Source organism: Microchirus variegatus (assembly GCF_963457635.1).
Source record: "Microchirus variegatus genome assembly, chromosome: 12".
NCBI classification, from domain to species: domain Eukaryota; kingdom Metazoa; phylum Chordata; class Actinopteri; order Pleuronectiformes; family Soleidae; genus Microchirus; species Microchirus variegatus.
In genome coordinates this window covers 9,003,172-9,075,260 of record NC_139813.1, presented here as the reverse complement: position 1 = coordinate 9,075,260, position 72,089 = coordinate 9,003,172, and the positions used below count along the sequence as shown (strand labels likewise).

General features: G+C 39.5%; 1 protein-coding gene across 4 annotated transcripts; it reads left to right on the top strand.

Annotated features, from left to right (window-relative positions):
* Positions 1 to 37,838: 37,838 nt before the first annotated feature.
* On the top strand, positions 37,839 to 70,772 carry fam49a (family with sequence similarity 49 member A). Of its 4 annotated transcripts, XM_083898361.1 has the most exons (13): positions 37,839 to 37,964; positions 53,695 to 53,750; positions 60,401 to 60,480; positions 60,789 to 60,868; positions 63,095 to 63,216; positions 63,931 to 64,036; positions 64,209 to 64,345; positions 66,119 to 66,196; positions 66,322 to 66,438; positions 66,639 to 66,718; positions 67,443 to 67,569; positions 67,657 to 67,727; positions 67,824 to 70,772. In XM_083898361.1, the coding sequence occupies exons 4-13, from the start codon at positions 60,796 to 60,798 to the stop codon at positions 67,885 to 67,887; spliced, it is 975 nt and encodes a 324-aa protein (XP_083754487.1). In that variant the 5' UTR covers positions 37,839 to 37,964; positions 53,695 to 53,750; positions 60,401 to 60,480; positions 60,789 to 60,795; the 3' UTR covers positions 67,888 to 70,772. The 4 variants fall into 4 exon arrangements, with proteins under 4 accessions (XP_083754487.1, XP_083754486.1, XP_083754488.1 ...); XM_083898360.1 differs by lacking the exon at positions 60,401 to 60,480; XM_083898359.1 differs by lacking the exons at positions 37,839 to 37,964; positions 53,695 to 53,750; positions 60,401 to 60,480 and adding an exon at positions 60,589 to 60,661.
* The last annotated feature ends 1,317 nt before the right edge of the window (positions 70,773 to 72,089 follow it).

Sequence of the window (72,089 nt, the reverse complement as noted above, 5' to 3'; positions counted from 1 at the left end):
TTTTATTGCCTTGTGTAAGCTATTAGGCCTTTTATTTATGATTCTGTACAACACTGTACACCAGGGGTGTCAGACTCATTTTCACTGAGGGCCACGTCAGCATAATGGTTACCCTCAAAGGGCCAGATGTAACTATAAGACAGAATAAATGTAACTAATTGTAATAAAGTATAATGTAAAGTAAAGGTAGCTACTCCGTATTCTTGCTAAATAACTTTCTGTATTTATTACTTATTCAATTTCACTTATGCATGATGCATATACAATGATAGACTGCGATCTAGTGGTGGTGCCCGCAGGTATCGCAATCGCCATGCATTGTGGGAAGTAGTTTATGGTCAACACACGCCTTAAAGCAGCATTTTTAAGACCAATGAATCACATAAAATGACGTGGCGGGCCACATCTGGCCCCCGGGCCTTGAGTTTGATGTGCTGTACACAGTCCACTTTGGTTGTTTTAAAGAGCTTTACAAATGAAGTTCGATTGGATGCAGCGAATGCATGTGGCGTCTGTGTACATCAGTCTCATTAATGTGCACGATACAGAGCTGCTATTATAGTGGTCAGAGTTGTAGAATTATTTGGATTCAGAATAAAACAATAATTACTTTGATTGTGTAGAAAAAAAGTACTTTGGCTGTTATACCCCAACAAAACCAAGGACACAAAACATGGGGTTTTAGTACACAGATACAAACTAGGAACATAGGGTAACACCTTCCTTTATTCGTTGTGTCCACCAGGTAAGTCCATGATGCATAGAGAAGACAAAAAAACCTAAACAAGAAGTTGAAACTCATCTACACGACTTTACTGTCAGTTAGACCAGCATGTTACAGGGTTAAATAAAACACAGGATAATTTAACAAGAATGGTTAAGAAGCAAGGTATAAATCAACCAAACAATAAATAAGTTTAAAATGAATGATGGCTTATGTAAACTATATTTTACATCATAATGCAACAGGCCGCCCACACACACACACACACACACACACACACAAACATAAACTGTACATTTAGATTTACACAGTGATTGTATTATTGCCCGGACAGCTACATCAGTAATATTTATAATACAGGAAGCCTAATGAAAGCAAAGAATTCTAATTCAATAGCCAGAGTGATAGAGCGCACATTGTGTGTATTGTGTCGCACCACTTTCTACTACAAGTTACTTACAACTTATTTGATTTACTACTAACTTTATTTCAACAGGATAGACTCACTGAGGTTACACATACGCGTAATGATAAATAAGAGAGTACAAAGGCAATATTCATAAATTATTCATAAGTAATATATATCTATAAACATATATATAATACGTATAGGTTTATTATTACCCTACAATTTTGTATTACAGGAAAAATCATTCAGAAAATAAAACTATTAAATGTATGAAGTCCTATAAATCCTATATAGATGTTATAAAACAAATAGTATCTCACAGGTGACACGTGTGCTCTGTAATGTTCTGACCAAGCACTGTGGAGAGGAGGTGTAAAAGTATGGGGACGGTGCACGAAGTGAAGAAGAAAATATGTGTAATGGGACACATTAAGCAAAACAAACAAGGGCGATGCTATTATAGAAGAAACTGAAGATACTGTGATCAGGGGGAGAGGAGGGAAAATATTGCAGGGGAAACGGGGAATAGGGGAGATGAAGGTCACTGCGAGAGCGGTGTAATGGGAGGCTGATGGAGCGAGGAAAGAAACAGGCCTGGACAGACAGAGGAAGGAGAGACCAGAGAATTGAAAGATATAAACGGGATAAATTATGAGGAAGAGAACGAAGGGACCATTCATGACGGGGGCTGGGTGGAGTGAATGACTGCGAGACTGACGGAGTGGAGGGTGTGCGTTTGTGTGTCTTGCAAAGAGAGAGATGGGTGGTGGAGGGGGGAGGGGCCTGGGGGAGCCCAGCAGATCTTGTCTGGAGGGGAAATTGCATTGCTAAAGATTTATTGCTTCAAGTGTAATTGGGTTCAACCAGCGCCGGGAGAGAAAATCCATTGAAGTCTCCTCTCTGGTGCAATGGAGAGCAGGTTGTTGATCCACTGTGACTCCCACATCCCTGCTGCTGCTGCTCATGTGAAGCAGCAGCCTCATCGTCTCCCTTGAAATTAACACATTGAAATGGCAAAATAGCCTCTAATAAAGCAGCCCTCATTATTTTATACACTACGCAATATGCTGACGCCCTGCTGCTATCTCCTCGAGTGAATTCTGATATTTCACCATTTTCTAAGTTTTCGCCGCCTAAAAATCTGACTCTGTGTCTCAGTGCAGATGACTCTGGGCTGTGGGCGGACACAGACAAGCCACTGTTACTGCAGTGGATGCTCACCTCTAAAGTATTTTACTGTTTTTCAAAAGCAATTAGTGCAGGCAATCCTGCAGATCTGCCACTGGAAGTGTGAGTCTTGCAAATACAGCATTTCTCCTCTTCATATATTATATATGTGTGAAACAAGGGACTGACAACATGTAAGAAAAAGAAAAAAAAGACCACTGTGGAGTTAAAAACCAATACAGCTCTGCCACTTTATTTAAAATGCCTATGAATGAGAAAATGAGCAATACAAATGAACAGACTCCTGCAGGTAACAGAGGTACCTGCAGTACTGGCACTAACGGACAAGGACGTTCAGCTGCTTTGGTCCCCACTAAAGCGTATGTGTACATGTGCTAGCCTAATTTCTATAAGGAACTAGTTCACATGTGTCAAACTCAAGGCCCGGGGGCCAGATGTGGCCCGTCACGTCATTTCATGTGGCCCGCGAGAGATTAATTTGTTCTTAAAAATGCTGCTTTAAGGCGTGTGTTGACCATAAACTACTTCCCACAATGCATGGCGATTGCGATACCTGCGGGCACCACCACTAGATCGCAGTCTATCATTGCATCATGCATGAGTGAAATTGAATAAGTAATAAATACAGAAAGTTATTTAGCAATATGTTACGGAGTAGTTACCTTTACTTTACTTTATTACATTTAGTTAGGCCCTTTGAGGGTAACCATTATGCTGATGTGGCCCTCAGTGAAAATGAGTTTGACACCCCTGAACTAGTTGGTGTCCTTAAAATGTAAATTTGGTGAGGTGGTTCATAACAGCTCTTCCCGTGGAGTGACAAGAAGAGAATAATGATGATAAGATTACCATTCCCTCTGATATCGCAAATCAGTATAATTAGTGACATCTAATGGTGCGACTGCAGACTGTAACAGAGCTCTTCTCCCACTCACTCCAACCCTGGAGTAAAAGCTGATTCCAAGTATCCATTCTCACCGCTGATAAAAAATAGATGTTAGAGGGTATTGGTGTGTTTTTTTCCTCCACTGGAAAATGAGTTTAATGTTAGTTTTTTCAACATCAGTGTGACAAAGTTTATACTCAAGCTCCCTTTAGCCTCAGTTTGATGACCGTTAACAATGGCAACACACAAATGAACCCATGGATCCACCTGTCGTGCAAGAAATTATATCTACGTATGCAATTCCAGCACTATAAAACACAACTCTAATAATAGTATTCTCCGCACAGTATGTCGATGAATGTACAGTAAACATGCTTTTCTCCTTGTGACATTCAATACGATTGCATTGGAAAGTACAGACCTCATGCTGTGGCAGAACATTTACCATAATGCTAGTGCAGTCGATAGGCGCGCTAAACACATGTACTGGATTTCTGCATGAGAAGAAAAGAGGAGCAGGTATTTGATTTGAATTCCATTTGCAAAAAGAAGAAGCATGACACAGTCGCTTCTAAAAGGGGTTTCCTGGTGCAGCACAGGAGGTGGCTTATGGATTTTCTCTGTGTGCGCGTGTGTGAATGTATGTGTGCACACCCACTCCACCCAGCACTGCATTGCGATTCCCCTCTGCTCCCTGACATGTAGCAGCGTTCACAAACGCACACTGCAGAACAGAGCAGGTCTGGCTCTGCATACCAATCAGAGAGAGAGGGGCAGACGGGGAGAGACAGGAGAGGAAGGTAGAGGGTGAGGAAAGAGAGAGAGAAATCCTGTAATGTGGAGACTAAGGGTGAGATGAAAAAGAAAAAACTCCTCTTCTCTCAGTCTCTCCTCATTCTCACCTCTGCAGTCTGCCTGTCATCCTGCCCAGCCGAGCAGGTTACAGCTCTGCAGGTCATACAAAAGGGATTCTCCTTCCCAGGATTCCCCTGCTGAGGGAGGGAGGGAGGGAGGGAGGGAGGGAGGTTGGATGAGTGTGGCGGGCGAAGGCAGGTGTAGCTGCAGATGCCTGGCAGCAGCAGAGGCTCCCTGCTTTGTCTCGATAACAATATCGACTGCTTCTATAAATGGATTGAATAGAAGCTCAGGTAGTGTCTGATTTTTTAAAAAGGGGCTGGGGACCAGCCGCATATGGAGATAGGAGCAGGAATAATAGCTTCTTTAATTGATTTTGTTCAGCAATGTGAGAACAATTTGGTGTATTCTTGGGTGGTATCGAGTGCTGGAGAAATGCGGGTCTGATAGGAGAGACTGCAGTGCAGCAGCAGCAGCAGGAGCGAAAATATAACTCACACCGACACCAGGTTTTACGGGCAAGAAGGAGATGGATGTGGACATTTGATAGCAAGCTGTTATTCATGCTTTGAGAGCCGGGAACAATGATCAGTCAAGGGTAAAGTGGAAGTGTGGACTGCAGCACACATTTCTTCATCTGCCTCAGTGTAAAAGTCACAAGGTGGATTCACATCCATCAACGCTCACTTCAAGGACTGTTTTGACCACTGCTGTCAAAATCTTTCACTTGACAGAATGAAGAGACATGAAAATGCCATCAATGAATATGCAACTTTGGCTTACAAGGCCAGGTTGGCCTCCATCATCTGGTTGTTGTTGCTGCGGGTCGATTGCACATAATATTGCTTAATTTTGAAGAAAAAATTTGACAATTAGGGCCGATTTTGGTATTACTCTTCACGGAAACACGAAAAAAGGTACCAAACCATTCTACTTGGTAGAAAAATGGCTTAAGAATCCCCAAAACATTGTGGTCCAAGTAATACTGGGTGATTCAAAACACCTTTGAGTGCAGGTAATTTAGTGCATTTTTTAATTGTAGCCTCTACACTGGCTGGCCAATCACAACACAGTCTGTCTTCTGTGGAGGTGTTTCACGAGCGACAGTGTCTTCTGACTCTGGGTCTGACTCCGGGTCAAAGTCATAAAAGGGACTGCGGCGGGGAGTCGTGAAGAAGCTATTTTTAAACATTGTTAAAACAATGTTTTGATAATGAGGAGCAGTGCATCCACGGTTCCACAGGGGGGAGCTGTGCTTCTGAGAGCGGGTGTGCTGATTATGTCACTTCCGGGTACTGGCCAATCACAAGGCAGTTGGGAAGCCTCTACGCTGTCTGGCCAATCACAACACAGTCTGTCTTCTGGGGGTGAGATTTATGTCTCAAATCTCGCGGCTGGGGAACAGCGTCAGAAAAGAGGATTTCTATCGGCTCGTTTACAGCAATTCGGAGGTTTTTGACCATAAAAACAAGTTAATGTATGTAAGTAGACCTCCATAACTAACATATATGTGCAACATGACCACTCTATGTGAGCTTTAATACATTTCACCTCTGTATGAGTCTCTCGTCCTCTATTGTGCCAGTCTTGGGAGAGTCAAGTGATCGTGGGTAGTGTCCATGTGTGTTTATGTTATTCACCACCGTTGTACATATTCACTGGGTAATATCTCACCTGTCAACGTATGGTACATGCAAATGCATGTATCGGATTGATATTAGGTTGAGTTCTATACACAAATAAGGCTTGAAACCAATCTGACGTTACTTGTATTCATGTGCTTTTTTTGCCTCCTCACACCTTCATGTGTCATATATGATTTTTGCCACATGGGAGGAAAAGATCAGAAATGGGTCAGTGGCACCATGAAGTGTAAATGCAGCCTTATCCACTGGTAAACAGCCTTACTCAACGAGCACAGAGGACCTCTTCTTTCAGGAGTTCTACGAAAATCGATCAGTACCACTTTTTCCCACTGTTGTCTGTCCCACAATTGTCCTGCAATCACACACACTCAACGACCAAACGGCACGTCAAAATGATACCACCGGTCACAGCGTCGCCTTTTTCAAAGGCATGTCTGGGATGCTGAGGTTTGTTAAAACACAGTGGGAAACGAGATAAAAATTGGACATCACATGGTTCTCACGGGTTCACAATTTGGTGAGATTTAGGTTTTGTGTCACTTTTGTTGGATGAGCCCGAAGATAAGAGAACGTTGTGAATGAAAACTGAACATTCTCGTGATCTTGAAACAACCCCAGACGCTGCAACATGTATTAACTTAGTTTGCTGGCCTGTGTTTGAGGAGCTGCTCTTCGTGTCATTCCATTTTCAGATACGTACAGTACTTAAAAATCATCGGGCCATTGATTATACAAATGGAAGACGTGTATTTGTGAATGCAAACCTGTGATTGTGGTTCCTATTTCATTTCTAATTGGAGTAAAAAAAATTTTTTTTTAAAAACGTGGCTTCAAAGTCATAAGAATTGTCATAAGAATTGCAATGCCCACTGAAACCAGTCTGTTAAAGTTAACCTTGAGAACAAGCACACAGACATTTTGCATGTGAAGGCATTTCCTAGTGAAAATTACAACACGTCTCTACCACTTTATCCTTCACACGAGGGGAGCAGGTGGAGATGGAGCCAATACCGGCTTACACAGGGCGAAGAGCAGAGTCAACGTACAGAGACGAACCATTCACTCTCACAGTCGCACTTAACGGTCAATTTAGAGTGTTTAATTAAGCTAACTGCATGTTTTTGGACTGCGGGAGGAAGCCAGAGTACCCGGAGAGAACACACACACACACAACTAGGGAGAACATAAACTCCACACAGAAAGGGCCTCAGTCAAACTGGGATCCGAACCAGTGACCACCTTGTTTTGCGGCAACAATTTTAACCACTGCACTACTGTGTGAAACCAGCAGATATTAAATAAGTGATTTCATTTTTTTTTTAAAAACACAAGGTCAAAATGTATGTTCAAATGTTCTGGCACATTTTTAAAAAGAGAGGATGGAGAGTGCTTCCGTTGGGCTTTGGTGTCGAGAGGCATGAGCTGAAGGTTCTCTTTAGTTTGAAGGATGTTTTGCTTCTCAAAGTAAGAAGCCTTATATCATGACTCATTTACGAGGATGTTTAAAAAATGAAGCACTGTATATTTTAGCAGTGGTGTGGCCTTCATCAGACCAAACTGTGTGGAAATTTACGATCAACAGTTCACTATTCACTCTGTCATAAAACATTTAGATATAATACACCCTCTTTACAACATCATTTCAACACCAAAGTACATCATTGGAGTTACAGTAGCCATCCGGATTTATTACTGACATTTTCCAAGCAGAATAAACAACTGTTTGCTGCCCTCAGGATATATTTTTGTCATCAAGTGAGACATAGCAACTTTGTCTGATGACAGAACTGAGCAAGCAAACCTCACTAAATCAGGAGGGGAAAGTGAAGCGTGGCCCTTCTGCAGTAGATTGACCCTTCCACGACAAACACTGATCCTCTGAGGAAATTAAAGGAAGATGACAAACGGCTCCTTTTCTGCAGAAAAATACAACTGCAAAAAGAAGTGGTAAACATTCACGTGATTGGCAAATCCATCCACCTTGGAGAAACTCCCAGCTGCACACGACTACAGTATATACACCAGCCACAACATTACTGACAAAAAACATTAAATATGGAGAACATAAGCAGATATTTAATGGTTCAGAATTAGAGTTGCAGTGTGTCGAATTTGGTGATGACTTGACCGAGAAGGATTTCTGTCTCTACAGTGTCAGTGAAAGTGCAAGGACGGGTGTGGACAAGAGAAATGAAAAAGCAAGAAGCTACTGAGGGACAGGGTTTTTTGTTTTCTTGTAGCAGGTGATGGTTGTCGATTTATTCATCTAACAACTCAAAAGTAAAACGAGAAAACTTAATTGTGATCTGACTGTATTGAGCTCGAGGTTGTTCAAATTTGGGCAAAACAGAACGACTTACACTGATGATTTACAACCATTTTGGTGAGAGTAAGGGTGAATTCCAATTCCTCGCTTAATCCTCAATCTTAACCCTCAATCTCAAAAATGTGCACTCCCTCTAGTGCAAGTGTTGTCCCGATTCTCAGAAAAATTAAGTTGAGGGTCAAGTTTAAGGGCTGTATCTCCCTCAATATTGAGATTTTCCGAGACCACCCATGGGACCATGGACTAATCAGAATGCATTGCATGTTTTGCCATAAGAAAGATGGCGTCGAAAGCAGCGAAACGAGTACGCTACAAATTAAGTCTTTTCTTTGTTAATAGAGATATAAAAATTATGAAAACCATTGTATTATCTTACTTTAGGCCCATATTATGAATTACTGACGTCATTGTTGCGTAACATTTATTTTTATTTTACGATCTTTTGTCAATAGCCGGCCGGTGCGGACAAGCGATCGCTTGTTATTGTTTACTTTTCAATAAGCCGTGGTGTGTGGTAACTGTCAGCTGAATATGTCCGTGGTTGTGGTATTTGTATCATCTTATAACTAACTGACAACCTAATAACTTGACTGACAAACGGATCGTAATAAATAATTGTGACGTAAATGTGTTCTTCTTCTTCTTTGGAGTTGACAGACTGGACGCAGCTTTCGTGTTATTCCGCCCCCTACAGTCTGAAGACGTATCTGCATTTAAGGGGTGTCCCATTGCTAAGTGACAAAATAACCCTCAACACTTGGTTTTGAGGGCAAGTTAAGATAGGAATTGGAATTGGCCCTAAGTCACTGATCAAGCAAGACATTTTTCTGTCTTGGACACTCAAGGACTCTTATGCTGTGTATGAAGCGGTTCAGTTTGGTATGGTGCATGTTTTTTTTGCATTACCATTAGGAATAGTACCAAAACAAACAGCCCCAACCGTTCCATTCTTGTAGAGCTGAAACGATTACTCGATGAATCGATTATTAATCGATTACTGAATTAATCGCCAACTATTTTGATAATCGATAATTGGTAGCTTTTTTCATGATTAAAACAAGATTTCTGATTGTTTTAGCTTCTTAAATGCGAATATTTTCATGGTTTCTTTGCTCCACATGAACACAGAAATCATGAAAACTGAATCATTTTGGTTTGTGGACAAAACAAGACATTCAAGAACATCGTAATTTCCAGCTGTGACAAACACTGATCAATGTTTTTTAACATTTTATGACATTTTATGGACCAAACGATAAATCGATTAATCGAGAAAATAATTGACAGATTAATCGATTACGAAAATAATCGTTAGTTGCAGCTCTACATTCTTGGCACCCTTCCTTTGGGGTACTAGAGTATGGTACGGTCTCGCTCCACCACGACAGTCAGCTTATTGAGCAACAGAAATATGTCACTCCCTTACATCAAGTGTTTCTTCAAACGTCCGCAGTCTATTCTCATACAAAGTCTGACGCCTTGTTGCGACAAACAGCCACAAACCAAGCAGTGAAAAAAACAAGCACGCTCCGTATGTCGCCGACACCGGCACAGTACACACAACGTCTACCAAGGAAGGTACTGTTCTTAGTCAAAACACAAGCGCCAGGCTTTGACCTGGGCTTTACTGTTCCAAACTGTATCAAACTGAACTGGACTAGGATGGACACAGCAATAGTGCAGTCTTAACATTATCTAAGGAGATGGACTTAGTGTATAAACTGTACACTATACACTATAACAGTTTATCTCACCTGTGTAAAGGCACAAACTAATACTCATCTCTCTTAGAAAAAGGTCATTGTAACTCTCCACTGCTACTATAATGCCGAGCGTTTAAACGAAAAAGAAAATACAATTTCAGTTTACATGGTCATGACTTGGTACTTGGAAGCAGCTTTTATAGCAAAACAACAAATCAGCGGGGAAGAATGCACTGATTACAAAATATCCTGCAGCTTTTGTGGAGGCAGGAATTTTCATGTTGTCAGCTGAAACAGCAGAAATGACAACTTTCATCACACTCATACCGAGACAAAAACATCTGTCACAGTATGTGAAACTCAATATTATCACAATTTAGCAAAATCCTGAAGAATCAATATTAGCGTCTGCTAATGGCATAACCAGCCACAACAGTGCAATGTCTATTGTTCTACTCGTGCAGCAAAATAAATCAAACTACTAATTCATCAGGTTGATACACATACGTTTTTGTTCTTCTGAGGCTGTGAGCTTCAGAGTATTCAGTATGAAGTGCTGAAGTCTGCTGATGAAGGCCTTCAAGCAGAGATATAAATACACAATATATGAACTTTTAATTGTACGGGTATTTGTCCATTAACTTTTAAACCCCTAAAGCTTAGATATTGTATGTTTAAAGGGCTACTGTATTCCTGCCACACATTTCATTCTACACTAATGTAAACCTACACAAATCAAAGCAGAGAATTGGCACTTTTATAGAATATCAATCATTTTATATTTCATTAGTCAACACAAAAGAAATAAAGAGGACTGAATAGGACATGAAACATTTTATATTTCCATAAAATTGTGAATATGGTACTCACAATTCACCTAAGCCATAAAATATTTCAAATTAATGTGTCACATCTGACACAATCTGTTGTGGTTTCAACTGTAATCGAAGCATTATCTCTCTTCACGCTCAGAGATGGAAACTGGGCGTGGTGCGGCAAGAACCACACACCAACCACGGTGTGGTGAATCATCCTTTGCCAATCATGCATCTGCCCTTGGAACTAGGTGATAAATCTGAGGAGGATCCTCTCTGATGGTAGATAACACTGTCACGTTAGATGGCGAGGGAGAAAATGAGGCGAGATAAAAAAAAAAAAAAGACGCCATTCCAATTCATTTACCCCGACGGCCAAAGCCGCACGCTGGATAATTTGTGGCTCAAATGGTCGGCACTTGCGTTAAACCGCCTTGGCACTGAGATCAATTTGCCATTTTACCTGGAAAAAAATGGTCATCCTCACTTAGCATCAAGGAGGGAGAAGCATTGTCACAGCAAAGACTCTGGGAAACCAGCGTCTGAGTGGATGAAATGTGTGAAACGACTACTTCTGCAGGCAATATGAGAGCATTCAAACTGCCGTGGAGTTATTCAGGAGGGAAAGGTTAATTCACCATATTGACTGACTTCACCACGAGCAACAATGCTCATCATTACTAAAAAGTGCCTGTAAAGCAAATGCAGTATTTCTCCTCTTCACACATATTAGAAAAGAGTGGAATGTGAAAAAAATTACAACTGTGGACTGAAAACAGTTTATCTCCAGTCTCAGTGTCAGCTCATGAGCCATAGTTTTTCAAATGCTGTAACCTTCAGTGCACTTTATCAGCACTATACCCATTCACTCGTAACTGCACCTGCTCTGCGGCTTTATTTAGAATACCTAAAAATGAGGTAGAGAAGAAGAACAGAGGGAAGAGCAGACTCCTGCTGTGAGGCTGCAGTACCACTGATCGACAAAGAGGGAGACAGAGAGCAGGACTGCAGCTAAACCAGCTCTGTGTTTTTGAACAGTAATGTTAAACTGAGATCAAAATGGTTTGATTTCTGGCTGTTTGCCGACTTGAGTCCACACTAAAGGCCCATTATACTCCATTTTCATCCGTTTTATATCTGTCCGTCCCTCACATTATCTCTGTCACTATCCTAAATACCTTTGTGCGTCTTTTGCGTTGGATGTTACGCAATACTTCCTCTAGAGGATAGAAATGCATACGGATTTCCTGCACCACCTGTAAGTCGTGGATGTTCTGCAACATCTCACAGAGACATTTTTAAATGCAAGTATAGACTGTTCTTTGTCATTTTCCTGACTGATTGCCCCCCCCACGATTTCCTAGTATGCATGAAAGGCTCCATCTGTCCCTTGTTTTGAGTAAAGTATGAATGGGCCTTAAAGCGAATAAACCATTATGTGAATGTGGAAGTGACAGAACTCCTCCAGCTGACATGGACTTAAATTCAAGCTTTAGTTGGGACCAAAGCAGTTGAATGTTTTCTCTGTTTAACGAACAGGAAGTTTGATACCAGAGCCAGAGTAACAGTGTTGTTTGCGCTGCTCCTCCAGTGGACACACCCCCAGCATCTCAGAGCTGAGAATGTTGCAAAATTTTGGTGCATTATGTAATAAATCTAAAGCAACTGTCGATAAAATCCTCCTAATATGTGACAGAGACTCAGGAATAATGTTCATATAACAAACTGAACTCACCAACAACAACAACAGTACAGCCAAAATATTTGCATTAAAAAAATCTTTTGCAGACTGCAAATCATGTTTATGTCTTGAAATCATGTTTTGGCATGTGGCGCCACCTACCGCCGTCTACCAATCATTGCAGTCAGTAGAGTCTCAGCTGCCGAGCAACCACGGGTTGCCAGTTACGTCAGAAAACGAAACCTAAAAGACCTCTGTATTTTGAATTTGAATGTAGTAACTGTTTTTGGCCACATTCTTACATATGGCACCTTTAACCAATTACCAACTTGCAATTAGACTTTAGCAAGGTGATTAGCAACACATTTTCCTGTGGGGTGACAATAATGTCGCAAGAGATATTTTCATTACTTTACAGGCACTATAACACTGTCTAAGCTCCAGCATCAGTTATCCTGAGTGATTCTACAACTCACTGTGTGCGGTGAATGTTCATATGTTGCTCTTTTACTTGAAATCAAGCCTCAGAAAGAAAGAAGAAAAAGCATAAGAGTCCTAAATTAACAGCCATTATGTCGCCTCTGTTTTAAAAAGATGTTAAATCACATTTACTAGAACAGAGACTAATCAAAACATGGGCTTAATTATGTATTTGTCTGGATGCAAATGTGCCAAGGAAGGCACCTCATTGTCCCAGCAGCAGCACAGGCAGCAGAAAACCACAGGGAGGCAAAAAGAAGCTTCTAACCAGCGAGTGCACGTCTGTCCTCGTCACACAGAGTGAAAGGCAATCAGCGGCGTCTGTGTCTTTTTACTCAGCAGTTTGTGTGCACGAGGGGGAGAGCAGGAAGAAAAAGAACAACAGAGAGAAAAGAGATGGAGAATTTCATTTATCTGTTTTTATATAACACAGAAACAGCTGCCACTGTTCAGAGCAGGGGAATGCTGTTTTTTTTTTTGTTAAGGAGAAATAATGATGATGCCCCACGGTGTTATCTAACTCCTATCCAAAATGTTTCATTGAGACCTTGATTATGTAATTCAAGTGCAGAAGAACAGAGACTTTGATGTATATTTCAGAGAACATCCATTATTTACCAACGGAAGCTGCCTCTTTTCTTCCTCTTATGCTGCTTCTGCTTTTTTATGAGATAATGAGAACGTCCACACTCTCTCTGTGTGCCTGTATTTGTGTACAAATATCAAAGACACTGATGAACACGCTGACAAAATGGCGAGGTCACCGCTACGTAGTAGCAACGCCTGAACACACAGGCATACAAGAGGAATGCACTTTTTTTCGACTGCTATTTTTTGCAACTTTACCGTTTGAGTTCAAACAAAAAGAGACGAGAGAGGGGCTGACGCTGCTGAATTAAAGATGAAATAATGAAGGGGACAAGACAGCAACATGCATGTAAGAAGAAGTCAGAGAGGACAGTGAGGAGAGGCACACATGCACACAAACTGTAATAGTGTTATATCCAAGATATAAATACAGGACTTGTAGCTGTTTAAGTTGTCCTTTAAATGCAAAAAGAATCACTTTAAAGTTCAACTGAGATTAAAAAAGATCTTGTATAAATGAGACAGGTCAGTTAGCGGTAACATATACTCAAGAAAAATATAATGGAATGGTTTATGGAATGATTTGTTTTGCTCAAACCCAGTAGTCCAGTGTCACTTGGCCTCTCCTATTGACTACAATCTCAGATTGAGTATTACAACTCACGAGAGTCATGGAGCAAAGTGGCAGAGTGGTGGTCAATATGCGTGACCAGTACACAGACACACCTTATGGTCTGGTCAATAAAAGGGCACACCAAAATGTGGACTTTTGTCACTTGTCAATATGCCACAGATGTCACAAATCATGAGGGAGCGTGCTATTGGCATGCTGAGTGCTGGGCGTTACAGCTGTGGCAACACAACTGAATGTGCATCATTCCACTGTCAGACGCCTGTGGACTCGTTTCAGAGTTACCACGCCCACTCCGGACCGGTAAATGCGGCTCCAGCACCTCCATGATCGGTTCCGCCCAGCGATCAGAACTGCCGGTGAGACTGTTGGTCTGCACAACAGGCGGATTTCAGCGCAGACAGTCAGGAACCGCCTGCAGGAGGTGAATCTCCGAACACGTCGACCACACCAGGGTCTTGACCTCACAACAGGCCAGCAGAAATGTATCCTAATGCTCGCAAAATAAAGCCACTTTATTGATAAAGTTGTACTGTTATTTTTGGATAGTTACTCTGTTTTGTCACATAACAATAACTACAGGTTTTTCTTGTGCGTTTATATATTTGTTGAGTGTACAACTGGACAACCATGTTTGCTTTAACAATTATCAGAGTACAATTAGTCTGAATAATATAGGTACAGATTATTTAGGCACACATTTGCAGTTAATTGCAGTGAGCAGTAAACACTTCCTGTATGCTATGTTTAAAACTATATAAAGGAATGACAACTAAGTTTAAGTTTGGAGTGAAGATTGTTTCAGGATTAGGGAGTGTGGTTAAAACAAAAAAAAGACATGATTTACCTGTCTGTGTTCGAACAGTGGGCACTTTGAACTGAAGCCAATAGTGAAATCTGAGACTGCTGCGTTAGACTAAAAACTTCTGACTCAAGTAAGCAGAAAACAGGTTTTGACAAAGTGGATGGTGAGGGGAAACCTGTAAAAACTCTAATATCACCAACATGAAGCTGATAGAGGAAAAATGTCAGTAACTAAACCCCATAGACACACCCAGAAAGCTGTGTATTCAAATATCTTTGCTCGGTGATCAATATGAATTGTGTCTCGTCATGCAGTGTTTCCCACCTCTCCTGGCACACAGACACTGAACAACATCCCACAGAATGTCATCATCATCCCAAATGTTACAAACTGATACACCACAGTAACGTCTAATATCAATTCCTCCTCAACTTTTTCTCTATCTTTGTCCTAAATGTTATAATTTTATTTAAATGTTTACATGCATCTCCAACTCTGATAATCAATATCGTTAGATTCGGGTATCGCACTACCACCACCCGCTGGTTCTTTACTAGTACTGCAACCATATGCTCAACAAGAGCTGTATAAATGAAATGGATGCTCATGGACAATTTAAGATCAATTTTCTGGACTAGTTAATTGGATTTGGATGATTTTCTGATGATCTCTCACAGCAGTGGTTGAAAAACGCCGTTTTATATGCAGTGTGTTACTGCGGCTGGGTGAAAAGCTCAGAGAGAAGTCATCAAGTTCTCCAGGTTTCTTATCTTTCACACAACCTGGCCCACTCATCCTCTACTCTTTGTACTTGTATTCCCATTGAACTGTTCCGAGTTCATCTTTCATCATCACCATTTGTCCCCTTTTGTTCCGACTCTCTGTCTGATGCTCCATCCCCTCTGCATTTTCAAAGTATACATGCAAGACTATATATAGATTCACAGCATCATTACCAACAGCGACCGGGAGAAAGAGCAGCAAGATGATAAAACGGGAGCACACAGCAGGGCTGTCTGTGATGGATGGCTGTGAGCCTCGTATGGAAAATCTGTGTTAGCCATACAAGTTCAGAGCTGCAGCAGCGAGGGAGTCTGTGTGGCTGCTTACAAATTCATAAACAATACAGGTTTTGCTTTTTTTTTTCAAAGTATAATTCCTGTATTTTTCAAACACGACTATTCCCACTAGACTTGGCATTAAACCCACTTGACTGTAATCTTCCAGATGGAGCAGCTAAAGTTGAGCATCCACTGCTGAAAGGCTTGAAGACAGGGTGGTAAATTAATTTTAATGATGCTCATAAAACCTTGACTGGATATTTTATTGAGCTAAAGAATCTTTTGGAGCATCTTGCACAGCCAGAGAAAACTAAGGATTTTGCTGTGATTATTCATCAATGGCTTTACTAATCTTAGATGCTGATGTTTGTACAGGCTGTGCAGACAAAAGCAGAAGATTAAGTGTGTGTTTGTCGAAGAGAAGTGTACTTTTTGAAAGAAGTGAAATATGAAGTGGTACTTAAACCTTAACTCCAGCTGTTAAAACACTCATTTGGAATATAAAAGACATCCATAATCGGTGAAGGCATGTGAAATATGAAAGCAGTTAAAACATCAGAGGGTGTGAAACCTGTATAAGCAGTTACACAATGTTTCAAAGAATGAGATATTGAATAGTTGAAAAGTCAGTTGAGGAAAAAGAAAAAAATGTAAACATATAATATATATAATATATACAGTACAAAGATAGTTGAAGTTTAAAGAAAGATGCTATTGAGTTTCATTAGCGCATCATGCTAAATCAGAGTTAGGCAACATATTTCCCCAGAAGGCCATACTAACAATGACACATTTTTAATGTTGATCGTCAACTGATCCTCAGTTCTAATTTAACACTTTCTAATGTACACTACACATACAAACAGTTTTAAAGGTCCAGTGTGTGTTTGTATGACTATATGACCAATTTAAATGAACACATGTTTTTGTAGCCTTGGGATAAGGTCACTATACAATCAAAGAAGAACAGCTCTGCTCATGAAAAACTCATGAATATACCAATGAAGAATAAAATGGAAAGAGATGGAAATGGAAGAGTGTTCTCACTATAGTTCAAAATATGAGGTCAATACCAAAACCATCCCTATCAAAACATCCTCAATGGCACTCCATGAAACAAACTACCAATAACCAGCTGAAGACTGTAGCATTTTTGACTCGATCACTTATTTAGAGGTAACCTACAAACCAGCAGTAGCCGTGATGTAAGCCAAAAACAATCTGCACTCCTGTTTTGAAGCCTCCACCAGAATCATGGTCATCTTGGTCAGAACCGTGTGGATGTTTTGCAAACAACACTTTCAGAGGCATAACCTGCAACCAGAATCCCATTATTCATTACATTTCTAGAGCGCTTTTCTAGACACTCAAAGCACTTTACAAATTGGCCATTATTAATGAACACACATTAATGAAGCTACGTGTAGCCACAGCTGCTCTGGAGCAGACTGACGGAAGCGTGGCTGCCAATGTGCTCCCAAACGGCCAATGTGCGCCAAAACGGCCCCCTTCGACCACCACCATCATTCATACATACATCACATGTTTTTCGAACTGTGGGAGGAACACGGAGAACCCGGAGAAAACCCACGCACACACGGGGAGAACATGCAACATGCAGAACATGCAAACTACTTGCAAAAAGGCTCTTGTTCCAACTGGGGCTCGAAGTTGTTCCAACTGGGGCTCGAAGTTGTTCCAACCGGGGTTTGAAACCAGGAACTCAGGCCTTTTTGCTGCAAAGGCGAGAGTGCTGACCACTACACCAACCGTGGGCAAATTAGATGATACCAGCTGTCAATCAAATTAGTGACCACTCATATGTGCATCCATTTATCAAAATGCTATAATAATGCGATAATGATAATGCCAAACCCTCCAGTGGCTATGAATATATTTTCTCTTCCTGATCGACTTCACAGAGGAAACCGGAAAGATTCTGTCAATTGTCTTTTAACACAAGGCACTTTCTATTACTTAAAGCAGTGTTTAGCCAGTAAAATGGTTTTGATACGAAGCTGCAGCAGTGGGAAGTCACTTGGAGTAACTTAATGTACAGATACTGATCATCATCTCATATTAAGTTTGGCGGAATCACTGACTTTTCAAGCTGTGGCATGCATGTTTTAGCTATAAGTTCACAGTGCTTAATTGTATGGATAATTGGGGTTTATTTTGAACTCCTTTGAGGATGCCATGTGTCATCAAACACCAGTGGTCTTGGGAAATATTGAACAAGCTGTTTAATAGGCCATATTTAGCAGTGTGCTTTCAATCAAAGATGTTTGAAATGCCTTGGAAGCGGTCAATTGATAATCCCAAGTGGGAATTTGCAGAACCAAATCACTACAGTGAACAACAGATTAGCAATATTAAATTCTGCAAATTAGTGCATATTTAAGATCTGTTGCTACAGTTAATTCCTGCTCCATCTGTAACTATGGTCAGAGCACACTTGCAAGTGGAAAAACAGATTCATTTGTACTTCTTCAGCTAGATTTACAATATTCTGTTGATCAAATTAGTGCATATTCATGAGCAGTAAGAATATCAATGTCCCATTCTGATCAAGTCAAGAGCCTGGAGTTTTACCATCATTAGGCTTCTAATTAGGGCATAAATCAAACCATGTCGCTGACAGAGCAAGAATGATAAAGGCTGCAGTGAGTGCTGCGGAGTCTTAGTACTGACTTTCAAAGCTGCAGTTTGCACTGAGCTACGGTCTGTGCCAAACCTCTCAAGCCCTCTTCCCTCCGTAACACATTTCATTAACATGTGACTTTTAATATACTGTAGATTGTCACAAATGTTAAGCCAGTCAAAGCAAACTAGAAATATAAAATGGGAGTATTTTTCTTTGGTTTTGTTGTTAGTTTTTTGCAGTGAATTTAAACACTGTATTTAACCCATCCGTTTTACACACCAGTAGTGAACACACAAGCTGGGTGCAGGAGCAGTGGACAGTTACAACCCCAACTCCTTTCTTATTGGCCATGGGCTTCCCGGTCCTTCCATCATAGCTTCTATGAGTGACCAAATTATAAACCACATTTGCAGTCCTCTTCTCACCCACTCTCATTCATAGACGGCCCTCACTCTGCCAATCTCTCTGGCACCCAGTATTATTCCCCCACTCTTCCTCTATATTCATGCCTGGATGACTTGGCTGGTTACATAACATGGTGTCAAACAGCCGCTCTGTTAGTGCTGGCAAAGGGGGAAGGGAATCATCCACAGTAATGCCCACAACAATTTGAGTTGGGGTTTTGCGCACACAGTCTCCAGAGGTGTTTGCTGGTTTGGTACACATCGACCTGGTTACTGTGGTGGGTTTGCTTGTAAGTAACACTTTTTACATTAAAAAAAAAAAACATCTCCTGTTCGAAATCCAAGCGCCTTAAAAATATGTGGAGACAGACCTTGATCATACTGTTAATCCATTAATCTATTAATTTTGTGATGCTTTTCTCAGTTCTGTTGCAGTGGAAGCAGGTCCTCCAAAGCAGTCCAGACATCACCGTCAGGCTGCCGTTTGAGAATTCCGAGTCCCTACTGAATAGATCAGATATATAATCTTTCCAACATGTTCAAAGTCCAGCAAAGCAAACTCCTACCAGTTTGAGGTGTCCGTAATACAGACACATATCCCCCAGTGGAGGGTGAATCAGACGCCAGAACTCAACTAGAGCTTTTTTATTATTATTTCTTTGAAAGTAGCAGCAGCACTCTGGACTCTCGCTGAATAATGTCTACCTCGTCACAAGGACACAGACTGTCCAATCATCTCGGGGGTTGGGCTGCTGTGGGCTGCTGTGAAGACAGCCAATGGCTCTTCACAGCTTTGCAACCAGATCAAGAGGTGTAAATGAGCATTACTTGGATAAACTAATCTCATTGTCACTATATGGTCAATGTATCATAAAAAATATATAAATATTGACTTGTGCCAATTGCACAAGCATCCCTAAAAAAATATATAAAATCTCTGGTCTGCAGACATAAAGAACAAGATACCACCTCACTGAAACATTTGAGGCTTTTAAGATGGAACTTACAATATATTTCTCCAATTTCAAACTGCAACTTGCAACATAAAGCATAAAGTCAACCAAATTACCCAAGTTGCCAACCGAATAGCCCAAGAATTCACACATACAGCAAGAGAAGCTTCAAATTGCTTGTGTGCCATTTTCATGCTCAGTGACAGTGTTTTTTGCCATTAGTGATTAATTGCAAAATTAAGGAGCCAACATTGGCCAAGAAAAGAAAAACAATTCCAGATAAAACAATTATAGCATTTATTTAAATCATCATCATTTAAGCCAGTGAACAAAACACCAAAATCAAATTTGGAACATAGGTTGAGTAGAGCCTTAAATATATAAATACTATAAAACTGTATTTTCTCTGTTTTGATGTCCTTAAAGTGTAGTAGTAAAACAAGTGGCAAAGTACAGAACACATGAGGTGGCTTTTTTTTTTATTATTCATTTTATTTTATTTTTTAAAATAAAGACCCAGTCATCCCTTAAACACAAGCATGCGCCACAAAATATACCATGCTCAAAAAGTCTACGGTCAAATATCATTTAGCACATTTAACAGGACCCTGTCAATCTTGGTGCTGTACAAACTTAAAAGCATAAACATACATGTTGACAGAATGTAAATGCAATGTTTGGCAAAGATCATGACTGACCAGTTGGATAAAAAAAGATTAAGGGTAACGAGCAATGCACTATGATAATATGCATGCATATGACATGTAGTGCAACAAGCAAATACTGACATATGTCAGTATTTGCTTGTTGCACTACATGTCATCTGTGGCAGTGACTGTGCAACACTGATGAAGCATGCACATTTAAAGGTTTGACCTTCATTTAGCCAAATGCTTCCGACTACAAGTGGTTACCTTGTTCTAGATGACAAATCTGACCATACCAGATTGTTACTTAGATCTTGGTATAATGATTTGATTATTTTTATTGTCACAAGTGCCCAAACATCATGGATTTACAGTACACCCAAAGTGAGGTTGCAGCAGTCCATCAACAATCATGTATAATAGCATGTCATGATGAGCAGATTCACAAAACCAGATGGATCCTTATCTGGTTTTGGAAACTGCTCACCCATGGCACACTGGTCAGTAAGGGTCCATGGTTAGGTTTCCTCACACAGAGAGAAGAAGGGTAAGGGGAAAAACCCGTACCATCTTATGAGTCGACTCAGGTGACCTTATTCTCTGCAGTGTTAAGGAGACCAAGCTCATTAACCCACTGACTAATTTACAAGTTTAGAAAAATACTAAAATACGCACAAACTTCCAACTGTTCAAAGACGAAAGGGTCTGGTTACAAACCCTGAAACGGCTCTGAAAACATGCTTTTTACAAATATTTATACAAAGTTAATTGTAGAATTGTAAACAGAAGTGATGAGTCTGAGGCATTTAGGCAAATTGGTATCAAACATATTCAATCGTTTGTCTTGTCAGTGGTCTATAGATGGAGCTTTACAGAATGGTGTGTAGTTACAAATCAGTAGCAGTAGGAGGTCCTAGGTCTGATGAGGTCTTTGTCTTTAGGTGGTTCAGTTCATGGAAAACCTGTAGAACGGCATTTGATCAGGTCTTTTTGTAGACGTGTGGCAATCATCCATAGATGGGGTCTTGAATGTGTAGTTCAGGTCAGAAGTGTTTGGATTGAATATCTGAAAGCAAACGACAATTAATACAAGAAAAAAGCAAGCACCAATTAAATAGACCTGATAACATCCGACAGAACATACCATGATAAGGAGGTGATCACAGAGATCCAGGATGCGATTGCTCTGGGTCACACCATCCATCTGCTCTCCAAGTCTGCCTTCCTCTTTTCTGCACCAATTTCAATAAAGGATAAATGTACTCGTCTGTGGTGTGAGTGTATAGTAGTTTTGCAGAGTGGTGTGTAGTTGTGAGTCAGTTGTAGCAGTAGAAATGTGCTGGATTTAATGACAAATCTGAAAAGGGTTTTCTTCAGCCTTCGGTTTGTGAAGATGTTGCTAGGGACCATTGACAAAGCCCACACATTGTTAAATGCTTGATCCAATTTGCCCAAATGCTTCACACTTATTTTGTCTATTGGTGATCATGTTGCTTAAACATGACTATCAACTGTTAGTTACCTGCTGGCATAGTGGGATGATGGCATGCCACATGTCATCTGTGGCGGTGACCGTGTTACACTGATGAAGCAAACGCATTTAAAGGTTTGATCTTCATTTAGCCAAATGCTTCGGACTCACTGTGTCTATAAGTGGTTAGCTTGTTCTAGATGACAAATATGACTACACCAGATTGTTACTTAGATCTTGGTATAATGATGTGCCCAAACCTCATGGATTTACAGTACACCCAAAGTGAGGTTGCAGCAGTCCATCAACAATCATTATGTATGATGGCATGTCATGATGAGCTGTTTAACAAAACTAGATGGATCCTTATCTAATTTTGGAAACTGCACAACCATGACACACTGGTCAGTGAGGATTCATGATCAGATTTCCTCACACACAGAGAAAAAGGGGAAGGATCAAATCCTTACCATTTTATGAGTCGACTGAATTAACCTTCTTCTCTGTAGTGTTATGGAGACCCAGATCATTAACCCTCCCAACTTGTAAAACCAAAAAAAAAATTTGCTCATGATTTACTCATGCACAAAGAGAACCTGAAATGTTCTCACATGGTTTTTTTCACTTTACAATGTTAACAGACACGAGTCTAAAAAGTTCTTCAAAGTTCATTAAGCATATACTAACATGACATTTAAACAAAGTGTGTATTGGAGCATTAGGGTTAATTAGGAAACTGCTTCATCTGATATGTCAATGTGCTAGTGTAACCGAGTGATGTAGAGCTGTGATTCACTGAAGGTAGGGACTTATATGGATGTGTTTTTGGCTGTAGGTGGTTTTCTTGGAGAATCTGCAGAATAATGTTTGTTGGCAGACATGTGGCAGGCAGAGAGGAGAGAACTGGATGAGGCAGTGCGTGCAGGGCTTGTCAAACTCCGGTCCTAGGTATGCAAGGTTGAGCATCTGAAATCGGCCAGTTAGTTAACACAATAGCAAAGCAAACATGGATTAAACAGATGTCGATAATTCATCAAAAGGACACACCTGAACACATCCCATGGCAAAGGGGCATCATCACCATGAAGGGTTTGGTACAGATCAGCAGCCATCTTTATTTAAAGTATCCAGAACTTAACTTCTGAGTCACAGCATCCCAGGTTGATTTCTGAGGTAGAACTGAGGAAACCAAAGTTAGAATCTTAGGTTTTATGGCCCAAACCTTAGGTGGCCAATGATCCATTTAATACAGATTAAGAGTAATTGGTTTCTTGGCAATAAAGAGGCTCACCACACAAAACCATCCTCTCTTCCTTTACACCCGACTTGTATCCTCTCCCAGATGTTTCTCACCGTTTAAACCTTCATTTGGCTAAACATGAAGATTAAAAAAAGGTTAAAAACATTTTTAAAATGCAAGGATTAAACGTGTGCAAATGGTACAAGAAAATACCTGCCGACATCTAAAGACAAGAAGGCATTGTGTGGTAATGCCTGGCAGCCCCCTTCTTCAGCTATTCAGGATGCAGCTTCTCTGGGTCACAGCATCCCAATGTCGATTTCTGTGGTGGAACAGACAGCCGCGAGTCTCATGAAGGTCACATGACCCAAAAGTTGGGCTGCCATTGATACATTTTTATACCAATTTAGGGTTAAAAAGTTGCTTAAAAATGGGAAGGCTCACCATTTAATTTCCACAGTTTTTTCATTTGGCCATGCATGAAAAGAGTCCCATTCTGTGCTCCTCTGGTCTAATGCCATCTTCATGCAGCCTTTCAATACTATGCAAGTCGACATCTCATTTGCAAAAGGTCTTAGTCCAGCATGTGGCCATGAACCATCAACAGGGCAGTGTCTCATCAGTCAGTGGAAGTAGAAGGTAGTGGATTGTATGCGTCTTGTGGCTTTAGGTGATGTAGTTCATGGAAACTTTGCACAATAAGTTGGGTGAACATGTCTTGTGGTAGTGCAGAGATGGAGGTGGAGCTTGGTGAGTTCAGGTTATAGGTCTTCAAGTCTGGACATCAAAAAAAAAAGAATTAAAACGTATACATATAAAGTAAGCAAGTTAGGATTAATATGGATGTACTGGACATCTTAAAGACCATATGTGCAGCCCAAAGCAAGGAGGCATCATGAAAGGTTTGGTAGAGCCTGGCAACCATCTTCATCACAGCAACACATGAAGCTTCAATTTCTCTGGGAGACAGCAGCACATACGCCTGGCCTCAGTCACCAATTGGCTCCTAGTAAAATGGAAAACTGGCCTTTAGATCACTGTAAACAGTCAAACCTTGAAGGGTACATTTGTAGAGCAACTGTTAAAAGGTCAAATCTTACAACAGTGCCATGGGTCTGAATCCAGCCTTGACCCCCTTTGCTTGATGTCAGCTGCCTTCTCTCTTCCCATCAACACAATTTTGTGTAATCATTCACTAGTAATGTGCATTGTTATACTGATTAAGGGGAAGCGATTCCTTAGGTCTTAACGTACAACTCGAATGTTTCTCTCACCACTTCAACACTCTTCATGCAGCTTTTCCACATTCACTGCTCCCGTCATCTCGTCTACAAAGAGTTCCTGATCCAACAAGTTTGGTCAGATGTAGCAGTGGACCTTTGACAAAGCATCCAGTATTGAATGACTCACCCCAATTTGCCATAAAGCATCAGAGCAATGTTTTTCTACAAGTGATCATGCTGCCATACATGAACTACACACCCATAACTGCTGGTTGTGTCTTGGTGTAGTGGGATGATGGCATGCCATGGAGAGTGGATTCACAAAACTAGATGGATCCTTATCTAGTTTAGGGAAACCGCACAACCATGCTCTATGTGTCAGTCAGGGTCCATGGTCTGCTTTCCTCACACACAGAGAAGAAGGGGAAGGGGAAAAACCCTTACCAGCTTATGAGTCGACTCAGGTGACCTTGTTCTCTGTAGTGTTACGGAGACCAGACTATGAACCCCCTGACATATTTCCAAATTGAGAAAGAATGTGCATGACATTCACAATCTTTAAAAGGACCAGTTACAGACCCTCAGATATCATGAAAGCATGTTCAGCTATGTCAATTATTTGGACAAATTAGGATCAAACATTTGACACTACGCTTTGTCAAAGAAGCACTGTTACATCTTCAAAAAAATGCAGGAGCTGGAAACTTTTTCCAGAAAAAATTACAGGAGCGGTGAATGTCGAAAGGCTGCTAAAAGAGAACCAGAGGAATTTGATGCGGTGAGAGAAACCTTGGGACAAGCTACACAGACTAAAGGGTGGGTGCATCTCCACACAGTGGTGTGCTGCGTTTTCACAGAGTTGGATGCAATGGGCAAGTCTTTGGCTTCAGGTGAGACAGTTCATTAAAAATGTCAAGAGCAGGGCGGTAAAACAGGCCTCGTGGTGTGAAGAGAGTAGTCAGAGTTGAGGTCAAGGCAGTATGCAGGACTGAAGGAGCTCAGGTCATGTCCTCAAGACTGAACATCTGAAATCAAAGAACCATTTTAGAATAAAGTAAACAAATTTAGGAGGCTGATTATTTCTAACGTAAACATACTGTGGCAAAAAAAAGGGAATCATGAAGGGTTTGGTACAGCTGGGCAGCCTGTTCGTCACAGCAATCCAAGAGGCAACTGCTCTGGTTCACAGCCCATTCTCCGTCAATGTCTCTGGTGGCACAAACATCTGTTCTCCTTCACCATTTCGGGTTTCACCTATTTAAACAAACGTGTAATCAGTTCATTTGAATTATTCTGGAATTTATCAGCTCTAGAGTAACTCACCTGTTCCATGAATGATGAGTCTTACCGTCGAATCCCCTATCTACTGGATTAGCTCCTCTCCTGCTTGAAATGTCCTTTCAATATCATCTAAATGCTGCCAATTTTCAAATAATGCCAAGCTCTTAAGTGATTCCTCTTTCTGAAAGGATAACACTAAATGGTATTCTTTATCCATTTTCTAGATGGATTCTAGATACTAGATCTGTGACCAAATAGTGCAGTTATAACCTTAGGAACTGGCAGCCAGGTCAAGGTACCTTCATTATGCAGGTTGATCTAGTTTTTAAACTTTTGACACAATTCGGTCCACCGTGAACCAACATCTGGATTCACTCTGGTCCTCTAGATCACTGAAATAATCAATAAACGCCAACTTGAATCCCTCTTTAGTTCACATTTAAACACATGAACAGCAATGGATACAGCAAACACAAGTACAGTTATTTTTTGTCATCAACATCAGCTGCTCCACTTTCTACTTTTAGCCTGTATGTGAGTGGTGTCGAATGACAGCACCTCACACACGTCAACATAATTGGTACTTTTTAGACCGAACGCAAGACGGGACGAACAAGCGCTTCGATTGACGGAAATTCCAGGAGGAAAAAATGTTGATGTGCAGAATAAAATGAAGTGGGTGGAGATCTTGCTTGGAGGAGCTGAAATAGAAATGTAGTTATGACACAGCAGCAAAGTATAACCACAACAGAGAGAGTAAATGGTACTTACAATTGATTTATAGCCATCAGGAGATGACGTGGTGATCCATGAGGAAATTCAAAAATGCTGGATGACGACGTGGCAGTCGGGTGAAATTGAAATGTGGACGATTGATGATCACGTAAATCTAGCTCACCTGATTAGGCGAGTTTTATAAACTTTTTTTACCGTTTATTGAGTTATCCAAGCTTATTATTGGAGCAGACTGGCTTTAATGATGACACTAGTCATTTATTATTTTATTTACATTTTGACGGAAATGTCACCGTTTAGCTTTTTATTTTGTTGTTCGTGCCAACATTGTGGGTTTGAAGTTTAAAACCTCTTGAGCTGTTTAGCTTGCTCTTTGTCTTTATCAGACAACTATGAAGTAAGTTTAAATGGAAAAGTAGAAACTAGGCCCAGAAAAATAAAACGGGGTGACAGAATTTCAACCACCGAATAAGCAGATAACCAATATATATTCTACTCTTTCCCCTTGAGCACAGAAAGCATGTCTTGCCCTGCTGCTTGACTTCAAATGAGCTCTGACAATATTGTGGCTACAGCTCCATGAATAATCCTCAACAGCTCATTCAACAGAAAGAGACAGATGGATAAAGAAAGACAGATGGATGAAGTAATGAGTGGCCTTTTTAGAGGGACAGACCTGACCTACAGATCGACATGTTTGAGGACAAGTCATCGAATGGCACGGCAGCCATGGTTAACACACAGGCACAGCGGCCAAGTGAAGAGGGGGGTACGGCGACCACCCAGAATATATCAAATGACTCTTACTGTTTGGAGATCTTCATGAAGATCAACCTGTGGAGGAGAAAATCCATTAAGAGTCCAGTCTCAAAGTGACCAAGTGGAAATGAATGAGCAAAACTGAATAAATTGGTAGCACCAATAAGATTAATATTGTTATAATTAAGAATATTAATTAGAGTGCTTTATTCTATCTAGGCTGTTATATTTAATTGACAGAAATTTTAGTTTTATTCATTTCATTTTTTTCTTCTTTCCTTTACCCTCAGTGTTTGATTGTGTGTGGGGGATGTTCATAAATGTTTGTGTTTTGCGTGCAAAAAACTCAATAAATATTGCTTTAAAAAAAAAAAGGTACAGTCTCAACTGTTCACTGTTTTCATGCTTCAGCAGAGACAGTTTAGTGATTCCCATGATATCACAGGCATTATATTCAAAAATATATACACTCATCAAAAATATATAACCGCACAAAGTTGAAATGGTGAACACAAATAGAATGTCATGACATTTGCTCAGATTCTTGATGCATTTGTTTATGGAATGATTTGTTTTGCTCAAACCCAGTATGGTGGACACACACGTTATTGAAGTTTGTGAACTTGGATCATTGACCCCCATTGTGTTCTTCCTGCCATTACTCCAGGGCTTTTATTTAGAAATTTACCCTAATGCTCGCAAATTAAAGCCACTTTAATGATAAAGTTGTACTGTTATTTTTGGATAGTTACTCTGTTTTGTCACATAACAGTAACTACAAGTTTTTATTCATGCGTTTATATTTTTGTTGAATGTATAAAACGGGACAATGTGCATGAATGAGGGAGAAAGGTCCAAAAGAATCCTAATTAAGCCAAAATGCTTTATTGCCAAACAAAATGTTTTGCAAATGTCTGAGCCAATCACTGTGGTTTGTAAATACAACCTTGATTGAAGCTATTCAATTATAGATAAAGAAGTCAACTTAATTAAATTACATCCTGCTGCTTTAAAAAAAAAACATTAGGAAAAAAAAATGTAATGATAAAATTTTGCTTCCTATGTATAAACAATTTGAGAATTAGAGTCAACACATGATGCGTAATAAAAAAAATAAAAAAATTTAAATATGAATACATTTAATAAATAACGTTATGTTTGATTGTATGTGTTTAAGTTTATGAGGCTTTAAATATATTCATTTCACAGAATTGTCAAAGAGGACCACTTTGCAAATTAGATTCATCTTGTATTTGCGAACAAACATTTTTAAAACATCTCGTTTCTCAGATGTCACTTACATGTTATCACAGAGTCAGGTGCTTGTGACGACCTGGTCCCGGAGTGGGAAGTAGAAGTCCTAATTAAAGAAAAAATACAAAAACGGAAATATAAGTTTCTAAAATCGTAAAATCTTGACAAACTTTTCCTAAAAATTATTTGGGGACAAAACTGACCTTTCGTGCATGACTTTTGAATGAGGACCAGGTCAAAATGTCGGTCTTGTCTGAACTTCTGCCATAATTTCAATCCATGTGTTTATTAAATTCGACCCTGGTGCAGACGCGACAACCTCTTTGTTGAACGTGACAACTTGTTGGCGTCTGACGTCACACTCTCTGCTGTGTCGAGCGGTTGTTTTAAAAAAACAAAAACCCTCCTCCTCCACATTTGTTAAGTTTCTGAAAAGCTGTTTGTGTGGATTTCTTCTTGTTTCTGTAGCTGCTGGTCGACATGCTATGGTCGCCAGAAGAGCATGTTCTTCTCTGAGGTGGAGGAGGCTGCAGGCGCGCACCTGACACACATCAGGTAATCAGCTGATTGACGCACTCGTCGCGTTGCCGTTGACGTAAGGTCACGTGCCCAAATTGTAACATGAGAATTTAAATAATTATACGCCCATTATTTATATCAGTGTGTCTTATACCAAAATTACTGTGCTCTTGAAGTAAAAACATTATTAGATACTTTACTCTCTCACCAGCCTCCTCCTCACTCCACACACTGGTATAGTGAATAAGATTAGAATTGTAAAAAAATTGATATTAAACATAGATTAAGATGGAGCGAGAGATAAGGTGACTCTAATTATTATTATTTTATTTATTTATTTAATAGGTTTCATTTTCTAGTCACTGTAGTTGCTACGGAAGTGGTATAAAAGAAACATCATGTCTGCCCTGAAGCTCTGCATGTGCTCCATGCAGGAAATGACACGTCAGTCACTTGTCAGCTGAGTGTGGAAGTGAAAACAGAATGGACAGATGCATCGATCACTGTCCTGCGTGTGTGCAAGGGTCCATTCAAATACCTTCAATCTCAAAGGATTCTTATGTGATGTGTGTTTGCTATGTTTCATCTCTTTGCTACTTCAAGTGCACTGATGCTGACCTAATTGATGTGCCATGCAGTCTGAAGTGAGAAATGGAAGGTGATGGAAGAAAAGTAGGCCACTGTGCCCCTCCAGGTAAAAGCAACCATCAGTAGTTCAGAATTAGAGCTGCCCAAGCTGGATTTATTTCTGGCATTCATTGCTACATTTTATAAGCTTAATGTCAAAATCATTCATTCAATTTGCCATCACAGGATTATATGAATATTTTTTGTTGTTCCACCCACAACAAAATCTGGGCTTCACTGCAGGTACAATGAGGCTAGACTTGAATATCCAAGCACAGTCACTGGCTCCAGGGCAAACACGCACTCCTTTTCAATTTCACTGCATGCAATATAAATGCTCATATGTCAACAATGCCCGAGTGCCCATCCTCCCTGTTAATGTCTCACAGTAATCTGATGATAAAGCCTACGGTGTGGATGCACAACAGCTTGAAAATGCTGTGGGTTTTGGTTTTTCAGTTCTTTTATTTCCCTCTTTTCTGTCTGTATTAATCGGTCAGTTCCCCCAAGGCTATAGCTGCTGCTGCTGCTGCTGCTGCTGCTGCTGCTGCTGCTGCCATTCTCTTCTCTGACATGTTTCTGCACCAGTAAACCCACTGTGCTCGTCTGGTTATTGATCGGGATATTAAGGATGACGTTACCACGAGTAAGCCAGGGATTCTTTGGAGATAAACTGCCGCTGAAAATGTACTTTTGACAGGCAGTTCAGTGTGGAAAAAGGTGGAGAATAGAGGAAAGGGGGGGGGGAAAAGATGCACATGTTTGCTCAATGGCAAGCTACATCAAACAATTACCAGTGCAACAAAGCTCTGGAGGCAGGAGCTTTGATAATGATCCAGTGAGCTGCAGAGAAAACAGGCAGCACGGAGGAGACAAGGAGACAAAGAAGAGGCAAAGGGGTTATGACCAAGTTAATCAGATCAAAATGCCCAGAAACATCCAACAAGCGCTTTAAAGCCGAGAGAGCCTGGCAGATCTGAGAAAGGCTGTTTACTGTCAAGGTGTGTGTGTGTGTGTGTGTGTGTGTGTGTGTGTGTGTGTGTGTGTGTGTGTGTGTGTGTGTGTGTGTGTGTGTGTGTGTGTGTGTGTGTAGGTGTGTGTGTGTGTGTGTGTGTGTGTGTTTGTACACAACACACTTGCAGAACAGAAGCCAATTAGAGTGACAACATGTGTGATGCACATGGGTGTTGGAGAACAGCGGAACACTGTTCAACGCTGCCTCCTTTAAGGGCGGATGACATTCAAACAGCATTTCATTTCAAGACCCTTCAAATAGCAAGATAATATATATATATTAAGTAAGATTGTCCTTTATTAGTCCCACAATGGGGGAATTTGCAGTGTTTATTAGTAATATTAATTTGATGAGAAAGTAGAATATTATAAATGTCATATTTGAACATGACAATACTAGATCAGACTCACAATAGTATATAATATTGTATACATCATAAACAGAGTGTAATCAGAATATGTACAATATGGTACAGTATGTTAACTAAACATTCACACAGGTTCAGATTTGGAAGCATAGCCAAACTGAGGGGCTGCTTGGGGGCCCCTGGTGGTCAGAGGGCCCCAATAGTGTGTGGAGGAGAAAAACATAAAGAATTCTAGATATATTTAGATATCAAGATAATGTTTATCGGAAGTGATTTGGTTTTATTTTGTAGTTGAAGATTAAGATTTGAAAACCAAACCATTAAACTGTTTTTTTATGTTTAATTCAAGTTCAGTAAATGTCCGTCTGGACTTTTAGACTTATTTTAACCATTAAAGGGCCAGACGATGGTGAATGGTAAATGATTTTGCCCATTTTTTTCAGAATAACTGTCAATATCTGGCAGTTATTTACAATTTACTGCATGTTATAATGGTGTATTAATCATTTTAAATGAAGAAAAACGAAGCAGTTTTACACCAGATTGTGCGTGTTGAATTTGTTGTCGGCCTGCACTGCTTGGAGATCCAAGACTTGCTGGACTAAGTTCACGGGTGTCTGGCAGGGCTGGAGTCTCACCTTTTCTGTGGATCCGTCCGTCCCTTTGGTGCGACATGGAACATTTGAACATGAAAACAAGAAAGAACAGTTTAGTCGAGTGTCACCAGACCAGATCGAGAAAAATGGAAGAAAAAAGGAAACCAGTTGTCTCTACAAACCAGAGCAAACAAAGGCCTGACATTTGGACACTTGGCAGTGTTGAGAGTTTGCGAGGAAGTGGTGGTGACACTTCAGTGCACCTGGTCCACTGGGCAACACGGAGCCCTTTTCATCATGCAGCGGTGGTGACATTTAGAATTCATGTATATTCACAGCTCTTCTGGCAGCGTTTGGACGTGGACCACAAAAATGTTAATGCTGACATATCATTTAACATTTTTCCCTCTGTTTTTTTCAGTATGTGCAAAGTGCAAATGATTGGAAATGAGTGAAATGTATCTAAAGATTCAACCTTTAAAAAAAAAAAGACTACCCTCTCAGCACCTTATGTTCACAAAATGTACCATCACTAAAACTGCTAATAAGCATTATCCACCCATCCATCCATCCATTATCTACCGCTATATTCAGTATATTCATTTATGGGCAGCCCATGGGCAAAAGACGATTGGACTTGTAAAATTAGTCAGTTCAAATCCCCACCAGGCTGGGTTACCCCTGAGCAAGGTACCCAATCCCCATTGCTCAGTGTTTCATTGTTAATTGGACACTCTATATTGACCCCAGCCATGGGGGGGGGACACATCCAGTCAACTCCCAGTGCCAGTCTCAAATCCAGTTTTGTCAGGAAGGGCAAAATATGCAGATTTACTGTGACGCCCCTGAGAAAGGGAGAAACAAAAACAGAACAAATGTATATTAACTTACATATCACCTACTGCATGATCAGACTTTATTTTCATTGATATGCACCATTTGTCTCAATGTACCTTTAGTTATATATCGAAGCTACCAGACTAATGCTGGATAATAATTATCCAGCATTAGTCTGATAGCAAAGATATACAGACCAATCCTGTGAAAGAGGCCTAAAACAGAAACACTGACTATCTCACTGGACATATTATGTCCAGTGAGATAGTCAGTGTTTCTTATTGTTCACAAAAGAAAAGAAGGGCTTAGTTTTAGGGTTGAGAATATATGCAAAATAAAGAGGCGCAACATCAGGGCAAAAGTAGAAAAAAAAAAAAAAAAAGTAATCACATTATTCACATGGCTTTTGAGAGTTTGCATACAAAAATCCCAATAAATCTCAACTGTGTTCATATCTCTGACATTGAGGAAAGAGAAATTGGAAAAAAAAAGAACACCTAATGGTGTCCAACGAAGGCGTTCACTACACCCTGAGAAGACTACTCATCATCATTTTGAAATGACGCTACACAAAGAATAATAGTATAAAAAAAAACTAATGGATGACTATAATATAGTCGGGAAGAATGCTTGGAAGAATGCTTGGGGTCATTATCTTGCAAAATTAGCTGCAAAACACGTTACTACAAACACATCTCCTACTTTATCACCTGTAAAACAGCCCCATACGTTACTGTGGGTGCTATAAACATGGTGCTTTAAGACTTGGTTTCATGGTCTTGGCCCACGCCTCAGGTGAGTCTGCAGAGGATTCTGAAAGGACGACTCTGGGTCCATATTCCAACTCTTTTCACATTCTTTTGGGTATCTCGCTGTCTCAATTGTTTCAGAGTTCTGAAAACAAAAAGTTCAAAGTTCTCTTTCAACATTTGTTTCACCGTCCTCATTTTTCAGAAAACTGGGGATAATTACATTTCTGCCTTCCCTCCATCGAAAGTGATGTATTATTTTATGACACCTCTTTGAAGCCTCCTCTTGGGAACAACAGCTGCATTACATCACTATATAAAGCTAATTTCTGATCCCCCTCTTGGGAGTCGTTTAGCGCAGACAGTAAATAAGATTTTGCCGTCCTTGCTCAGGGACACGACTAACTTAAAACCCTATTAGGTGACTGCGAACCCCTGCTGCAGTCGCATCATGTTCATAAATCTTCAAGCATAAAGTATAAATAATTGAGCAGGCACTGATGAGAAAGCATTTAAGAGATGCTGTTAAGAACATTGATGAGCACCAAAACAAGTTATTTTCTAATGCTCGAACTATAGATCATACATCTCTGCAAAACTGGATTAGCTGTTGTGTATCATGTGTTAAAGTACAGATGATGCATTTTATTCGATTCAGTCCAGACCTGCACAGATAGGCTTAGAATCAGCTGAGTCAGCAGTGTGGTGAACTACTGCCACCAAGAGGCTCAGGGTTTGTTTTTGTTTAGTTCTGCTGTGGAGTGGCAGCATGGAGAGAGATAGATATGTTTTCATTTGCAAATCAAAGTTGCAACAGTTAAACCACCAGTGTCATTTGCATTTATCTTGCACATCAGGCCTGTGTCGTAACTGAACTAAACCTAATATATAATATTATCATGTAAAGTGAGTGTTTATTTGTTGTTTTTCTTTGCACTTCACCCACTTTACTGTGGTATTTTAAATTGATCAAATAAAATAAAAAGTGGTTTACTAAACAACTGACCATTAACAACAAAATTGCACTTTTATAAATGATCTGGTCAAGGGACTATGTCAGCAATTTGTTTGAACTGTAAGCAGCAGAAAGTGAACAGTCATACATGGACCAGAGGTGGAGCCACATAAACCACAGAAATACAACATTTTATTTTCTAATTTAAAAAATAAATTTCTGTCGAGAGATTATATTATGTTCTGTTGAAAGTGGGTTAAAACGTCTTATACGTGTAACATTAATTTTATAGCATTGCAATAAACACACTGAGTTATATTATTAAGGGGATCACAGGTATCATCTTTAAAGTGTTAATTACTTGTAGTTCAGCCAGAGGAGTTTTAATCTGTCTTGGAGTTATTATTATTGCACTAATCCTGTACAACGAATGGGCCATTCAGTGTAATACCGACTGTGAATTATGCTCTGCATCAGCTGAAGGGAACTACCAGGAGTCACCACTAGATGTCACTTTTTGAAAAGTTTACACAAGATCAGTTGTGCATTATTTCTCCCTCAATCACTTGTGTCTTAAATGATCAAAAACTGTGGGACTATAACAACTTCAGTGTCTGTAATGTATTTACATTTGATACAACACATCAGAGAATAAGTGCATTACATCAGTGTTGTAGTGTCACAACAGTATTTGTACTGATTGTTCACTGACTACTTAGGTACAGAATTCACATATCTGTAGTACTTTTACTTACTTAAACTGCACTACATTTCCTACACAACAAACTATCTTTGTTACTCATTACTTCCAAATAAAATGTATTTATATAGAGCTTTTCAAGTCATGAGCTTCTTTACACTCATTTTCACCCATTCACACGCTCAAGGACTCGTACTGTATAGACTAGCAGAGGCAGGAATTGAACCCACAACCTTTCAGTTTAAAGACAACTAGCCACTGAGTTACCATGGCTCAATCCTAACTCCTCACCTTTTTAATACTACTACATTCACTTCTAAAAGTTGAGTACATTTAATATCAGAAAATTACTTTTGATACAGTAAATGTCATACTTAAAGACTTTTACTTAAGTGATATAGTAAACTTCAACTTCTACCAAAATCATCTCCTGGTAAGATACTTTTACTGAAGTATCCCTTTAAGGTACTTTATACACGACTGTGTTACGTGTACTATGAAGGCCGGACCGAATAACACGCATCTTCATGTGTGTTTGGTGTGAGTGAGTTACTGTAAAAGACACTTGATTCCACAAAAACAGTTGTTGTGGAACACATGGTTGTACTCTGACCTCTCATCATCTGACCTAAATAGCCCTTACAGTCCTGTGGAGGTGTCTTAACCCTGTGCATGCCATGGATGATACTGCTTACAGCAATGAGCATCTTACTTTTCCCACAATCACAAAGCCTGGGGTTGATTATGGAAAAACACAGTGGACTGGGACTACATACCCATTACCAAGTGACTCAGTTTTTTTCAGGGCTGTTTCAGGGACACAGAAATCTTGATTGTCAGTTCTGACTGTTGGAGACTGGATATAAATACATTACAGGGTCATGTGACATGGGTGAGGATGATCATATCAGAATCAATGCAGCTTTTTGAATCAGAATTGTACAGTGCCAATGTCAGTGTAGCCTTTCATGGTGAGCTATGGATGTGTGTGTGTGTTCCTTTGCATTGCAGCACCAAAGGCCAAGTATGCAGGACCTCATTCAAACTCGCCTTTGACTTCATCCATCAGTGTTAATGCAGGCACAGACCAGCCGTTACAAGCAGGAACTTTGTTATGTACAATACTGTGCAGAAATAGATTTGTTGTTTAAGCAATGACATAATGACAATAGAGGATCATTATTTCTATTTCACTTTACTGGAACACATCCAGAAAATATGTATGCAGAAAAAAAAAACATCCTCTACAGGTGTCAAGTATTGAGTGTGATCTACCCTTACACTCGAACAATAACACAGCTCTGTTAATACTGGAGTGGAAGCTTAATTAATGTTACTGTTAAATCCTGTGTTTGTCATACTATTTCATTTAAAAGAAATATCTGCTGTAAAAAAAAACATCTATTTCGCCAGGTTTATTTAAGACATGCTTGAGCATTACACACACAAGACCAGCTTTAAGTCACATCACTTCATTCTTAATTCTAATGATCATAGAATTTGACAGACATAAAAAAAAAAAAAAACTGACATATTCAATTTACTGGGCAAAACTTATAGTAAGTATATTAAAACTGAATTTACATTATACATTGGATAGATAGATAGATAGATAGATAGATAGATAGATAGATAGATAGATAGATAGATAGATAGATAGATAGATAGATAGATAGATAGATAGATAGATAGATAGATACTTTATTAATCCTTCACAGGATATTACAGAGGTTACAGGAGTTCATTCACATCAGACCACACACACAACCATATTTCATAAAACCACATCTGTCAAAGCCACAAAACACTATAGATTATAGATTAGGACTAAAATAGTCTGAGAAAAATACACTGATGAAAACAACAACGATGAAGAAAAAACAAACTACATACTTTATTAAAATCATTACATATACCATGTATGTGTGGGGAGCATGAGCTAATGCCTAAAATAATCTTATTATCTTACTTTTAAAAGCTAAATTATTTTCCTGCCCTCAGTTTCATAGTATTCTTTGATTTCCAACTAACAGCAGTGTCCAGTAAAACAGAATTATTATTATAATTATTGGTGTTGTTGTTATTATTAGTTATTAGGCTGTGGTTTATTTACTTGATTTTTTTTTGGCAATGTCACATCTTTAGATTGTTTGGTTGGTCTGACTCAGAGTCTAAAACACAGAGCTATTCACTTTTGCTATCAAATGACAACAAATAAAACTTAAAGGTGCATTATGTAATAAATCTAAATCAACTGGCCATAAAATCCTCCTAATATGTCACAGAGACTCAGGAATAATGTTCATATAACAAACTGAACTCACCAACAACAACAGTACAGACAAAATATTTGCATTAAAAAAAATCTTTTGCAGACTGCAAATCATGTTTATGTTTTGAAATCATGATTGGGCATGTGGCGCCATCTACCGCCGTCTACCAATCATTGCAGTCAGTAGAGTCTCAGCTGCCGAGCAACCACAGGTTGCCAGTTATGTCAGAAAATGAAACCTTTAAGGTTATTTCGAATTTGAATGTAGTAACCGTTTTTGGCCACATTCTTACATATGGCACCTTTAATTAAAATACCTAAGTTAATACATTATTTGACATTAAAAAAATAAAAATCACAATTTAAGTTATTAACAAGTTTTAATAACATAGTATACCTGCTTTACAAATAGCACACTGATGTACACTATTAGATGAAATGTAACTAGCAGGACACTTTTGACACAGTATCCGAGTGTTTTTAGTCTTTGAGGAAAACTGCTCTGTTATTACTATGTTGTGTTCTCTTCTTAATCGGAAATTCACACATATTCAGTCTGAATTTAATTTTGAGGAAGTCATTGTCAGAAACTACTGAACTATTACATCATCTGACGCGTTACTAGTGGGTAAATAAAAACAACTTTAACTCATTTTATTGGCTTATTTTCGCATTGTCCCTAATTTCGGCCAATTAAAATCGTAGTGGGCGTGGCCTGAAACTCGAGCCTTTATTTTCTCCGCTGGCAGAGTCAGGGAGGGGGAACCTCTGAGAGTGTTGTTGTCCGTGTGTGTGCGCGTGAATGTGTGCTGCTGCTGCTGCCGGGGACAGACGCTCAGAGGGTCGGTGAAAGTCCTGCTCACACCAACACTCCGGTGCTTACTTCCTAGATAACTACTGACGACGAGAGACGCACCGGTGAGTTTTTGGCTTTGGTGAACTTTTATTTGTGTTTCGTGGGGTCGTGAAGTTCCCTGTTGTCGTGCCAAATTGTGTCCCCCCCGTCAAATCAGTGACTGTCAAACGAGTTCACATGGGAAGAGATGCCGGGGAGGAAAGCGCTAACGTGCTAGCTAGCAACAGCCGACTTTAAGCGCTGCAAATGATTTCCGCGGTGGAGTTAAAGCGCTGTTCATGAGTGTGAAGACTCGGACATTAAGGCAAAGTTGTTTAGATATTAGTGTTGATGTAACCAGGTTTGTCCAGGGTTTGCCTGGCAGCAGTGCTGGCTAACGGGCGGACTGGCTAACCAGCAAACTTAGCATACAAGTAGCAGACAAGCAAAGAATCCAGCCACATTTTATTTGAATGTCCTCATGGTCGGCTCACTCGGTGTAGTCACTGCTTTCGTTGATATTGGCTCGTTTGTATAAAATACATTACTGGAGAGTAATGTTTTAGGTTGCTGGTCAGTTTGAAGTTGTTATGACATTTTAATAACTCATTTTTTAACCTCAATCACCGTGTGCTCTCAACTGTACAAAGTCCAACACTCCCTGACAGTGAAGTGGACATCATCAACAAGCAGGTGGATGGATTGTATGGTGGGCCGTTTTAAAACTTGATATTTATTACAGATCTCCAGGATTCTAAATTTCAAGTATAGGTCAAAATGAGCCTTTCAAATATCCACAACTTAATTAAAATATACTGTTTTTGTGACTAACCATAATTCCGGTTTGTGATGTGTATAATGTAATACTAACATTATCCCAGGAGGGGGGTTAAGCTACCTTGAACAAGAATTATGATTAATCATGTTTTATGTAATGGATATTTAACTAGGAAAAACGGAATAACGGATCCATATCCAAACTACTATCATAAAATGGCTTGCAATATGTTTGACGAATTGTTTCCCATCTCAACCTGTTGGACTGGTGGAAGTCAAAAGTCCAAATTTCCAAGCTCAGTGAAATGTCTCTCTCAGACCACTGTTGTAAATGCCAGACTACAGCAGCTGTTGGCTTTACCTGACCAGTGTCTCCGTCCACCTCATGGGATATTACTGTAGTACACACTTCATTATATCAAACAACTGCAATGTATCATCACCCATGTTTGATTCACTACAACAATTCAAGTAGGGTTGGGCAATGAAGCAACTAGGGAACACACCATGTTAACCACAGTGTCAGTACCACTGTCAATACAAACACTGTCAAGGTCTTGCAAGGTCATCAGTTGTTTGTTTTTATCCTGAATCCTGATCCTATAAAATGTTTTGTACATTTTGCAAATCCACTTTGAGCTAAAACATTATCTCACTTAACGTCAGTTACAAAAAAATGTTGAAATTAACGAGCAAAAATCAGTCCTAAATGATCTGACTTTGTCATAACTATCAGTATGAATTGATATAAAGATTTGTGTGGTGATGATAATCTTTTTTGGCCATATTGCCCAACCCTAACTTAAAGACATTGAAGGGTTGACGTGTAAATGGTGATACTGAACAGTAATAACAACAAGTGTTGATTGTCTCAGAAATCAGCCATGAATAGACCTTTTAGGAATAAAATGCTCAGTTGTGCATCATATTAACTTGCCAAAGTGAAGTTTTAAACATAAAATGAGTAGCACATCCGATGCTGCCAGCTGAGATACTAATTTCTGTTAGCTGTGATAGGAATGTGTTTTATTGTGGCTCTTAGTGGACTGAAATGGCGCTCTTTTGTCGAAGAAGACATACAGCAACAGCTGCATACCCTAACAACGGTGTGTGTGTGTGAGAGAGAGAGAGTGAGTACATGCATACATGTGTCTATGTGTTTTGTTTCAGCCAGTATGCCAGGCTGTAATTGCAGCATTTCTGGAATGCTGGTTGAATTCAGTGACTTACAACATACTGTGAACAATGGCTATTGTGGGTGAAACTTATCTCTCTTGGAATAAGTTAAAATGCTTTGCATATGTTTTTGCATGGCCTAGCGTAGCTCTGTGTTGCAGTATTCACTTTTAGATGGTAGAAACAAGTTGGTGCACGCAGGGCTTTATATAGCCCCCAAAAGGAAGATTCTAGGTCATGACTATGAACAGCAACATATAAAAAGAACTACGAATGATGTGGCATTTTGTTCACAACCATGTGCAATGCCTTTCATCCAAGTCTTTTTCTGTATGACCCAAAATACCTCTATATTTATATTAAACGTCAATGTCAACTGCTTAATGTTGTCTTCAATGTCCCAGAGATGTTCTAGCAGGCTCAGTTTGGCAACAATCACAATGTTCCAACTGATGATTTAATTCTTAGTTATGTGCAGCTAATTTAAAAGGACTAATCAGCTCTTGTTGGGTTTTGTGTGCTTCTTGTGAACCGTGGAAAGGGTTCAGATGTTGTGCTGATGCTTTGTGGTACAGTTAATGGGAGAACACAAAAAAGAGCAGAATGCATGCCAGACTTAACAAATTAATCTTGGCAGAACTGAGAGCCGTGTGAGTTTGTTTGGCTGTTCTCACACCGTTTAGTGTTTATGTGTAAAACAGAAAAACAGGATATAGCATCTGAAACCCTCTCGAACTGTGGCATTTTTTTCACATTGTGGTTTTTACCTGCTGCTGCATTACAGGTTGCCTGAGGCGAGCACATGGGGAAAGCCTTTGTGTTGCAACACATAGCCTCTTTTGCACTTATTTAGCTCTGCTAGCCTTTTACAACAAGGCCACTGCTGTAATGCCTGGAGAAAATATAATAACTAAGGAATAAATATCAACCATATTAATGTGAGAGATGTTGTGTGTTAATATTTATATTGTGGTCTAAAGTTTAAGACCTACACCCCCTATCATAACCAAAACTGGCCTAACGATCAAAGCAATGCAGTATCCATATTTAAACCCAGTTAGCAAACTGCCAGTGACGCCGTCTTCTGATGTGTGAAACATGATGACTTTAGCCATTATAGTCATATTACAAAGGAGCTACTATCTACTGAAATGTGCTACTTTAAAGTCTCACCAGACCGGATAGAAGTAATGTGATATTTGCAGTTTGGCTGTTCTCAAACTCTCCAAATGAAACTGCTAGCAGCAGTGATTTAAAAATAATTATTTTTTTTAGTTCAGCTATCAATCACAAGTTGCTTCTCGACTCTGTATAAGAGCATCTGCTTCAAGTGCTGCTCAGTGCATCAGTGCTGAACAGGCACTGTGAAGCCTTCTTAAATCATTATTTCACATGTTCCAGCTCAGTTGAGCGACTGTCTCATGTACATTTGATCTCACATTTGTTGATGCATGTCAGATTTTGGCATAACATTCTTCCTTCTGTGTTCATTCAACAGAATGAGAACATGACTGTTACAACAAGAGAAAATAAATAGAAAGTAAAAGCTGCATATACAATGCTGTCACAGGATAAAAACATTATTTGAAGCGGATCCTGCACATGTTTCTGGCTTCATTTGTCCTTTCGTGTTTAAAAGTGTCCTTTTTAATGAAGCTGAACACTCTCATCATTACACTTGTTCAAGCCATTATTTCATTCAAACACAACAACCTGGCTAAGATGTCTCTCAGTTCCTCAGCTCCTGGCTCTTTGTGCTTGGCTCTCCTCCCGTTATCAACAGCTAATCATCCAGTGAACCATCAGCCAATGCTGACTCAACCAATGCTGCCATCTGTGCTGGAACAGAAAACACGGCAGACTTCTCACTGGCAGTAGAGCCTCATTTTCTCAGCCAACAGATTGTGTGAGTGTGTGTTTGTATGCATATGACGGTGAATATAGTTAAAAATCTCCAGTGAGCAAAAGTGTGATTGTGATAACTACAAGAATACGACACAGAATAATACTTGAGTGTGAAAAATAAAAATGTCTTCCTGTATATTATACTATTATATTGACAGAGTTGATTTATCTGGTAATGGCAACTAAACTGAACTATATTCATATTAAAACAGAAATATTTGCATGTTTCTATTATTTTACAATGTATTTATAGAAATGTGTCCTAGAAACTTTCTCTGGAGGCACATTGGAGAATCCCACTCTGTTGCTGGTCAAAACCCAGTTTGATTTTAAATAACTAATGGATTGATGAAAGTAATTTAAACTCGAGAGTTTTAACCCTACAAAGCTGCCTCCCATTTCCACTGAAATTAAAGGCTGAAGGTAGGGCTGGGCAATATGGATGTTATCAAAAAAATTTCAAATCAGTCGATATTGATAATTATGATAAATGTTGCATGATTCACATGACTGAAGAAACTGCGATTTTAAACAACTAAAAAACAACTAACACTAGTTAAAAACAGAAATATTTCACAAATGTTGGTAAAACTATCAGAGTTGCTGTGTAATACGTAAACATTTTATTGAAAGTTGAACCTTTCGCTGCACTACACTTTAAGAAATGTATATTGCAATATATATTGTTATTTAATTATTGCCCAGCCAACCTGAAGGCAAGGATATTGTGCTGTGTCTGCAATTTCAAATAGAGATCTCATATGTCACAAGCAAAGCTGGATTTATTGTTGGAATAAGTTATGTCTCACTCACAAAGACATTTTGACACATTCCATTTAGCTGCTTCAGTTTCACATTGTACATGCTGGCTCAATTCTGCACTCATTACTTATTTGGATGTATGAATAGAACAGAGCCTTTGTTAAACAGCACCTGTCCTTTTCTTACAGTGACATGTCAAAATGTCTGCTGTGAAAAAAATCAACATTATCATTGTTAGCTGTTGTTCTGTATTCGTTTAAACACAAGGCGATCGTTCCATCTCACAGTTCTGGCAAATCTGTGCTGTGCGTTGTTTGATATTCATCAGAAATAATGAATAGTTATTATTCTTTAACCGTGTGCAACCCTGTCCTGTTTTTATTCTGCCCAGGAAAGGCGTTATTTGTGCATACCCAGCTGCGGCTGTGTCGCAGTCAAATAACATGTGAATTAAACTGTCCTCCAGGTTCCTGTTTTACCTCCAACTGTGCGTCGTCTGCCTGTCGTTCTTATCTGTCTGTGAGAACAAGTGTGCGTCGAACTGCGCTGCCCCGTGACCCTGCACACTTCCCGCTCACGTTTCACTTTTTATATTCACATCCTGTCAGCGGGACAACAGCTCTCTGTAAGTGTGTCTGCTGTGCACTCGATCACTAGTGTTGTGCTGAGGGTGTGCTTTTTATTGTCAGTTATGTTGTCTATTATAGGGCTACAGCTTATGATTATTTACTGTATATTATCGGGTAAACCGTTTGTTATTTTCTGGATGAATCAATTACTTTTGTGTAATTTAATAATATAATCAGTTTTTCCTAAACCTCAAAATAACGATGACCTCAAATGTCTTGCTTTGTCCGTTAACCAAAAATATTAAGGTTTATGTCGTTGAGGATCAAAGAAACCAGAAAATACAGAGCTTATGAAGCTGAAAGCAGATAATTAGTTTTTATTAAAACAAATAAATTGGTGATTGATGAGTAATCTATCAAATGTCCCATTATTACTATACATTAGCATTCATTTGGTGTCTTGTGCAGCAATTTATTGTTGTATTTTTGATTGTTTCTTGCAGATTAAAAAAACACTGGAAACAAACTCAACCTTGCATTAGAATATACAGTAGTTGGTAATGTTCCATTGCATTTCAAATCTATTACAATAACTATGTAACTGAAGTGATGCAAATCAAATCACAATTGCAATAGCTGTTAGAAAAGTCTTCAGTAAATGTGTCCCTCAAAATGTTCAGCCGTAGTTTCTTGTTTGTTTATGTAACAATTCTCCACAGGAATATTTAAAGGTTTGTGCCATGATAGCAAACAGATTTTTCTGGGTAACCAAGGGTGTTTCAAATCCTCCCACTTTACAACCACATTGCCGATGTGTGTTAATACACAGAAATGTTTTAAAGTTTTTTTTTTATAATTGCTGTTGTGATGAGAAATATCTGTCTTTCTGTTTTCCCCCTTTTTTACAACTTTGGCTTTGGCCTCATTTGACCTTGGGAGCTTTTTATGCTGCCTCATAAGTAACTGTAGTTTTTGAAACATAAGCAGCGACACACCAGGATCATTTAAAATGCATGCCACTTGTCTAATCGATTTTGTGCACCTACTACTTTGAACAAAGGGCTTCTTTAGCTGTGGCAGTTTATTTATGCACAAACGCCCCAGGCATCATTCTTTCTAGGCCACTGGAAAAATCAGAAAGCCTTGAAATATGTTTACGAAGCTTGATTTAAAGCCATGGCACTAAATTTAAATGTTACTCAAGATTGATTTATTCTGATCATTTCTGTTCACGTTTCACATAACATGTTCCTTATGCTCTGTGAGTCGTGCTCTCTGGTTCGTGCAAAGATGTTACCTGTGAGTCACACAATGCTGCTGCTGCCAGATCAGCAAGTTATAAAGTATATTCAGTTGGACTGTAAAAAGAGCAAGATGCAGGAATATTCATCAGTGTACTGCACTGTGAAAAACAGTGAGATGGCTGTAACCCGCTCTGCCACTCCACCTGTTTCTATTTCTGCATTTTCTCAGCTGGCAGAAGGATATTTGCCTTGTCTGACTGGCTTCTTGCAACCCAACAGCACGCTCACTGACCTCAACAGGTGCAGGAATTCAGAGATTTATAGCTGTTAGTTATTCATGACAAGCAGGCTGCCTGTGAGAGCATAAATATTAGGATGTTTAACTTAAGAAGATCTTTGGTAAAGAGGTTGTAGTAATGTACAAAATGCAGTGGAGGAACTAGAGCAGGTCACAGACTGCGTAGATTTAGGTTGAACTCCAAGTCTGATTACTTTATATTGAGTCTGTGGTGATGACTAATGCTGATTATTAATCTCAATAATATGATTGTGTGTGTATATGGAGATAACAAAAGTGAAAATGGCCTAAGACAGGGGGGAAAAAAACAAGTATGATCTACTAATGTTGCATGACTAACTGTGAGTGCACTTGATCTTGGCTTTGGTTGACAGACTTTTCCAATGACAGAGACCAAAGGCCTACATGGTCCACAAAGGTCAAGAATCGTCTGCTCTGTCATTCTTGGTGATGTGATCTTGCACTGATCTTTCACTGTAGAAACAGTACAAGGCTATAAATAGTGTGTTTTTGTCAGGAAACCCTTGTGTCGTACCCCCTGCATTTTACAACTTGTTTTCACAGAAATTAGTGTGTGAACACCAACATAAGTGGTTCTCTTTCTATTTAGATAAGTTAGTTAATTTATAATATATTTTAGCTTGAATATGCTACACAAAGGATTTTTTTTTGTTCAAAAGAGGGAGACGGAACAAACATGAGATCTGTAATATTAAATCTCAACATTTTTATACTGTAGTGGGACAAACAAGACTATTTCTTTAACCTGATGTAGAAGCCGCATCTCTATTCCCTAATGGTAAACATTGAACTTTATTATTATTATTACATTCAATTTAGGTATTTTGCCATTTGTTACGCTTCATTTCGCTTCCATCCTACTGTCGGCAACAAGTACAAAATGTATTTTGTCAAGGTTTTTAGAAAAGTGTCTGGTTAAAACATGTAAGCATTATACAGTATGGTACAATAGAATAAATACAGGATAAGTTTCAGACCTGACATAAAAGGCAGTGCTATGCTTGAATGCTAAGAGTTACTTCAAGTGTTGTAAGCCTCTATGAATGGATGACACGTTTCAGAAGTGAATTCAACTGAATTTGCATTAAATAAAAGTAGAATTCACAAACAAAAAACTGGTAGTTCAGCAGTTTGATGAGATAAGCGCTTCCTGCTCTCACCCTCAGTCAGGTGTGATAGTATTGCTCGACAGAATACTATCATACAAATAACGTTACATAGTTTCTGTTCACGAAGACCAACTAAAGGCAAAGTTATTGATAGCAAAAATCACCAACATCTGTGAAACATCACTACACATCACTTTGATATTATCGGGAATAGTCCTGCTGCCACATTCATGATCGCTTAGCCTCACTTGCCACACCTTCTTCCAGCAGAAAAAGAGCCTGGAGTGGCAGAGAATGGCTTGATGCCCTCACATACACCCTGGCTAACACTAGTATCACACAAGTCAGTTTCACACAGACATGGTTGCCTTTTGTATCTGCAGTGCTGCTGACATGCAGAGCTTGGCAGAACAGAAGTGGCATTGAGAAAAGACGTAGGAGGAATTTTTACGCCTGGAGTCCCACTCTATGCAGCAATGGCCACTAGTAGCCAGACAGCCACTCTGCCCCCTCCTCCTATTTAAATACCAAATGCCCTCCCTAACTTTCCTACTTGCTTTTTGCCTTGATTTCTTTTCCTCCGTCTATTGTTCTTTTCATCACTCATATGTGCCTTGGCAGTCGCTCCATCCCACTTACTCTTTCTTAGCATCGACAGAAGCCTCTGTGAGTTGTTTACTAGGTTCACTCACACCCCACCTCACCCCTTCATCCTCAGCTCTCCCCTTGCAGAAAAATATGACCACTGTGAGTTTTTGTCGCGGTTGCCTTTATCGCTGTCGCTCCCTCTCTGTGCACCAGCCGCCAGATGTGGAGGGATAGTGGCTAGTCTGTAATGAGCAAGTGTAAAATAAGGCAGCAGGCCCAGCTGGCTGAGCTGGAGGGCACACAGAGCCAGCAGCTGAGTATTGCTGCAGAGAAAGAGACTCAGCACTGGGCTTTAGTGTCACTGACTTAAGTGAGCGTGATACTGTATTCGGTGCATGGTTTCGGAGTGAGAGCATTGTGGAGGGCATCAGGAGTACTTAAAACTTCACTGTGCTGATCTATAAGTCCTGACCGCTAAAGAGATCTTCATTGTGTGCAGAGCGTTAAGAGAGTAGTTAGTAAACCATAACAGTTCAGTCCTGTGCTGCTGGTATGTGAAAGAGGCACAAGAGGCAAGGATAAAGGGCATGGGTGACACTGCAGAGGCTGCCATTGTAGTGGTGCTGTTCAGGTTTTCACCGCAAGAGCCCACCCCTCTCGCCCTGCCTTCCAGAAGCACCCCACCGCCCCCCAGCCTGTGTCCATATTAGGGCAAAAAACAGCCAACCTCCCCTTTAGCTGAGCTCACCCCCCACCCATCCCTAAACACGCCTTGCTGTCACATTTGCTCCTGCAAAGGGAGCCTGAGGGAGACGCAGCTCCCTTAACCCAATTTGAAGGCCTGTTTTCCTAGCCAGTCAAAACAGCAGAAGGATTTTAAAAATGGATGCAGGAAGCCAAGGCCGGTCAAGTTGAATGCATTTAAGTGGCAGCCTGATGTTTTGCTTTGTTTTGTTTTGCTTTTTGAGGGCTAACGCATAATAGCCTTATCTTGAGAAGCGATTAGTGCCCACTACAAAGTACCTTAATAGTTTTATGTGCATAGAGTGGTCTGCCATTCATAGAACATTTAATTCTGTTATGAAAATACCAACCTCTTATTATTCTGCTCAGATATGTGCTCATTCTTTCATGGCAGTTGTGTTACATCCAATGTAGTTTGTGTAATTAGAACTTGGTAATCGTTTGCATAACTGCGTTACGTCACAGTAACTGTCACAATCGATCTGGTGTAGTGAACACACCCAGTTTATGCCAGGCAAAAGGTCATTGACACGAGTATTATTAGTTTCCTCTTTACTTCGCTGAACTCACTCTGGTGAGGGAAGTTCAGACATTAAGTGGTTTCTTTATTACGGAATATTTAAACATAAATGTCCATTAAAGCTGACAATAAACCGTAAAAAAGAGGGGGGGGGGCAGTCCACAGACTGTTGGGTTACTGTAAAAGCAGTTTGGTTTGGATGACACTGTTGGTGAGAGACACGTCAGTTAAACAATTCTTTTTTTTTGCTCGCCAGACATTTTCCTAGAGATTACCCAACAGAGGTTATTTTGGGTTTTTGGTGTTGACTTTGGTTTCCTTTGGTTTATATAAAGTTTTTCTCAAAGGAAATGGATTTGAATTAACACAAGAACTAGAGTGTGGAGTGTTTAAGAGGATTGAACATCAACTCCCACATTGACATGTCTGGGTGGGCACACTGCTGTTGAAGTGTCATTGAAATAATAGTCATTAGAAGTAGATATCCAGTCAAAAAAGCAGAAAAGAAAATTGCATTATACAGCAGTCATATTTTAATACATAACAGTTTGATGTCTGTGTGGCACATTTAACAGTTAAAGTTAAAGATACATTCTTCAAATAAATTAATGGTGCCAAAATAAAGCCAGAACGAATGGAAACAAAAACCAAAAAGATAATGTACTGGTACAGTTGAAAGTGTGGTTATGCGCCTTCTGCTGGAAAACGGTTCTCATAGCGCTCAGTATTATTTTGACCTATTTACATTCTGCACATACCACATTGTTGTCTCTTTCACAGGCAATTAATCTGTTATGTTTTTCTTAACAAGGATAGAGAACAACATGTACAAAGAAAAGGAAGAAGAGGAAAGTCCAGATTCATTACAGAGTTATGACTCATGTTTGTTTGATTGGCAGGTGCTGCAGTCTGTCACATTCAGTTGTGGTGGCTGATTGCAAACTTAGCCCCGCTTAAAGCTCAACTACTTTTGCAAGATTTGGAATTCGTTGCACTGCGATGGCAGCAAGAAATTTAACCCCCATCCAGACTCCAAAAAATGGAATACAGTTTTTTGTAAACCGTATTCTTCACTTGATACTGAACTAAATTGTCTTTTCAAGTTTTCCATATCTGATTCCTTTCCAAAGTGGCTGGTAAATTATTTCCAAGACTCTGCCAATATGGAGATACTTTTGGCTGTTGGCCATTTTCCTCTGTCTGGGATTCACTGTTTGAATAGTGCCACAAGTGTTTTTAAATGTATTTATTTTTGCATTGGTAGATTATTTTTTCCTCAACATGATGAACACAGAAGGCTTTTATCCTGCAAGGGAATGTATTACCAGACTTTCTTTTAGGTTTCTAATGCATGCTTCTTAGCTTAAAAAAAAATATATATATATAATAATAATAATTACACCAAGATGCAAAAAGATGTTTGCTTTCATTATTGCATTTGACCATTGAAAAGAGCTTTTGTCTAACAGTTGTTTGCTGAAGATGCTGAAGTATTTGCAGGACTGTGACATCACTTTGACCTAAAGTGGAACCAGATTCCACAAACTGCAGATCAGGTTCAGCCGGCTTGGGGTTTTCCCTGTAGATGGATAAAAATTATTATGTTTAGGACAACAAATGCAGAAATATTTACTAAAGAGGAACTGGGCTTTTTTAAAAGAACAGTAATCATGTCACATGAAGCTGTGTAGTTTCACCTATACGAAAAAGGAACATAACAGTTACACTCACCACACAGTCAGTATCTCTGCTCTTCACTGGGAGTGAGTAGACGATGCATTTCCTGTTCCACTGAGTGTCTGTTGATGAATGAAAGGTATTACCTGCAGAAGTATGAATCTTACAATGCTGTAGTTTCAAAGAAACGCAAACATTCAGCCTGCTTTATACTCAGCTTGACACTTTGGAGAATCGTCACGTGACAAAACTTAACAAGTCATGCAACAAGGGAGAACGGTTTCTATAATCTCGGTTTGTGTAACCACACACCTCTAGCCAGCGCTTTCAGTTTCAACAAAAACATCTCATCATCCTCATGGCAATGTCGGCTTTTTAGTGACTAGGTCTGTGCTAAGATTAGGAAAGTTTCAAATTACTCCTGTTTCTGTTCTTTTCTGTTGCTCAGTATGTTTAATTTTTTCATGCGATAAGAGTACAAACCAGGCTTTAATGATGTCCCTGCTTCCCCCAAACACAGAAGTCACTGAGCTGTTTGGAATCCATCATCCATTCATCCGCTGTTGCCATGCAGAATGGAAGAACTCCATAGTTCACTCTCTCTCTCATCACACACATACAGTGGTTGCAGTCTTCCAGCCCATTGAACCTCCATTAAGAGTTAACCCTAGTCTGAACCCCAAAGAGGGAGCCTGTAGAGGACCTAAAGTCCACCACACACACTCTCTCAGAGAGACTCATTCCACTCATTGTGACAGAGGCCCTTGCCCTCAGAGACGTGTGCTCATATGAACACACACTGACACACATTTACTTCTTGTTGGCAAACGCTAGTTGGGTTGGTCTCATCTGGGACTTGTGCTTATGCCTTCCATAAAATTGCACACCATCTCCTCTCGCGTGACTGGGCGCCATGTTGGAAACATGCATTTTCCAGTGGAGATGATGCTCATTCATGTAAATAATTGATTCACAGGTTCACTTTTGAATGTCCGTGAGCATCAACAGCTGTCACGCTATTCATGTTTTATGCCAAGGCTCCCTTGTCTCACTTTTATGGCGGGTGTAATGGAGGAGCAACAGCTGGTTTGACTGTGAAAGCAGAAAGTTTTGGTCATTTTATGCAAACCCTTTTCCCCCATTGTTGAGGTCTTAATCCTCATTGAAATGCAGGAAGCAAACGTCGTATGAATTTATTAGAGTTCCAGTATAGGGCTGAAACTATTTTAATAGTCGACTAGTCATCAATTATTGACTATTAAGTGACTTATCGGATAGCCATAAAAATCAGTTTCTGTTTCTTGGCAGTATAGTTTTACTGTTTAGAAGTTATTATCAAGCATATGTCACTGTGAGTGCAGTGACATATGAGCAATCTGCTCATCAGAAAACAGTAGTGATGCTATGTTGTTTGCTGTGATAATAGGGGACACAAATTAGCTCATCAATTCTCCTAAGCAGAAGATCATAACTCGTCTGAGACGTGGAAATATTTCTGGTTCTATAGTATAGATGACAAAGTAAAGAGTTGGTAGAGGCATTACACATAAGCATCTATTTTTACACCTGTTACACCTGTCACTCTCAGCAGAGATGGTAGAAATAACTATCAGTTATCAAAAATTATATTTATAAGAAACTGATTGTCATAAATTTTTGTTTTTTTAAATCATCGCAGCCTTATTTATAATATTTGCATACTTATGTTTTTGTTTGTAAGAAAATAAAACTTCAATCTGTTGTTGGACAAATTTGCACTAGATTGTGATATGTGCTTGCTTAGTGATTTATTGAGTACTCAGTGGCTTGATGCTAGTGTTACCTGTGTAAGCACACTGTGAAAACACAGCTGATATGAGAGGTAGATAAGAGAAACTTGTGATAGTTCACAGTTTACGGCTCATTAATGAATTGTGGCATATGGAGTCTTTTGTCATTTTGTTTAAACTATGCCTGTAGGAAGTTCTATTAATATAGTAGACATATTTTCAGACATTCACTGAAGCCTGACAAAGTCAACGTGTGCATGTTTTTTTCCATGTGGTACATGAAGGGAAATCTTTCAATGTACCCTTGTTTCACTCTATTTTTATAATTCACTGTTTAGTAACCCTGGAGTATTGACTCGATAATAAGGAGGTTGTTATATAACTTATTTAGATGCAAAACCCTCTCTTAAACTTTTTCAGATATAATATATTTATCTATGAGTTCTCATTTCTGTTATTTTCTCATCTTCGTGACTCGCCTGCAGTCTGTCACTCCCTCCACCCATCAGGTTTTGGCATCTGAACACACCAACAGCTTGCATCACGTACTACCTTCCACTTTTCTAAACAAATCAAGCAAACCATTAAAGAACAAAGTGTTCATGTGTGTTGCACTCTTGTCAAATCCATACACTTCCCCCTTTTCATTGAATATCCCTGCTGGCACCATGGAAACACAAGTAGAAGACGAGGCCTTGCAGGCAAGATGCATGGCTGTGCATAAAAGTTCCTTGATGGAAACAAGGAATACGACGCTATAAATATAAACCTAAATTTCTATTGAAAGAAAAAAAAGCAAAAGTGAAACAAATGTTTTTGCATACTCTTTCCTGGATTTCTAAGATTCATTCTGTCAATATCACACGTTACCTGCATCATTTCAACTCACTGACTAAAATGGTCTGATTAAGACCAGGCAAACCATGGTTTCAGAGCCTGGCTGCATAACACATTTGATTATAATATACAGTAATGGAAATGAAACCTTTGCACTCATTTACTATATTAACAGAACTTCCTACTGTAATGTCATCATCATAACCCAAACTCAATTAAATGTGATTCCAACAGAACATATTTGTAAAATCAACTTAACTACTGCTCACATGCTTCAACAATATACTTTTTATGGTGATGTTGACCTCACAACAGTCATATTTAATAACTCACAATGGGACGTACAGTAACAGGCCTGTATTATTATCATCATTATTATGCATGGTGTTGCTATGAGGTCCTTGGAAAATTCCATTCCTATTCTCAGTAGATGTTTCCTGAAAAACATGTTTATTTTTTAGGAGTCTGCATTCACCTCCTGCCTCTGTGTCTGGCTCCACTACCTGCCAGGGTGACTGACAGATTTACTGACTGACTACTGGACTGACTGCCTGGTAAAATGTGTGGCTTGCTTCTGAACTGGTTGGCTGACAATCTAACCAACTTGTCCATATGATAGGCTGGACTGACTAGCTCAGGCTGCTTTTTAATCTGGAATCACGACTGCTGACTGATTCTGTAAATTGCTTATCATATTCAGTGTGAGTGTGTTGATGAAGTGCACTGCATGGTGACATCTGTCAGTCTGGCTGGAAAAACAGAGGAAAATCCACTGAGGCGTTTGACAGAAAGAGGAAACGCAGAAGTGAAAGGGAGAAAGAATGTGATGAGGGAAAAGAAAAAAGGGAGGAGAGGCGGAGATTATATGTGGATACATAAGTAGAAGTAAAGAGAAGGAGAAGTTAAATGTGTCATGAGTGAAGTGGGTGTGATGGTGACGTGTCGCTGCTCATCAACACTCGGTCTGTGCTGTCCACATGGTGTTTTGGCAAATAGATGTTACAGAAGGTGTGTGTTTGTGTGTGTGTGCGCACGTGTGTTAGCGTTACAAAGAGTAGTTAATAAATATTTGCCAACTATTTTGATGATTGATTATTTGGGTTGCGCATTTGCTTTGTTTGATTTTCTGATATTTTACACTGGCTCTCAAATACTTGTTTTTTTTTGGGGGGGGGGGGGGGTTTGTTAAGAGTGTGGAGAATTCCCTCTGACAAAATGGCATCTGATGAAGAAACATGAATTAAATCTGTCTCACAGGTTTGGCTGAAGCACTAATGCTTATTCAAGCACAGAGGAATATTTGAATAATCCTGCCAAATATCCAAATAGCATTTTTGCTTTAAGTGCCCATCCCTAGTTATACAACATGAATAATCTGATTAATGAGCTTTACTTTATTCCTGTTGGTTTTCATCATATTTTGCTGAGCAATAAATGTCACACTGAATGAGCAATACCCTAGTTCTTAACAGAATCTCTGTGCCATCTATTTATTTTATTCCCTCACCCTGCGGGGACTTGCAATGCAATAGATCCCAGTGACTGTTAGCAGCTCCTGCTTGTCACAGGACATTTAATACTCCAGTGAGTACAAAGGAGACAGAAGCTTAATCAGCTTTATTTAGGATATAACAGAGTGGTGTCCATTTCACTGTTGAATAATTTAGTGCCGTATTTAGAGATGGGAGCAGGTTTGCAGTTAGCTTGTGTGTCTGTCGAAAAGGTGGTTTCTGAAGTTGAAAGCAGATACCGTCTGGTTCTGACAAACAAACATTAATTTTAAATATGATTATTTTTTTCTCTCTCGCCTTTTTCAGAGACCAAGAAAGAGCGGATGATATAGACAGCAACCACAGCGCAGCCACCAGAGAAGGTAAAGGAATTACACACGCGCACGCTTGACAAAGAAGAAATAAATCAAACTAGTGTAGTCATGTTTGTTTAAGACCACACGCTAAGCTGCCACTGACGCACATCATCCCTGTAACAATGCTGTGGTTTAGGTGATTACAGCAGGGATTAGCCTGCATTTTCTCATCTAAGCCCAAAAACTTTCTCTTTCTCTCTGCGGCTACCGTTTGTCCTCAGGGCCGATGAAGACAAACGCTGCGTCTTTAGCCCGTATTTCACAAACGTCTGCTTTAAAACTTAACATAGGCAACAACCACACTACTAAACAAGAAGCCTACCTCTATTTTAGTTTGAAAACTCCCGGGCTGCGATTTAGGGAACTTTGCCGTTTGGTCCACTTAAAATTTCCTCAGATAGTCTGCTTGTTTGGGCATGTGGTAAAGCTAATCCAAACTGTGGTGCAGACCAAAGGTGGGTCTCTGTTCGCTTACAGTGGGAAAGGCAAACGGACTATGCAGCAAACCAAAGAGAGGGAGTGATGGAAATTATTTTACTGACATATATTTGATCTAATTAATCTAATCTTCTCGCTCATGGATTGATCTAATCCATCGTCACTCAGCGTCTGTGTAACAGCAACACGCCGTAGTCACTCGCCTCGTCAGAGTGGTTTGGTCTGCTTACAGCAGTGCAGTGTGAAAGCGAACCAAACTAAATTAAGGTATTCGGCATTCCCTCTGACTAAGTTTCGAAAACAAACAGTTCAGCCACTGCTGAGAGTGTTTTATTGTAATCTCTGGCTCAGCGAGATCTCTGAAAATCCTGTTATAGTTACGTAAACATCGGTTCTCCGGAACAGCCGATCGTCCTGCTACGGGCACTAGTCCGGGCACATCCGGTTGCGTACCATGAACCGCAGAAGAAGAATAACGTCCGTTGTGGAGGTGTTTCACGAGCGACAGCGTCTTCTGACTCTGGGTCTGACTCCGGGTCAAAGTCATAAAAGGGACTGCGGCGGGGAGTCGTGACGAAGCTATTTTTAAACACTGTTAAAACAATGTTTTGATAATGAGTAGCAGTGCATCCACCGTTCCAGAAAGGGGAGCTGCGCTTCTGAGAGCGGTTGTGCCGAATGTCACTTCCGGGGTACTGGCCAATCACAACACAGTCTGTCTTCTCAGGCGAGATTTATGTCTGAAATAGCGTGGCTGACAAGTGCTTCAAAAAGGACATATTTCTTTCGGCTCGTTTCCAGCAACTAGGAGGTTTTTGACCATAAAAACAAGTTAATATATGTAAGTAGACCTCCATAACTAACATATATGTGCAACAGGACCACTCTATGTGACCTTTAACAAAAACTTTGTTTACACTTACTTTAAATTTCAGTTTCACCTCATTATTAGTCCAATTCAACAAATCCCCGCTCAAACTTTTTACCATCGTCTTCCTTTAGTAGTATATTCTGAACAAGGCAAACAACTGCATAGAAGAAATTCTCTCTCCTGTTTACGCTGGCCCAGTGTTGCAAAATGATATACATTTTCAGGTGTGCTAGAATGGATGCAGATTACATGTGGTATGAAGCTGAAACGCCCGTCTGGACGTTTTTGTTTTGAAAACAAATGAAAATGAATCACTGTGGATGTGGCCAAAGCATTTGAGGTGTAATAAGCAAGAGTCAGAGTGAACATCAGTCTCACAACATCTCCTCCTCTACCGAGTAAAATCAGTTATTGACCAAGTTGAAACCATTCCACAAACCACAGATGCTGCTACCAACTAAAACTAAACTAAATCTCTGATGCCTTTCTTGTGGACAGAGTTGACAAATGGAAGAAAAAGTGAAAAACAGTGTACCGTGAGCATAACACGCAAAAAAAATCCCTGTGGAGTTTCCCTACAAACAAACTAAAGCTCTGTTTACGTCCAGTGTTTCTCACCAAAACACAGTGAGGTCGAACAAACACGTCGACTCCATTGAACATGTGCAAGTCAATTATTTGCCATTTTACTTCTTCGCTGTGGTTTTTTGATTTAATGTCATGATTCTTGTACGTGTGTGACTTTTCTAAATATGTTAAAAAACAAAAACTGCACCACATTGATGTCTGACAGAGTGTCTTAAACAAAAATAACTTGAGTGAAAATGAAAACTGAAGCATTTCATGCTGTCCCTGTTCTGTGAGTTGTAGTTTAGCTGATGACAGACGCATTAATCGTATGTTGTGAAAAAACTTTTGACATCTAGATATTTCCCCAGCTTTATTTAAAATCAAATACTAAACCTTGTCAAAACATGGAACAACAAGAAAAAATGTTGTTTTGTTTTTAAAAAAAATAAAGAATGGATAACCAAGAGACTGCGGCGGTTTGTTTGACATGCATGGTTTGTTTTGTTTTTTTACAGCAGGAGGAATGTTCAAATTTATGTAAAAGGAGGACAGTGGGATTATTTCTGAGGGAGGTGGATTATTCTGTCACTGGAAAGGGAGGTCATCAAGAAAGACAAGTTGACTAACATGGAAATTAAGAGTTCTTCACACGTACAATTCGCCATTTGGGCCTATAAAGGGATTTGAAATTTTGATTTATGTCTTAAAAACATCTTGTAATCTAGGGGAAATTTTGTCTCACTTTGATTTAGAGAAGTCTCGTTATATCTTGTCCACTTTCTTATATTTATAGGGAGTATTTTTTCTTAAATGGACTGTTTTCGTTTCGCGCATTCTTCAGAAAAATATTCATACGTCCTATACTGAATGTGGTATTTCACTTTACTATCACACATGTGAGCTGATGCTGTAAATACTATGGGAAAGAGGAAAGTCAAAGTTTCCATTCTCTGTCCAGCCATATAGATAAGTGATTGTGAAAGAGGAACCAGGCAGTCAAGAAAATTCCCTGCACGATTTTTCCTTCCCTGTCTGGTATGAAGCTTTAACATGAAAGGGTAGAGACGGAGAAACTCTTGCATATCAGAGCAGTTGTTTATGAGTCTATAAAGTTCAGTCGATGTGAAAGATTGATTTCTAAGCACAAACATAGACAGCAGTGTACAATTTGTTTGACTGTGCATTTGCCTTATCACGGGTTGATCTCTTGTAGGTTTTCTATTCAGAGTCTTCCAACTGTAGCTTTAAGCACATCAGTGCTAAACCATTTAATTACACAGAATTACATTACTTAAGTTCCAGATGAAGTTGGGAGTCTTTCTGCATACTCTCTGATTATCTCTCACTATTTTGGACTCGTCATTTAAAAGTTGTTAGTACCTTTAAATTAAATTCCCATCCAATCTTTTGACCTGTGTTTATCTCGGGTCAAGATGAGGGTTTTGAAGCAGGGTCAGGTGAAGTGCTTTTGCTTCAAGCTATTGGGTTAACGCATCAGTCCTGCCTACACCTTCCACCATCACATTTGAGAGCAGGAACAGAAAAATGGAGCAAAACATTCTTCCCAGCTTTAGCCTTTAACTGTGAACAAGTGCTTCTCTGAATATTTAATGCATGACTCTGCAAAAGCCAAATTAATCCCTTTTTAACCGTGCACACTGGGAGAGTGCTGGTCATTTCAATAATTTACGGCTGTGGTTCATTCAGATGTGTCACTTCTGAGTCAGTTAATGGACTGTGCCCAGTTATGAGGACTAGTAAAAAGTTAACTTAACACGTTTTTCAATGTAAAAAGACCATCTTGATGCTTTTGCTTCTTCTAGACAAAATAGTTATCATGGCAACAAGCTGTATGGTACATTTAGCTTTGAGTAAATTAACAAGGGAGAGTGAGAACAGAATGTGAATAATTACTGCATATAAACAGATTTACAGTTTGTTGTTTTCTATTGTTTATAGCCAGTTAGCGCACACTCTTTTGGACAAAAACAGTTGTCATTATTATGTCATTATGGAACTCTTTTACTGTGCTGCTCTGAGTTCATACTGTATTTTCAGCTTGGTCAGAACAAACCCCCGCTGTCTTTTCTTTTCTTTTCATCTTGACGTTGTTAGAGAAGAGAAAGCAGCTGGATCTGGTTTGTTTACCTCCAGTCAAGTGTCAAACGACATTACTGGAGGCTTGAATTTGCATACACATTAGCATACTTTACTTTCTTGAGATCTTTGGTCAGATTGTGTATAAATTAGGTTTTCTTTGTTTAGATTTTGCAGTTTTGCATTGCATTACAAAAGCCATGAACTTGTTGCTGTGTAGCTATATTTTGAATGACATCACCGCAATTATCAGCTTTCCCTAGTGTTAGGGTTAGCCATGTAGGGTTAGGGTTACACACCCAAACACGTGCAGGTTTGCACTGTTACAGTATTCTTCTTAGGACACTGCATTGACCATTCCATTCATTTGAACAGCCCAAACAAAGCATTATCCCTAACCACAATTCAAACCACCAGTTCCTCACAAATTAGGTTTTGCCTCATTAGGACCAGGTTTTGGTCCCTGGCAAGATTTACGCTGGGAAAAGTCCCCAAATACAAGTAGACATACACGCACAGAAAGAGAGAGTGCTTTGATTTAAGACTATGAAGAGGTTTTTGTATAGAAAAGACTGAATAATTGATTCTTGCCAATATGAAAGCAAATCAGATTTACCTTCAGGGTTTCCTTCATAATGTTGAAAATACGAGACTTGTTCACTGTGACATATTTTCCCTAATGACTAAAAAAGAATTTCAAAAATGCCCTCAAAAGAAGAAAAATCACTTTCAGTCAAGAATTATATTGTTTTTGACAGAACATTTACTTTTCCCTCATCTGTGGCCCTTCCAAAAAATGTCAATGAGACGTTCTTGTCGCTGATGGAACTGGCTCTCAGTTGAATTCTTAAATGGTAGCTGCAGGTAGCAGCAGTTGTTTGGCTTTAGATTAAAGTAAGTGAGGTTCTTGGGGAACTTGTCGCCGCAGGTTAGAATTTGGAAAAGAGAAAAAAATCCAGCTGCTGCAACACATGTGCCAACATGACACCATTACAGTGCAAACTCAATCCTGTCAGTGAAATGTTAAAAAAGAAATAAACCAGCACTGCCCCCTGCTGGTTCTGACAAGCATGCAGAAGCATGTACAGCAACTGAGTGAGGAGAGACTTCCTTAGCTTAACTTACATGTGATTTTTCAAAGTTGTAGCATCAGTACAGACAAGTTCATCTGGGCGGTCACATCTGTATGCATTTTTGAGAATGAGGAATTATTAACCACAACTGTCTGAAACTAGACAAGCGCTCGGTGGAAGCTGTGCAGAGAAATCCAGTGTGATTATCATGTGCAGCTGCAGTACAGTGTCTCTTTTGTTGTTACTTCACGCCACATCATCAGTCAAGAGGAAGTGGGGTGTGAGAAGAAAATTCTTCTCTGCTCTGCATCAGTCTGTCAGCACAGATTCTTACATTTTACAGACTCGAATAACAAGCTTTTATCCCCAACTAACATGAATGCAGCCTTTTGAACACAGCAAAGTTAGGCCTGGTTCACACCAGTGTGTGTTTGTCTGCCATGTCTTGCTTGTGTGCCTCCTCACAGCCACAGTACATTTGTGTCTATCTGAATAAACAAAAATCCCATGGCGTTTTAGAATCAGAGAGAGAGAATCTGCCCTTTACCTGATATAATTATAACCTACATCAGGTTTTCTTGTAGTTGTAGCTCCACTTTCTAACGGTTCTAAAACGGTTATATAATATAATATTTATGTTTAGATTCAGTCTAGACTCTAAAACGACTGTGAAAGGTTTTATGTAATATTGCCTATAGAATGTCCATATCATTAAAAGCAGGTTTTTCCCTGTCTATTTTTGATGGAAACCGTGCTCGTCACGCATGAAAATCAGAAATAGACTCCCACGACTGCAGTGTGAACACGCTAGTCTGTTAACATGGGCGCCAAAATTAAAAACATGACGCAGAGTCCGATGTGAACCAGGCCTTGAACTGTCTCCGCACACATAACCTTGACAATATTGTGACGTTTTGCTTCAAACCGTAATCATGGCCTCCTGACTATTGTAAGTTTGAGGCCTGCTGTGATTACAGAGTTTGTGACCACCCGCCAAGACTCGGGAGAGAGAATTTCCCCAGGAAATTGCTACCTACACCTCCTGCCTTTTGCCTCCAATAAAACCTTTATAGAGTGTAACTGCCATTTTAGGACTTCATCCCTGTGTTTGGTTACGCTCTGAACGGCCTCAGTCCAACAGAGCAGAAAAGCTGTTTTAGAAATGCACATAAAACACATGCAGTACTTCAACTTGTGCACAATCATCAACATATATTAAGTCATTTGCTTTCTTTCTACAGGTTAAATGCACATGAGCCACAGTGCTGAAGCGGGGTCACAGCTAAAATTTGGTTATCTGAAATGCATCAGCTGAATTTTTGTGTGGTTTTTGATACAAACAAGTTATTTTCTAGAAACAGGCTTTATTTACATGTAGGGTTCAAATAAGTTTACAAAACATAACTAAGGTGCCTGTATTCAATTTGAAACATCTGTGGGTCTCAATCATATTTGTGCGATGAAGACAATTGTGCATTGTCAAGTTATTGTCTTTGTTGTGTCATTTACATGCATCTACACATTGTATGTATTTTATGTAAACACTTATACCTGCATTTATGTCTTTTTGTGTCTTGTGTTGTTTATCACTGTATTTTGACCATCAGGTTTGCTGGGATGGGTAACCTGCTAAAAGTCCTAACAAGAGATATAGAGAACTATCCACACTTTTTCCTGGACTTTGAAAGTAAGTCTGGCCGAGAAGTGGAACAGAGGGAGAAAAGATAAATGAACTGGGGGGATGATGAACGACTCAGCTGTTTCCTTTCTGTTAGCAGGTTTCTGCTCCTGATGACGAAGCCATAAAGGAGTCTGCTTATGCTCCCGTCTTTTCTCCTTTTCACCCCCTTTCTTTTTTCTTCTACTCAGTAATGACCTCCTGTTATTTCAGATCTGATCTTCAAATAATGTTTGTTTTGATGACTTCTTAACATCACACATACTTCTCTTCTTCCTTTCCCTTTCTTTCTGTCTGTTTATTTCTCTCTCTTGCAGAAACCAAATGGGGAATCTGTTAAAAGTGCTCACTTGCACAGAGCTTGAACAGGGGCCAAACTTTTTCCTTGACTTTGAAAGTGAGAACAGCCTGTCTGTCTTTGTTAGGTCAAACCCTTCCCCTTCCATACCCTGATATCCATTCCTTCCTTCATTCCTTTAAAGCTCTTGTTGGCTGCTGTTACTTGTCAAGGGTCAACCCATTCAACGATTGAATTGTTAACCTGACCCCCTTTGAATTTTTAGTGCTGCCTCTGAAGGCTGTTATTATAAACTATTATTGATTTCCACGTCAATTCTCTGTAAGATAAGTTGAAGAATGTCGTTGACCCTTGACTTTTACTGTCTGTCTTTACTAACTTGTCTGCATGTATGACACTGTATGTTGACATGCAATAAGGCACATTTGATGCATATGTACTACATGTGGCACTATGTAGTTACTAATACATCAGGTCCTGTATACACTGTGTAAAATATGTTTTATCTACATATAGACATGTTATCTTCCATTAGAGTTAAAGCTGTAGTGTGTAACGATGAAGTCTATCAGCTCCACACAACTATCTGTGTTTTCTCAGTATAGCAATGTTTAAATGTGTCATCCAGTGACATCTCTGCGCTGCACACAGGAAGTGATGTATGTCTAGACAGATTGACAAGTAACAACATTGTGCTAGTGAAGCGAGTCAGCTCCAAACTGAAAACACAAAGAAGTGAATTCTACTGCTCGGGATAAACGCTTCCTGTTCCCACCCACCCCTGCACTGCTGCTGTATACACACAAACGCTCCCTCAGTCAGGTCTGATAGTATTGCTCGACAGCTCATTTTCAGATGGACACAGCATACAATTAATGTAACATTGTTTCTGTTTACGAAGAAACGGAAGGATAACAACAACAAACATCCCCAAAAGTTACGCACTGCAGCTTTAATATCAGTTCACCATACAGTTTGCGACTACTGCATCAAAACATTTAATCAGCCACATTACTTCTCCACTGCATACACACAAAGGACATTTAGCTGTTTTATTTAAATACTGCAAACAAATCTACCTTGGTGTTTTTGTGAAAACCTCCCACAGAAAAACAAACAATACGCCTCCACTATGGCATTTCAGCCACACTCACAATGTAGCCAACCTCAGGCTTTGTTTGTTCAGCAAAGAGGAAATGATGGGTGTGGAAGGGTTTTTGAAATGCAAAACAGACCCCAGACGCAGCGTTTTAATGTCAGCGATGCTCTATATTTAGAGCTGTTGTTGTACAGTTTCACTCTCTGGGGTCATGATAGTCAAAGCTGTTATTCTGCCTAAAGACGACCTAAAATGAAAATTATATATGGAATTATGGCACTCGCTCTCACTCGCACACACAAAAAGTTTCCCAACAACTGAAGTAGACCAATCTGTCAACACATGTTTAGTTTATTCAAAGGAATATGGTTTCTGCAGAACACGGAAACAATCAATGTCCTTATGGAGGCATATGTGTTGTGTTCTCGCTGTAATAATGCAGAGAATATAAAACTTACCTGGAGGCTGCAGACCTGGCAGAGCCCTGTAGATTAGAAATAAAAAAAACAGTTATACTTTATAGTAAAATTCCTTGAATATTATGAACCAGACTTTGAAAACATGACTTCATTTTGTTTGCACGGCTCATTAACAAGGCTCTGCCATAGCGTAATGTCTGTCTGAGAGCCTGCTGCAGCAGGCTTTAGAATAAAATACCTGCAAACACAAGTAAAAGCACACGCATAAAAATTATATACAGCCTGTTGTATACTCGACTACTAGCTGACAAATATTGCTGTCTTGAAATGGTCTTGAAATAGTTACTCTGTGTGTGATTTTTGATAATGAATTATTAAACTGATGTGGAGCTTTTAAGTTTACAGCAGAATCCTCTCACAAGTTTTTGGCACTGTGGGTGCTCGAGGCAGCAGATTAAAACAGCTGACTGTGGATGAACTCAAAATTTCACCCACACACAGTTCTTTATGCCCAATATTCTTATCTACTTGTCTTCTACACAACAACATGACCCAAAGCAAATAAACAAAAATTTAATTTTAGTGGCACAAAATTAACATCCGTTTCCCCCAGCGCCTGATCATTATGATTACAAATGTTATGAATATTAAACATGCAGTTCTGCAGTATTAAGTTGGACAATCAGATCTGTACAATAATAATTCATATCAAGGGCTTTATAGCTTTGGAATATGCATAATCACAGCTCAGGCTTACTGTTGTGTTGTGATTCTATGTCTGTGTACTCACATGTGTTTGTCTGTTAGATGCACAGCCGACAGAAGGAGAGCGAGACGTGTGGAATCAGGTGAACTCAGTCCTCCAGGACTCTGAGAACATCCTGTTGGGCCTGCAGGCGTATAAGGGCGCCGGCCAAGAGATCAGAGATGTAAGGAGTGTACAAACAACACTTACAAGAACTAAGCAAAACAACACACTGCTTACATGTCTAATTAAAAGTAAATACAGTTAATGTTAAGTATCTGTGTATCTAAACACACTGTCCAAATTCAAATGGTCCACTATCTTGATTTCTTCTGAAATTAAAGCATAATAAGAATGAACGAGTACAAATTGACAGGGTTTTTTTGTCGGTACGGGCTCAGACATGTTTGTTAATTTCCAGCACTTTGTTTCAGCTGTTGTTTTTAAAGTGCTTTATAAATAAAGTTGTATTGGATTGGATTTACCAAATTCTAAATGGCTGACTTCCTGTTGAGTTGAAGTTGTGGTCCCAATTTACTTTTTTGTTTGTCTTGGGCTATTACAAGTTCCCACCAAGTTTCGTGAATTCGGTGCAACTAAATCTTGCCTTGCTCCATCCACATTTGGCCTTAGAGGGGCGCTACAGAGCACTGGTGCTCAGACACAGGTCTGAGCCCTATGCCAATATCGCATTTTCGCCAGACCTGACCACCATGCAAAGTTTCACGAGTTTTTATGCACATTAATCACCTCAAATATGACCAGAAATCCACGGATATAATAATAAACTGAAGGATAACAATAGGTTCCTCGCACAAATTTGTGCTGTTTCGGCCCCTAGCATTCGTGCTCAGGCCCTAATAAATTGAGATTTAAGAATTGTTTTGTTTTTTTCCAGGCAATTCAAAATCCCAGCGACCACATGCTGCAGGAGCGAGCCTGGAACTCCGTCTGCCCGCTGGTCATCAAACTCAAGAAGTTCTACAGTTTCTCTCTCAGACTTGGTACAGTCACAGCATTGAAAATCAAATATAATACATTTAATCTGGGTTATTTCACCTTCTGCCCACAGCCATGATTAGTGAAAACATATTTACTTTTCTTGCGTTACATTTCACATCCCTTGAGTTTTGAAAGTGTGTTCACTGTGGGCGTGTGACGTGTTTGTGTCTGCAGAGGAGGCTCTGCAGAGTTTGTTGGAGTCCCTGACGTGTCCGCCCTTCACGCCTACACAGCACCTGGAGAGGGAGCAGGCACTGGCCAAACAGTTCGCAGAGATCCTGCACTTCACTCTGCGCTTCGATGAACTCAAGGTCTGTGGGGAAAACAGAGGGATTTATCTCAGAAACACACACACACAGAGACACTGATCTTTTCTTCTCACATAGACACACTAATTGTTTGCTTGACTAAACCTGGACTTTGAAAATACATATTAGTCCGACTGAAGTTTAATCATATTACTCAAAGTCGGATTAACTCACCCAAAACTACTGCATGTATACGTTCAACGGTCCCTAAAGAGGCCTGGGCGCTTTGCACATGCTCTACTCTTCCTGCCTCCAGGCTTTGATATGGGAACAAATGAAGAAGAAAACAGTTATAAAAACATGGTGAAGTCCAGCCTGGTGCATGTGTGAACTGATGAGGAGACTAAAGTATGCTGAAGTCAGCTAAAGGATGGTAGAGCGACACAAAGCTCTACCATCTCTACCTTTATCATTGGTTGCCTTACTTCATGACAGGCAACCAATGATAAAGATGCTTTGGTCTTTCAAGTCACAGGTCAACCATCAACAGGCTGAAAGACAGGCTTTTAGCCAGCAGGGCGTCCGGGCGTCCTGTACTGAAAATAATAAGAAATTAGACGCCCCACTTCTAGGAAGGACGCCCTAAAAACGCCCTATTTTTCCCTCGGTAACCACAGAAACGTTCTGTTATGATGACGCGCGGGTATAGACAGGCGTGCCCTTTTGCAAAAACTACGGACAGCACGAGCCTGTCTATACCCGCGCGTATACCACAAGATGTGAGGACACGAACGGCACTTATTAAATGCTGGAGTCTCTTTGCGTAAAAGCGAAACTTGGCTGCAGCGCAGCGCCGATTATGAACTCCCCGCAACAGAACTCTCTTCTCTCTCTTTGAGCAGTTAACTAAAAATATCAGCTCATCTGATGCATCTGTTATTCCCTTAATTACAGCGCTAAAGCGTCCTCTAAAGAAAGCATGAGACCACGGAGTGAAAACAATAAAAAGTGCGCTCTTCAGAATCTGTCAACACATTTTCTTAGATCTACTTGGATCCCCTGTATTTCATCGCGACTGTAATCGATCCTCGTCATAAAGATCATTATGTACGTGTCATATTATATGGATGTGTGGATAAAACTGCGCATAGAGAAATCCATCCATTCTGCGTTGGATGCGAATGATCCGCATACAGCGGCGCACAATGCAGGAGAGTGAAGAGCAGAGTCAGCAGGGACTCATTTTGAGTTACTTGCCTTTACTTCATGAGTCACCATAATGGTCCTTCAAAAAGCCTCAGAATGCCCCATTTTTACCTCATATTTTCAAAAACTCCGCAATTTTATTTATTTTTTTTGGGGGGGGGGGGGGTTCTGGAAGGCAAGGGGGGTTACCATCTAAAAAAATCCTGGCTAAAAGCCTGCTGAAAGAGACATACCATTCGCCAACAAGAGTAGCAGAGTCAGAGATCCCCTGCTTGTATATTGTGACAATCAATTCGATCAGTTTCAGGGTTTTCCTTTAATAATTTGAATAATTTTCAGACAAAATATGAATATTTTCTGATTTCCTGGCTTCATTTGGAGTTTTGGGAAACACTGATCAACATTAGCTGAACGAGAAAATAAATGAGAAAGTATTAGCATATGGTTTTCAGATGTGAGATCCAATCACAAGTGATCACTATGGACGCATTCAGGAAGCATTTGAAATGACATTGCTGTGAACACTCTCTCGATCTCTGAAGGATGTGAATATCAGTCTAATAAAGGACACGTACTTGTGATCCATTCTATTTTACAGTGATGGGTAAATGTGATATTGTTTTCCTTCAGATGAGAATTCCTGCCATCCAGAACGACTTCAGCTACTACAGAAGAACGATCAGTCGAAACCGAATAAACAACATGAACGTAAGTCGTCAAGAGATGAGAGATAATTGTCCTGTCTAACAGCAGGCCTTGAAGGAAACAAAATGTAGAATGACATAAGCAAACTCTTTTACGTATCTTGTTTATGTGTGTTTCTTCACCCACAGTTGGACATTGAGAATGAAGTGAACAACGAGATGGCCAACAGGATGTCTCTGTTCTACGCCGAGGCCACGCCCATGCTGAAAACACTCAGCAACGCAACCACAAACTTTGTGACAGAGGTGTGAACACCAACTGTTGTCTCACACTTGTAGTTAGAAATTGTGTCGCAAATCATCTACACTATAAACTTGACAGTATTCTTGCTCATAAAAGGCAACGAATAGTTCAGAATCAATGTCATTTCACTACATTAACACACATAGCGGAGGTGTTGACTGAAATCTCTGTCTGAGATGTCTGTGTGTTTGTTTCTCTGTAGAATAAAACTCTTCCTCTGGAGAACACAACAGACTGTCTCAGCACCATGGCCAGTGTCTGCAAAGTCATGCTGGAGACACCGTGAGTGAACACACACACTAACACACACACACACTCTTTTAAGGACTTGTTTTGACATCCATTCAATAATGCTTCACCATATCCTTAAGCTAACCACAATACAAATCTTATTTTTTCCGAGATCTCGCTGAGCCCAACTTAGCCCAAAACTGGTTGAGTTTTGGGCTAAGTTGGGCTCAGCGAGATCTCGGAAAAAACCTGTTCCGCTTACGTAAACAACGGTTCTCCTGAACAGCAGATCCTCCTGCTCCGGGCACTAGCCCGGGCACATCCGGTTGCGTACATTGAACCACAGAAGAAGAATAACGTCCGTTGTGGAGGTGTTTCACGAGCGACAGTGTCTTCTGACTCCAGGTCAAAGTCATAAAAGGGACTGTGGTGGGGAGTCGTGAAGAAGCTATTTGTGCAACAGGACCACTCTGTGAGCTTTAAATAGTAAAAGGTTATGAGATGATGACCATTCAAAGCTGCTTTACATCTCAGTTTTGCCATTCACTCATTCATTTATACAGTGGTTCTATCACACATATTTCATACCCATTCACACATTGCCAGGTTAAGGGTCTTACCCAGGGACAGATCAGTATGAAGACTAGCAGAGCCAGGAAACAAACCCACAACATTCCAGCTAAAAGACAACTCGCTCTACCACTGAGCTACCGTCACCCAGTAAAGTATGCGCCCTTCACGCTCTCTCCTAACTCCTGCATTTCTGTGTTTCTAGAGAATATTCGAGTCGTTTCAGCAGCGAGGACACGCTCCTGTTTTGCATGAGGGTCATGGTCGGGGTCATCATTCTGTACGACCACGTCCATCCCAACGGCGCCTTCAACAAGTCGTCCAAAATCGACGTAAGTGAGAGCCGCGTCAGATCAAAGTGTTTGTGATGCAGCCTCTCATTTTTCAGTGTCCTCATTCTGTCTCTGTTTGGTTTCCAGATGAAAGGCTGCATCAAAGTCCTGAAGGAGCAGCCCGCAGACAACGTAGAAGGTCTCCTCAACGCCCTCAAGTAGGTTCACACCGTTTAAACACGTGCAGACAGAGCAGCCGCATTGATGACGACGACACTAATCCACTATGTTTAACTATGTTCACGTCTCTGCAGATTCACCACGAAACACCTGAATGACGAGTCCACTCCGAAGAACATCCGGACGATGCTCCAGTAATGTTTGCTCTTTTATAAACTATAATAGATATGAAGAGGATCAATGCTCTGACCTCAGATAAGATGTATATGTTTACATTATTTAAAGAAACGGACTCGATGTTCATACTTGTGTGTGTTTGCATAGTCATTCCCTGCAGAACTTGTACCTAGCAACAACAAAAAAAATCCTGAAAGCATCACATGACCCGTCTTTACCGTTAACAACTGTCAAAGCACAAAATATCAATAACCATCAGCCTTATGTGCCAGAACTGAGCTTTGCAAGCAGCAAACAAGGCAGCAGAAGCTAAATGTCCTTAAACAAATCTCTCTTTTTTTTTATAGTGTCGTGTACAGATTTAAGTCTGATTGAATTTTGTGTTTTAGACGCAAAATAAATCCTTTTTTTCCCTGAAATAGTGAAGTTAAATTCTGACAGTAAGTGAAGTTCTATCATTCTGATGATTTACAGAAAACAGAATTTAAGGCAGAATATGAAGCTAATCAGTTAATTTCTGTGAAGGGCTAACTGTTGAAGATAAGGGATGGAATGGTTTGATAAAATGTTTTTTTTTTGTTTGTTTTTTTTACAGTCTCTCGCTTTGTGCAGCTGATTAAAAATAAATCCACAATTAAATTGAGTCAAATCCAGGACGTCACAGTTTGCTTTTACAGATTGAAAAGACTGCGATAATGAATCACAGAAGCAAATCAACCAAATGTTTCCTTGTTTAGTGGCAGTGCTCTGAATGATAACTGTGTGTTTTGACGTGCTTTAAGTGGCTTTTTTTTATATATAAAACAGGAAATTAGTTTCTCAAAAATAAACTCCCAAAAAATCTTTAAGTTAAATAAATGTTTGTTTTGTTCTCTGTGTCCACCTGTGGGACTAATGTGAAATGTCGCCGAGTTCTATTTAAATTAAGTTACACAACTAGCAGTTTCATTTTTGATTAATCTGTTGATTTTTCTCAATTAATCAACTTTTTTTTTTATCCAAAAAAATTGTGAAAAATTATTATTGTCAAAATGACGATAAACTTAAATGTTCTTTGTCTGCAAACCAAAGATCTTCAGTTTACTGTCATAGAGGAGCAAAGAAACCACAAAATAATCACTATGAAGAAGCTGATATCAGACAATTGATTATTAACTATGTCATTAACGTAGTTTACCAAGCAGAAAATGTTGTACCTCTACCCACTTCTAATAAACTCTGTCTTTTATTCAAACTAATTGCATCATAACCTATAAACATCTCACAATTTGCCTTATAATTGGACTGCGTGTAAGAAACGTGTGCCTGTGATCGTTTGTTTTAAAGCCTGTTTCCTCACGTTACTGATATGACACCACAGACTCTTCTGATTCCTGCTGCTCTTAACACCTGCTAAAACTAACTAATAACTCCTCCAGACAATCACTTCTGATGGTTTTAACGTTGTATAAAGTCGCAGTTAACCGTCACTGTAATCTCACTGAAGGTTAGTGGATAATAATGAGTTTGTATTAAAGGATCTAAGACAAATCAACAGGTTCTCATTTTGTTTCTCAGCCATGAAGCCTCATGAGATTAAAATATTTTCTGCTAATCCCCTTATCAGTTTGAAAAGGAATTAATGTATGATCTATTTTAGATTAGAGAATGAAAATAAAACTATTCTTTGTCCTCTGAGATCCTTTGTTTAAAGTAATTATTTATCTGTTGATTTTCTTAATCCAAACGTCAAAAATTGTTGGTTTTCCAAACCCCAAAATTAAAAAAACCCTGAAATATACTTTGTCCAAAAACCAAAATAAATCAGTTTTAATGATTTCTTTGTTATAGGGTGAGAAAAGGAGAAAATATTCACATTGAAGAAGCTGGGGTGAATTTATAAAACTGAAATGGATTATCGAATGACTGATTGATTTAGGATAGATTGTTTCAGTCCTTCATTGGTCTAAATACAGTACATCGTGATTATTAATCTCAACTAATGCAGACAAATGCTGGTGAAACAACTGTGAGCAGCACAACTCAAAAAGAATGGATTTTGTTGACATATTTTCTTGGTAAGTTATTTATTGCCCAAGGAAGACATTATTAGATTTTCATGGTGGCTGAGATCCAGATGTTTTCAAAACAAGCGAGATGAACTTTAATTAATACATCTTTGAGGAAAAACATCAATGAATCTGTTAACATCATGGATCCCAGACGCCCATTTTAGAGCCACTCAACTATATCAGTTTTCAAGACATTTTATTTTGGTAAAATTGTTGTCAAAGCTACTTTTCCAGAGGAATATCTGAGCATCCTTTTTTATTTATTTAACCATCTAAAGCTATGACATAATAACTTGCATCACACCGTCATCACTCCTGTAAATCAGTAGCATTGAACCTCGATTAATAAACCCCTCACTGACCCGACATTAACACATCAATACATTGACGTTAAATTAACATGTCGGGCATCTATCATTCATTTAAGACTGGTTAGTTTTGGATCCTCTTGTATTTAGTAATATATACGGCAGCATGTGTGTGTGTGTGTGTGTGAGATTGTAAGCCATACATTTGATGCCATGTTTCGCACGTAAAGAGTGTGAATGAGACTTAAAGTGAAGTGTACGTATGATACTGACATTTCTTTTGACTGAAGTGATTTTCTGAAAGAAACATCACGTCGTCTGTCATGATTGATGTACACGAAGCTCCGCTCTTCTCTCAACTGCTACTGTGTTGAATACTGAGAGAAAAATCTGTCCATTTTGTTTGTTTTGGGTCTTAAACTGACAGTTATGTTGAATATTGTTGGAGAGTTCAAACTCGTCGTTTTATATAGATTGCTTTGGCTTTTGTACTGCATTCTGAATGGGACAATGTGGATTGGATAATAAAGGTGGTACATTTCTTACACAGGCTGTTTCCATTGGCTTATTTCTCACTTATTCAAACATGTAGCATGAGCAAGTTATAGAACATGGGATTCATTTAAATTATGCTAAAGAGGTTTTATTATATTTTTCTTAACCTTATCACACTCGTCAATCATGTTTGACCCAACACGATGAAACACACCGGAGTGATAGTTTAAGTGGTAAAACAGAAGAAGTGCTTTGTAGAGCACAATTCAGTTAAGTAATATAAAAACTATTTTGTGGTACAAAGACAACATACATGCGTTTCCCTTTCAGTGCATTTTATTCCAAGAACACACCATTACTAACAAGTGAATTATTCATATAAAACTTATTAATTTGTCTGAAAAGAAACCTCATTTGTGAAGCACAGGCAGGAACCACGAGTCTTTCCCTCAAAGTGTAGTTCTCATGTCTTCCTGACGAAGGCGATATATTTCCGCTTTTCATTATTGTGTGTGTGAAGCAGCCACAGTCCGTGGTTGAACTTCAAACAGCAGTGAACCTGAGGATTAAAAGGATTCACACGTTAAAACCTATGTACACCGTAAAGCGGACAACCTCGCCATCATCTTTACAAACACTAACACTTGAATTCCTTCAAGTTACCCAAAATAAAGCATGACTGCAACATAATGGTCAAGCAAACAGTATAGGGTTAGGATTCATCTTTAATACAAATTTGTCAGATAAAATAATATTGGGAAACGGGATGAAGCACTCAGGGAGTGCAAACCTCAGGCAAGGTTGTTCAATTTTCTTACAGCAACAATAATTCCTTCCCCCATATCACAAGATTAAGTGATTTCAATAAAATTCTCAATCTGGATCACCAACAAAATCTAATAATTTCCTCCTTGTTCCATGACAAAAGCCCCTGACCTTCCTCAGATGTCTGCATCACTCCTCTGTTAAATCCATAAGCATATAAACAGAAATATATCATGCAATAACTTCATTAATGACCAGAACATATCATGTGATTAATAGGACCACACTGTTATACTTGAAGGAAGCAGACAGTCAAGTGTTCTCTTGCTCAACTTTCAAGGATAATTATTTAGAAATGTGAATTTGATGAAAAAGTTCTCCCTTACCTGCAGCAGCAGCAGGCTGATCATGTTGCCTAGCAACCGCACTGCAGGCTACCAGATGAAATACCTTTATCGTTGTAAATCCATGTTTTGTGGAAATCATGTATACTTTTTAAAAAAATATACATTTTAAACTACTTTATTAATTACAAACTACTAAACTTTGTAATAGTCTATGAAAGCAATAGCTCACTTTCGGTCGTGATTGTAATAACATCACA

What these genes read in the sequence shown, in the direction of transcription:
- fam49a (XM_083898359.1), top strand. Translation starts at nt 60,612, where the DNA reads ATGCTCCCGTCTTTTCTCCTTTTCACCCCCTTTCTTTTTTCTTCTACT. An exon ending in AAAGTCATGCTGGAGACACC is followed by an intron (nt 66,719 to 67,442) that starts GTGAGTGAACAC and finishes CTGTGTTTCTAG; the next exon opens with AGAATATTCGAGTCGTTTCA. An exon ending in ACAAGTCGTCCAAAATCGAC is followed by an intron (nt 67,570 to 67,656) that starts GTAAGTGAGAGC and finishes TTTGGTTTCCAG; the next exon opens with ATGAAAGGCTGCATCAAAGT.